Source organism: Tetrao urogallus (assembly GCF_951394365.1).
Source record: "Tetrao urogallus genome assembly, chromosome: 16".
Classification (NCBI taxonomy): domain Eukaryota; kingdom Metazoa; phylum Chordata; class Aves; order Galliformes; family Phasianidae; genus Tetrao; species Tetrao urogallus.
This window is the reverse complement of record NC_136829.1, coordinates 2,415,343-2,486,614: the sequence shown is the minus strand read 5'-3', so window position 1 is coordinate 2,486,614 and position 71,272 is coordinate 2,415,343. Positions and strand designations below refer to the sequence as shown.

Below are 71,272 nucleotides of genomic sequence, written 5' to 3'. Positions count from 1 at the left end.
TTTCCTGCAAGCCAGCAGGGTTGTGCTGAGCTAGAGGTGGTGCAGAAGAGCATGGACACTGAGCACAAAGTGAATATCCTCACTGCTTTTCCTCTTCTGAAGCTCCTTTTAGTGTTCTGAATAGCTTTCGTTATCCTGTAACTCATTGGCGAGACATTTTTGTGCTTATACAAGGAGATTTTAGTGTTTCTCTGAAAATCCAAGGTAGCAATTTGGTGCATAGAGAATAACCAGAACCTGCAGTATTCTGGACCCCGGTGGCTGTAATTTGGTATGGGTAATCACTATTCTGCTGCTCTTCTACTTACTCCGAAAGTGCTGTGAATTTAGAGTAGGAATCAATTAAACAGCAAATAGGTTTTTTTTCTTGGTCAAAATCAATTAAGTCCTTCTCCCAGCTAGTGCAGTGGTCTCCCTGGAATTTCATATTCTGCTTGGCTACCATTTCCTTGCAGCTTTTGCTGGATAATGTTGATGTTTTATGGCTTGATTTAAATCATGTGGATCAATGCACAAGCATACCTTATTTGGATTTTCAATTACAACCATATATTTAGCCTAAATGAATTACCCAGGTTATAGTTTCAGCTACACAGAGAATTTTTCATAATGCCCAATTCAATTTTTACTTTCTCAGTAAGCATAACTGATTTCTTTGGAGACCAAGGTCATTACACTTGTTTTGCCCTTCTTGCTGCAATATTCATCTGAACAGTCCAGACCAGAAGTTTTCAAATGCTTTCAACACGTGGATTCTGCCTTTGCTCTGGATGGAGAGGCAGCCACATTGGATGTATCAGTGGTGAGAACTGCATTGTGGTGTGAATGAAGACCTTTTCCATATCACTTCTCAAGGTCTGTCTGATGCTCACAGCCCACTTTCTCACCCCCTGCTCTCAGCCACTCCTAGCACTCGTGCTCTTGCAGCCCTTGCATCTGCATTAAAGATCATTCCTCCTCATGTAGCCATTATGCATCTGGCCACCTGTGTCTGTGTCCATCTCTAAACCCACAAACACCTTTGACAACCTGACCCTTGGTTCCTAAGTCACTGCTGAAAGTGACCCCTTAAATCATCACAGTGTTTTCTGGTTGTTTTCCACAGATAATGTTCTCAATCAGCACCTATGAGAGTGAAACAATCTGAATTTTAAGCCAAGCTGTGGTTTGCCTTCAAATCAGTAGAAATAAGCATAAACCGTATGTATTTACTTACTTGGGGATGTGCTCTATTCTCAACAACTGTTTTAATGCTTTCTCCCACAGCCTGCACTGTACTGCAGCTCAGCCATACTGGCCATTGAGCAGATTGCTGTGCCTGCAAAGGTGTTTCTCCTTGCACTTTTCAGATGCAACTGGATTTATACCGATATCTGTGTGAAACACCCTTGAAAGTTATGACATCTTTCCAGGGCACTTCTGAGCTGTCTGATGAACATCAGCCAGATCCTGATGTATCTGCAGTCTGTGGGTGAGACAGCCCAGCCCATCAGACACTCATTGCCCGTGTAAGTCTCAGCAATAAATGGTTGCTGGAGGTGACTGACGTGTTCCCCGTTGTCATCTGTGTGCAGACCTGACCTTGCCTGCAGTGAAAACACCGCTGCAAGAGCAGGAAATTCCACTTGTATTTGATTGTGTTGAAAATTACGAGATGCCAAGAGGCCCAGAATAATGAAACAGCTATCTCGGATTTGCTTTTACACCAGGGTTCCAATTTAGATAAATTAAATCTGAAAAGGGGGTAATTGCTAAAATGCTGTAAATGATTGATTGATTTTTCTTCCACATGACAGCCAGACCAGAAAAAAAACGGTTGAGCTTCAGAGAGCTGAAGCAAATCTACACCCTCCATCTCCCACGCAACGCACATCTCAGGCACTGCGTGTGGATTGATGCACAGTTCCGCTTTTAATGCAGAACTTTTCATGCTGATAACGAGGGCCCGAGGTCACTGCTGCTCAGGAAGTTGGTGCTGCCTTTGCTTGAGGGGTTTGAGGGATCAGTCATCTGCCCAGGGAAGTGCTCTGACCATTGCCAGCCCAAGGAGAAAAACTGCCTGCTGCGTGGTACATCTCACTCTTCAGCTCTGTGAAGCTTTGTATAAACAATTAAATGCTCCCTGAAGCAAACCTACTTCCCAGGCGACTGCTCCTGCCTCCAGGCTAATGAGCTTTCGCTCTTGGATTTAATCTAAAAAATCCTCACAGCCAGTAGAAGTGTCAGCAGAGAGGAGTGAGGGATGTAGCCCTACAAGGCCCTTCTCCAGAGGGGACTGCCAGGAGTCAGAAACAAACTCGTCCTCATCCATGCCCAGAGCCAGGACTGCATCCAGGCCTGGGGCTTCCAGCACAGGAAGGACGTGGAGCTGTTGGGATGGGTTCAGAGGAGGGCCACTAAGATGGTCAGAGGGCTGGAGCTCCTCTCCTATGAGGAAAGGTTGAGGGAACTGGGCTTGTTTAGCTTGGAAAAGAGAAGGCTCCAGGGAGACCTCAATGTGGCCTTCCAGAGCTTGAAGGGAGCGTATAAACAGGAGGGGGAACGGCTGTTTGTGAGGGTGGATGGTGATGGGACAAGGGGGAATGGTTTTAAAGTGAGACAGAGGAGGTTTAGGTTGGATATGAGGAGGAAGTTTTTCACGCAGAGGGTGGTGAGGCACTGGCACAGGTTGCCCAAGGAGGCTGTGGATGCCCCATCCCTGCAGGCATTCAAGGCCAGGCTGGATGTGGCTGTGGGCAGCCTGGGCTGCTGGTTGGTGACCTGCACACAGCAGGGGGTTGAACTGGATGAGCGTTGTGCTCCTTTTCAACCCAGGCCGTTCTGTGATTCCATGTGTCACAGGGCCCTTCAACCACCCCATCACAGGCAGGTCCAACCCACCTGCCCTGCTCAGAGGTACTGCGTGCCTCAGCCCATTTTGTGAGCTCACCTTCCTCCCTTTCCCTGTCTTCCCATGCTGTTTTTCCTCAAGCACTTTGCTGCAAGTTGGGGAACAATACAAACCACCTTTTGGGGACTAATTAGATACTAAGTGCAGGCTGAAGGAAAAACACAGATTTTCCATCACCACGAGTTCCCCTATTATTGCCACCGCTTTCACCTCCCAAATGCCCACATGCTGATAACTGAGTGTGGTATTCAGCCTTGTGCCTGCAGTCGTATGACTTTCCCTTTGTCACTTGGATGCTGCTAGGATCTGGTTTTACAGAGCTCTGTAAAGTCTCTGCCATCTGTTAATTCAACAATTGCCTAATGTTGTAATATACACATGCTTTAATTGAGCAATTTCCTGGTTCCCATCATACAATCTATTTAATCTGTCAATATTCCTCTAAAATGCTTACTTTTTTTTTTTTTTTCCAGGTCCTTTTAAAAATAGTGTCAATATTACAATAACTTCACTTCAGCCTGGCACCTTGTCAGACTGGCTTCTGCTGCACAGTGAATGCTGTGAAGTCCCTGAATGTCATTGAAACATTTTAAAAAACTTTTTAAGTATGAAAGGAGTATATCCTCATTCTTAGGCATCAGGCTTGATCAGTGCAATTATCTAGTGCATTAGTTGCCATCTGACCTATTTAAACTGTGAGGATCATTCTTCCAGTGGTGTGAAATGATGTCAATATAAGTTAAGAAGGGTTGAGTTCATTTTATGTCCATTGCAACGCTGGGAAGGAAAAAAAGAAGGATTACTCCAGAGTGCAACATGCTGGGGACACTAAAAGAGAGGTGGATTTATCTCAGCACAGGGCTGTCTGTGCTCACATCCTTCCTCCTGGCTTACATGAAGCTCATCTTAGAGGCAAATGGGAAAATAAATAAAAACGTGACTCCTTGCTCCTTCCGGGCATACTAAATGTATTTATTGTATGGGGAACACATGCCCCAATTTAACTTTAGTGCCTCGGCCTTAGTGTGATTTTTAATGCAATTTCTGCCCACCATAGGGCCAACAAAAGGCCAGCAATTACACACGCAGCCTCATTGAGGCCTCTCGCAGTTCGTCTGAAGGTTTTGCCTTTGGATAACTTTGGAGCTTTGCAAAGTAATGACATAAGGTTTCTCCACCAACCATCATTACTGAACTGCCAAGGAGCCACATTCCAGCCTCTGAGCCAGAGCCAGCCCTTGGCTGCCATGCTTTTGCTTCCTTGCCAGGTGCTCTGAGAGCCTCCATCCTCCTGAAAGCATTCTCAGCTCAGTCTCGTCACTGTTGTTAGTATTACAATCACTAAGTGCCTTTTTGCTCCTAAACCAGAGCACAGAGCTCTGAACTAACTGCTGGGACATGGCATAGTGGGGAGGATTCCTTTAACAGTGAAAAGCTGCAAGTTTAATCCACTCTCTTGACCGAAGATCCCTTTTAATGCCCGTGAGGAGGAGTGGCACCATGTGGCAGAACTGCCTCAACCATTCCAGCCACGCAAACAGGAGCATTGCATCCTCCAGGACTCTCTCATCCTAAGAGCTTATCTTGATCCAAATGAACTTCTTCCACCTTGCTTTGCACTTCCTTAGGTTTGCCAGCCATTACACTGTGTCTACTCTGGTTTCCCTGCAGGGAGAACCTGCATTTTGCTCATTTTCTAGCTGGGGTTTGAAGACTTGTTAAGGATTGTGCTGGAAGGCTGTGGCAAGAGGGAACAAAATGCAGACTTCCCAAGCAAAAGACAAATGGGCACTGGGCCATGCTTACTCTTTAGAGATGCATGTTCAGGATTTGCAAAGTGGTTTGGAGTCCCCTGGGATGAATGCTAATGTAAAACGTGACAGTTATTACTATAAACTCACTCAGCAAACTTGAACTCGTCCAAATGTCTATTCATAAGCTTATAAGAAATCAATTCCAAATAATTGCATTATGCCCTTTGTATTAGTGGATTTTCTGCCAGTAATTGAATTTATAGAAAAAGACATCTATCAGCTTAACAAGGAGTTACACCCAGCCCACTGCTAGGGAAATTACACGAGTCTGTGTGCAAATGCATTTTTAACAGAATGGTTTTAAATGGAAAGCAGCCCTAACAATGCCGTAATTATGAGCATCCCCTCTGGCTAATCCAGCTAACAAAGTGTTTAATGCTGAATGAGTTTTCATCTAGGATTCAGAAGTGTCCTAGAGGAAACTGAAGTGAGAACGTGTAGGTTTGCTTAGGATTAGATCTGTGAAGGTTTGTAGGTGTTCGCTGTTCTGGAGCTGGAATGCCAGACTGTCACCTCCCCGACGGATGCTGGGACGCACAGGGAACATCACCATTCATCTCACTGGAATCCCCAAAGTGCTGAACCTTCTGCCTGCAGACATGCACACACCAGCTAAAGTCCGAGTGGCTGTGAGCAGTCAGAGCCCATGAGATCTGCAGCTGGGGGACTTTAGGGCTGACTGTGCAAGCCTCAGCTTGGGCTGCTCTTGCTTTATGCCCAGGCGTTGCAGGCCATATGGGAAGGCTCAAGGTTCCATCACTTCCTTGTGTTTCTTACACCTGCACAATGGTACTATGAAGATATGTCGGCTGAGGAATCACACTCAGAATCTCTGTTAACAGAGAGAAAGTAGCAAGGAAGTGGCCTCCAGTCCATGGCAATGACACATGGCCACGTGTAACCAGAGGAGAGCTCAGAGGGACCCCTGCCCTTCACACCCGTGTCTGTGCACATCTACTGTCCGGGGAAGCTCATGAAGGATCTTTCCAGAAACACCTGAATTTAATCTATGTTCCTTCAACCTTTTGGATCAAACCTGACAGAAATGTGCAGTTGCAGGCACTTGTGGGAAGATGATGTTTAAGCCACTAAGCGATCACCCCCAGGGGAAGCCTGCTCCAATTACATCTGTATCCCTTCTGTCAGCAAACAAGGAAACGGTGAAGTTGTGCTGAACGTAAACACCCTGAAACCTGGAAAATCAATTTCTTTGGTAGTTAGGAAGAATCTTTCCTGCATTCACAACAAAGCCAAGACTAATTGGAGAATACCGTTCGTTAAGAAAAAAGGAACGAAACTACAAGCCTTTTCATGGATTCCATAATAATTAACATTCTGTCTCAGTAAATCAATTACTCGGAACAGCTTAAAAAAGAGATGTTTGCTGTAGGACCAGCTTAGCAGCTGTGCAAGGGATACTTAGAATCACAGAATGGCTTGGGTTGGAAGGGATCCTGAGGATCATCAAGTTCCAAACTGCTGCCATAGGCAGGGCCACCAACCTCCAGGATCATCCCAGTGGTCTCTGGGTGACTTCTGCATCTTGTTTTGGAGTACCACGATGCTGGAGTACCACCACTCAGGTTTCTGGTGCCTTTGCATCTTCAGGATTTGTAGTACAATAGCACAACTTCAGCTTCTGCCTTTTTTGTTTATTTTATTCTTTTCCCATTCTACAGACCAGAGCAGGGCATGTAAAAGGCTGAGTTAAGTGGAGGTGTGAAATGAGCTTCTAGATACCAAATGCTTCAGTTCTCACAAAGGTTTCCAATAAGAGATTTTTCTTCAGGTTCACAACCAGCACAAACTGAACACAGAGAGGCATCTGCTGTCTACGTGCTGAAGCTGGCCTTGTTTTTGAGCGTATTTAAAGCATTTGTACACTTAACCACACCTGATCATTCATTCATCAGTACAAATGGAAGATATCGCATACTGAAACAGGAATACGAATAGTGTCAGAATACCAGCAAACCTCCCAATCCCTGGGGATATAAAATGAGATGAAAATCTAGAGGAAGTTGTAATAAATGTGAAAGAACTTTGCTCGCAGTGTTACATTTATAATTTCATCTGGAAGTTTTTGCAAATATGTCATTTGTGAAGTACAGTCTTTGTAAAATCAGAGCATCTCAACATTTTAATGTGTCAGAATGGCCCCTCTGGGACCTCACCTGCATCCTTTCCCAATTCTTCCCCGTGCTCCTCTCAGCAGAAAATACAATTAGGAAAACGTGAGTTTGAAAAGATGTTGCAATAAAATAAATAAAAAAAAAGACCTCAGGAAGGCTTTTGGAGCTTGATAGTAATCAAATCTACTGCAGAAAAGAAAATCAATGTTGCTATCTTTATATATCAACATAAACATTTATATTTCATTACACCAACAAGAAGGACACGCTGTAATGAATCAAGAGGGATTTCAGGAGTGGAATGAAGACGAAGAGGCGCAGCTTGTCAATGTTCCTGTCTTGTGAAGGATAACCCTGTCTCTCCAAAACGCTGTAAATCCTTCACCCTAAGAGCCTTTGCAGTCAGAAGCAGGATGAAGAACAGACCTCCAGCAACTACACCTGGCCAAATTGCTTCCACTCCAGCAACTCCCTAATGGAGAATATCGATTGGGATTTCTTTAGCGGGGTGGGCAGGGCTGCGGGTGAAATTCCAGGACCTCGTTGCCACCACCGGGTGTTTCCCGGGAGAACAGGTCAGGACGGGGCTGCTCTGCTACCCAGAAGGTGCCAGGAGGGCACCCAGCACCCAGAGACCCTGCAGGCCTCCAGCGCAGCCCTGCCAGCGCTCCTTGCTTGTGGGCAGCAAAGACTCAGGCTGTGCTCAGAAGCTCCTGGGGCTCAGCTCCACCATGGGATCGTACCAGGGTACGATTCTGCTCAGAGCGTGTTTCAGTGCTGTCGTGAGCAAAGTGGCTGCATTTCTACACACTTGCTCTCTAGCGTGTGCCTTGGGCACCCCTCAAATGTGAGATACCTCATAATGTGAGGGATTTTCCACAACAAAAACACCACCTGAATAACAAGCATCTTCATAAAGGTTCTTCACAAAAAGAAGGCATCTTCATGAAAAGCTCCCACTTGATATGGGGTTTTGTGCAATCCCACCATGTGCCATGGGCGTTAGGGGGAATTCAGGATGCTCACCTCCACAGCCTTTCCTTTGGGAAACAATCTCAACTTCACCCCAGAAAAGAAAACCAAACTGACATTTCTGTGGCAGTGACAATTTCTTGAACTGGAAGTAGGACTTACTACTTACTATGCAATATTCTGTAGCTAGGACTTGGTGTTAAGTGTCTGCATTTGCAATTCACTAATCCTTCGTTTAAAAAGATTTGGGTGGTGGGAACAATACTTTGAGACTCCAATGACCTCCCCACCACGGATAACATTTTGCAAACAAAGCAAAACGCTCCCTAATGCTCTATATAGGCTGAACGTCCTTCACATAACAAGTCAACAAACACGAGGAAGCAATGAATACATTTACAGAAAATGGGTTTGGATCATGGATGGAAGGACTAAATCACTGAATAATGTAATAATTCTACCAGCTCTATTATGAATGAGGAAAGGGATATTTAAATATATGAGCAGGTCAGGCGCCAGAAATTTCAGTTTGTGCGAAGTCTGAAGCACAGGATACAGACTCCACTACATTTCAATTAAAAGCAATCTTAGTAATTGATGTTTTAAATTGCACAGGAGCATACTGAGGTTCTTGCAGGGGTTGCAGCATAAGATCGCTGTCCTTGAGAGCACAGATTTCGGAGTGCCTTCCCCATAATTCTGGGGGGGACAATTGCTGTTCTGGACAACAGGGCTGTAGAAGTGCACCAAGTTCAACAAAGGCCATCAGCAATGTGCACTGCACACGATGGGGCTGCTCTTATCCAGCCATCGGTGTATCGGGAAGCACAGTTCGGAGTGAAAGCACAGTGACTGATGCTGTTGAATAATCTTGTTTAGGCTTTGGCTATTCTAGGAGAGCTGCAGCAGTTTGCTGCATAAAATCGTGCACGTCTGGGGGGCAGTCTGTGAATCCCTTCCTTTGCGCTGACGGAATATTCATGACAGTTTCCAGGAGCATAAGAAAACTTGCCAATTGCAGATGACTAGCCAGTCCTCTTTCTCTGTGATAGATGGACAGTCTGTTTTTTCAGGGTATTAAGGAAACCACATTCATATTCTAAAGCACTTTAATCTCAGTTCCCTTCCACAAGCTGGCCCGTGGACAACTGCCCCTTGCAGGCACCTGGTGACCAAGAGGCATTCCTCCTCCTCCTTCAGGCTGCTCTCCTGCCCTCCTCACCCCCTGAGCAATGCATTTTCTCCCCTGTACCCCCTCTGTTTCTATGAGCAGCACAGTGCTTGCACTCCATGCTGGTGGGCTGCAAGTTTCTCCTCTGCAGCTGCTGGGAGCAAAGCAGGAAGGTCCCTGCAGATTTCTGGCTGTGAGCAATAGGCTGGGAGCTGCTGTTCCAGCTCTTGCTCTACATTTGGATCAGCGATAGCTCCAAGGCTTTCCTCCCACTGCCATCATGCACAGCTCTCAGCCAGCATTAGAACTGTTTCAGAGAACCTGAGGCTCTGACAATACAGGCTTATCTGTCAGGATCTGTGTGGCAGTGCTTGAAGGCACCCAAGATTGCCTTCTCTTCCACTGTTCCCTGTCTCTTTTTAAATAAATGTGACATACCCTTTGCTCCTCTGGGCTGGAAACTTTTTTTTTTTCCTCTCTGGGCAGCTGCTTTCTTTTACTCCAAGGTCTCAGGAGGCTTTGGGAATAAAGAGACCAACAAATTAGATTGGTTTCACCTAGTGGATGAGCCTGCAGCTGGGATATTGGATTTTTGTATGCTGCGGTTTAATTTCTTTCTCATCCTGTAAGCTGTACAATCTTTTCCCAGTTCTTATCCCTGAGAGCAATGTCAGGATGGCTTCCTCTTCTCCGACACTGTTAACCTCTCTAAGCCTGAATGGGAAAGAAAATAAACAGGAGACTGCCTACTAAAATTCTCTGGAGTCCAACAGCTGGCATCAATCTTCTCTTTGGGGGATGCTGCATTCCTACTATCGTGCTGGGCAGCCAATTCTCAGGGTCTGCAAAACCTCAGTTTCTTTTTCGCAGCAAATTAAGAAGTGGCAATTTCCTACCTCCACAGCAAGCATCCTTTGCCCCCATTTATCTTGACTGAAGGTGATCCAGCACAGCAATGACCTTTCCTCTCCTCCAAACCCATGTGAAGTCGCAGTGCTGTGATGGAGGCTGAGAATGCCCAGCAGCAGCTCCACCTTCACAGTGCAGCACTGCACTTTTGAGCCATGAATGCAGAAGCTTGGGTAATGACAGAGTCTGGAGCTGAGCCATTCTGTCCCCAGCCCTGCAGAATCAAACCCACAAAGTCCCATCCCACAGCTGCTGGTCCCAGTGCTCCTTGCAGCCCCCCGAGATGGAAACATTGCTGTTGCATTAGAAACCTACTCCAGTGCTCCACAGCCTGCATTTTTTTAAAGCTCCTAAATGAGTAAAGTGAATATTTTATACTTTATTTTATATGCATGAATTCCTATCTTCTACATGCATGGAAGACAATCAGTCTCTCTCTTTGCAGCAGTTATTTCTTTAAAGAATGCTACCACATCATTCCCCTTCTCCCACCCATTCCAGTTTGCACTGAAACTCCCCAGTTTGTTCATCTTTCTTTGCAGATCCAATTATCTGTTTCCAAACGACGTAAGGAAACATGTAAGCGTAAGGAATGCACTTAGCAACTTCGGTTCTGCAGAAAATGAAGCTCATGTGTAAGGGCATAATACGTATTTGCCTTCATGGTATTACTAAAAAATGAACAGCGAAAGTTTCTGCAAACAGATGCAGCAATTATTAGCAGCATTGCCTAAAACTAGCCACATTTCTTCAGCTATAGCATATTAGGTTCACTCCATCAAGCTCTAACTAGAGAGAAAGGTTTCAAAGCTTGAGTTATTCTGCTTCCGAATTTTATGCGCACAACAGAGTTACACAGGACCACTGCAAAATATGCTAAAAGATCTACCTGCAACTCGTTTTGCACTGCAAAACTATGCACAGATATACTGGACGATGGAGATGAGATCCTGCACAGGATTAGAAGAGTCACCCTCCCAGGAAAAGCTCAGAATGGAGTGTCAGCTGTGATTGCTGCTGCAGGGTCTCACACAGAATCTGCTGCTGGGGGGCTCGTCTCACTTCTGCTGCTGTTCTCTTCTGATGAGATAATTAACAGGAAGGCTGGAATGGACCCTGGGTACAAAAGCAAGTCTTGAGACATCCTAGGAAAAATCAGCTTGAAGATTCTTTTGGATCCGTAACCCTAGAGACAAGTAGATGCAGCTCAGACCAATTGCCTTGCTAAGGAGCAAATAGTAAACAATATACTTTTAGAGTTAAAAATTATTCTAATTTAATGATAGCTGTTCAGTCACTGTTTGGAAGTAAATCAGTGTGTGAGTAGTAAAACAATAATGTACTTTAAACTAAATTATTAGTAAACAAATCAATCTGGTAGGCAATGAATGTCTGATACATTATTCATTTCTATTATCCAAAACACTTCACTAGCTCTCAGAGTCTGGCGATAAAGTATTCAGAATACAGTATCCACCATCCCAGGGAACAGTCTCTAATGTGATATTAAAGTTAAAAGAGAAGTGAAGTATATTCCCCCAAAGCAAGGTATTTGAATAATCCTGGAATGAATCCATCTCATGCTTCTTTTTAAAGCAGGCTTTTTTTTTTTTTTAACTAAAGTGCTTTCATTACAGCCCGCATGAGAAATGTTCCCTGCGTGGGTCTCCTACCCACCCGTGAATTTGTCCCAGGGGCTCTCAGCAATGTGCAGGGTGTTTATGGTGCCAGCCTGGCCCCATTGCTTCCTGCCATCCCAGGTGGAGCCCAGTTCCCTCCCCACCTATCTGCTGAGGCTGTGGTCAGCCATCTCCTTAGAAAAAAGCCACATGAGGCCAAGGGAGGAAGCAAGAACATTTTCCCTGGCCAATCTTTGATCTCATTTCTGTTGCATCATAGTATGCAATGCAGGAACTGCCCAGGTCACGATCCCTTTCAGACACTGTAAGTGATCTTGGGTTGAATCCTTCCCCTCAAGCCCTACAGGTTCTGCTGGAAGGAGGTGATCACCACCATGATTTAGTGTTTCTCTCCTTCAGCCTCTTTTACTGCAGGATGTTAAAAGGTATCAACTTCTAATGATGATTTCATCTGCCCTTTGCCATAAATGACATTGTTTCCCAGCAATAAAGCCAGGACAATCAGAAATAGTGATGCCAGACAGAAGCCTGTAAGGCAAATGCAATTGCTCACTCTGTGGTCAGGAGAACCTCTGCAGGTCTCTGTGATAAAACAGGAGGTTACTGGGGCTGTCCCTGTCTACTGCTGTGAGCCCACTTGTCACAGTGGAGAGACTCCAATTAACTGTCATTCTTTCAGGTTAAATAACCCGGTCCAGTAGCTTTGTTTGGAAGCACATCACATGTGATATTTTTGAGCACTGCTTTTAGAAAATACCTGTTGCCTTTTAAAAAATTCTTTGGCTTCATACTGAAAAAACTGAGTGACTAATGCAGCTGCCCTTAATGCTGAGAGATTAACCCAGCGTGACCTCCGCTCCATTGCTCAGAGCACCCAGGACTGCTTCCTCTGGGCTTTCATGCTCTGCAGGAGGAGGCTGGTGGGACTGGGTGTCTCAGGCTATTGATCCATATAAAAGTTTGTCGGCCATTTTAGATCTGCCAGAAACTGACTTAATGGGAGAAAAAACAGGTAATGGAAATTAAGAACACCTCCCCTCTTTGGATGAGCTGTGGGATGTTACGGGGGATTTTTTTTTTCAATCTTACCGGTAATTCAAATGTACTCCTTGTGATTATTGTGGCATCTTAGGAAAGAAAGGGGCTGTTTTTCAGGAGATGGATAAGTCGCCCAGTTGCCACTTTAGATTCTTTGCAAATGCACCCTGCTGCATGTCAGTGCTGGGCTGCAGGACCTGGTGAGTGTGTTCTTGCCAAGAACCAGCACAGCATCCAACCTAGCTGTGAAGGGATCATGTGCAATAGCACTTGACATAAAGCACCCTCAGAAATGAGACGTTCTTGCCATCTACACTCTTCAGTGGAGACATTAGCCTCCAAGTACATTAAGATATATGACAGCTGATCTCTGTGATGACATTTACCTTTGAGAGTTCAGGAGCAGAGGCAGAAGTCATAACTGGATATACATGCCATAAAAAATTAATCATCAGATATTTTATCTGTGCAACAAGCAGAGTATTTTTTTTTCTTCTATTGCTAATCTTTGGAGAGTAAAATCGCTTTCCATGGTGGCTATGAAATGTTCAGGCTCTGAAAAGACAAGGCCAGCTACCTTCTGTAGGTAGTCTGATGGATGCTTGCTTCCTGCTTGTGCAGGTGTCTGATCGCAGGGGAGCACTGGCAGCTTGGTCAATGATCTGAGCACCCAAGTACTGCAGGCACCTGGGCTGTCCAAAACATTGCCAGATCATGCCAAGAGGAACTGGGTGATGTTCTACACTACTGGAGCAAGGGTGAGGGCTTCAGGTCCTGCCCTTTCTTGGACAAATTCCTCTAGAAGAGAAGTTTGCTTCTGGAGCCACATCTCTATAAATCCCACTGGATTATTCAGCCTTCGCCTCCATAAAGGTCTACAGAAAGACCAGCAAAGGAAGAATAAACATTGTTAAGAGTCTTCAGAAAAACTGAAGTAATATTCAACTGAAAAACTGACAGGGTCGTGTGAACACACTGGTTATGTGGAGAAATACAGAAGGCAGCCAAAATGAAAAGAAAAATTTGGAGGAACAGCTTGCCAAAAGCCCCAAAGCTTGTAATCAGTACATTTGACAACCCAGGTGCAAAAGTACTCAAAGAGGGGAAGGCCATAGCAAGGATTGTTTTGCATCTGCATTCTCCGAGGCTCAGGATGTCTCCATCTCTAGAGAGCCTTTCTGCAGGACCCTTCTGTTGAGCTGCTAGAGGAGGTTACAGGAAAAAATAACAAGAAGGACAGCAAAGGACTGCCAGGGCCAGGAGGTGTCGGCTCCATGCTCTGAAGAATGAAGGCCTGCTCACTGTGCAGTGCAGTCTTGTTCTCTGCTGTCCCAGTACCAGAGGTTGGAAAAGTGACCGATATTATTCTGTTTTCAAAGAAGGACTGGAAATGTCCCTGGAGTTACTTGTGGCAATCTGCCACCTCTGGCAGGCAACCTGGTGGAAGCCAAGACTAATGAGTAGTGAGTGGAGATGTGGTTAGAAGTGGCTTTTTTCCAAAGAAAGAAATCTACAAATGGCTGTAAAATCTTAGCTGATATATAGAGGCTGAATAGGGAATAAATTTAACTGTTTTTCAGTGCAAGGTCTCTTGCTACAAGATGAAACCTGAAGGGTCAAGACCAAGCGAGGGCAGCTCTTCCTTTGCCTTGATGTGCAGTCAACCTATGGAAACCCTGGGTGCACAAGCAGCAGATGCAGAAAGTTTACCTGGCCTGCAAAATTACACAAATTCATGGACATATGTTTTGGAGAATCCACAGAGAGCTGTTAAGCACAGAAGTATAAAAATACCCTGCTAAGTATATCAGTAAAAAATACAACCTCTGTGTGGAACAGAGATCTTGAGAGCACAAAGTATGGTGCATCTCAAACATATTCAGTGAAGAAACAGATGAACAAGGCACTTAATATAGTTTGTGGAATAAATACCAAATAAGTGCAGCAGTAATAATTGAAATATTTTGTCAGTTGAGCTCAATGAATTGTCATTGATTCTTGGCTTATTTTAAGTAGCTAACTGTGAGTGTTAGCAATTAGACTGTTATATTAAATTTTTCATTGTAATTATACAATAAAATTATATATTTACAGAAGACTTCTACTGGTTGACTGCTCATGGGATGTTTACATGCTTTTGCTTATTTTTGACAGATATTTATAATTCAACCTTATCCTCTGACTAAAGCTGCATAATCTTTAATAGAGCTGAGGGTGGAATAAAATGCAATGTATAATTTATTTAATGAATCTGGCGACTTCTCCTGCTCATAAGTTGTTTGTCAGCAGTTTATGAGCGTCTCACGTTCCTTTGTTATTCAAAAAGAACTTCTGGAATAACTGTTAAAGTTCCTTCCTGCTCTGTTAATTGCTTGTGAGCAGTTTGTTCAGAGTGCTGGGAAGTCTCAGCTGTGATGCTGACTGTGAGACTCACATGCTTCTGCTGAGGTGGGAGACAGCCTCTGGAGATGGCACAGGCCAAGCCCCTGCTCAAAGCAGGGTCAGCAGAGCAGTCTGCCCACAGCCATGTCCAGCTGGCTTGGGAATACCTCCAAAGGATGGAAACCCACAGGCAGTCCAGACAATGTATTGCAGTGTTCGTCTATTATGAGAGGAAAAGTGCTATTTTCTTATGTTTTACCAAAATTTGAGTCTGTCTTGTCCCAGGGCACCACCCAGAAAAATCTTTACTCCCTGCTTCAGGTATTTATACAGATGGATCACATCCCCCCAGGCCATCTCCAGGAAGATCATCCCAGGTCTCTGATCTCTCTCTGTACCAAACTTTTAATCACCTCCATGCCCTTTGCTGGCCTCGTTGTACCATGCCTACATCTGTCTGGTAACAGAGACTCCTGAAATGGACCCCTCAATTGGATAACCTGGTGTGAAATTCTCTAAAATTCCCTCAAGATCTCTCGTACAAACACAAAACTTAGGCCAAGATCCTAAGTAAATAAAGCTGATTTTCTCTAAATGAACAAATACTTATAGGAGCATTTCTTTAATCTGTTCCCCAGGCCAAATTTTAAAGAAATGAACATTCCCATAAGACCTACCTATTCACAATTTAAAAATGCTACTCCCATTTCTGCAGCAGTGTTGTCCTACTTTTTGGCCATGTCCTTACACAGAAATGTTGGTCCTCAGATAGCAGCCACTTCTGGGGATCCAGGGATTGCTGGCACAGGGAGTTTGAGATGGGCTTTGGCGTTGCTCTTTCTCCTCCCAATCTCTGGGAACTTCACTGCCATGGTGCAGATTGCACCATCACAGAAATGCTCCCATCTCAACTAAAGCACAGTGGGTTGTGTCCAGCCACCATCTACCAGAAGCTGATGACTCCTGGGAACTGCTACAGGACAATGGTCAAGCAAGGCAGTGTCCCTGGGAGCACAAACTGGCACGACAGCAGAACATTCACAAAGACAAACATCAACATTACAGCTCACTGTCCTCTTTCTCCTGTAATATCTGATGCGATTTACCTCTTCTGAATTTGTTCTAACCTGCACACTGTAAGTCTGTGGTAAATGAAAGAGCTTGTGCTTGGAAGGCTCAGATGAAAGACTTTCTGCCCTTGCTTAATTTATGATACTGTGTCTATAATACTATGTTTCCCTTTACATTAGATTTTCAGTAGATTTCTACATCAAAAAAGGAGGAAATGCTAGTTTTATAGCCTCTGATGGCTACAAAGTACATTATTAAGTTTGAGCACAAGGGCATAATAAAAGTGAAGTGTTAAGTAAAAAGACTTGATGCAAGACTCACTGTGGTTTTGGGCCCTTTGGCTACTGTGCTGCCATGAGGGATGACAGAGGAGGGCTGGTTGTGCAGAAACCTTCTGTTCTGTCCAGATTTTACTGACTGCTGGCTTTCTTGTGGCTGTTGTCCTCTTCCACAGTGCTGTTCACTGCTTGTCTGCCATCGTGCTTTGGTGCAGGCTCAACTAGGGGTCTGGGGGAACTGGGGGCTGGCCAGGGCTTGGCTGATGTCCCTGGGGAAACAGAAAGGGTAAGCAGAGTCAGTGGAGAACACTCCCAGGCAGTGCTTTGCTGTTCATTGGCAGGATTTCCTGCTTGTTTGTGCTCGTCTTTATTACCACCTATTTATCACTTGAAAAATCAGCTAGAATACGTTGCTCTGCTAACACTGCTGGTTTATGTAAGGCATCACCGGGTGTTTTACAGCCCTGAGCAGGTATATGTGGTGGGTAGCCTTCCAAGTGAATCATTTTTCATAAGAAATCAAAATACAGCAAGAGCAACAATTTCTGCCCTCATCCCAAGCTTTTGCCATCAGGTCTGTGACGAGGCTTTGGCTGCGTTCTGTTTCTGAATGGAGACTTATGCTTGCATCCCCTAAGTAGATCTTAATTTATTTTGTGCAGTCAAAAAGCTGTGTTCCTGCTCAGCTGTGGCAGGGACAAGGCAGGGCAGGACAGGGCTGCAGGGACCAGCACTGAGCTGTGGATATATACACAACACCTCTGTAGCTCTGACATGGATCTGCTGCTGTTGTGGCCTCTTTGGAGCTCTGAAATTCCTCCTGCAAAGCTGGTGAAGTGGGGGATCCTGGAGCAAAGGTGAACCACACAACCCTTCCCAAATTACAAGGCAGCTCATGTGGCTCATACCTTGGATGAGAGAGATGGGTTGGAGGACAGGGCTGGTGAGGACTCCTGGGAATAACAGACAATGTTAGTATGAGGTTTCTTTTTCACTGCTTTTGCAGCTGTAGTGGTCTCTAATTAGTCTCTCTGCATATAGCCTGCTTGCTGACTTGCTCATGGATTAAATTGACCTTTAGAAGAGAGAACTGAGATACCCAAGGGGCCAGATATCTCAAGAACTGGACAGTAGGTGAACATTAATCTGAGAGAGATAAATTTTTTATGCTACAGTTTAAAACCTCCAGTCATCTGCACAATTTACATCTTCACCTTTCTGGGCTCCAGAGTCCTGCTTGTTCCTGTCCTTCATAAAAGTTCTATGAGAATAAGGCTGGGATGATGGAGACCTTGCAGTCAATTTGTCCATGTCTGTAGATGCCCCGGATGGGCTGTAAAAGAGATATGGTGTATGGCCACCTGGTTCCCTCCCCCCCCCCCCCCCCCCCCAAACACTGCTTCCCTTCCTGTGGAACGGGGACAGCAATGTTGTATTTCCCTGATAAAGCCCCAGAAGACAGGCTTACATGAGAAAAGTTCAGACATCTACGCCCCATGACACCAGGATCCGAGGGGATCCAGTCAAAGGGCCGGAGAACAGGGGAGAGGCTCCCAGCAAGCTGCAATTGTTTTGTGCCATGTTGTGCAGTAAATTATCGCCTTTCTGGAAGAGCTGCTGTGTGAGCAGAGGAGACATAAAAAGAAAAAAAAATAATCCATGTATTGTACTTTACTGTAATAAAAGATTGCTAATTGTTTATGCCCAATGTGCTCTCATGTTTATGTTACTGTTTTGCCACATGGCTCCTGAAGAAAGCTGGCTGTAAAACAAATCTTCCTACAGCAACCCTGCGCAGCTTTCTTGGGTGGCTGCTTCAGCACGTTTGTGCCTCCTGCTCCCTGCATGCACACACTATCGATTAGCACTTAATTACAAAACCAGTGTTTGTTCTGAGGGCAAGGAGGATGTTTAACAAGGAAGTCTCTTGGGAAGGAGCTTTTTAAAAGAGTTTTAAATGGGCCTGAGGACAGATCTCTGAACAGATTGGTCCATAAAAGGGGATCTTGTTTCCATTAATCTGTGAGGCTGGGAAGGTTCTTTGAGGGTGGGGATGCCCTGTACACTCCTGCTTGCCCTGTTTTATACTCACAGAGTATCCAAAGTTGGAAGGATCATCACAAGGGCAATTGAGTCCAACTCCTGGCTCCAGGGAGGAATAGCCAAAATTCAAGCCTTGTTTCTGAGAGTACTGTCCCAATGCTCCTTGAGCTTCAGCAGCTCCAGGCCATGCCCAGTGCCCTGGGCAGCCAGTTCCACGTCTCAGGGTGCATACAGACTTTCTGGCTGCCAGGGCACACTCCTGACTCAGGTTCAACTTGTCCTTAACCAGAACCCAGGTCCCTTTCATGGGGCTGCTCTCCAGTCCCTCGTAGCCCAGTCTGTACACAAAGTTACCCAACCCAGGTGCAGAATCCAGCACTTGTTCTTTAGAAATTTCATGCAGCTGGTGACTGCCCTCTGATTTGTCAAGATCTCTATGCAAGGTCTCTCTACCTCCAAGTGGGTAACCTTGTGATAGAAAGGGATCAAGCTCATGAAAGAGGACTTTCCATCGTGAATCCATGATGGCTGCAACCAGTGACTGCATTGTCTTTCAGGTGTTTTTCAGTAGCTCCCAGAATAATAATAACCACTTCCATAATTTTGCCTGGCTGACAGGCCTGCAATCACTGCAGTCTTCTAGTTTAATGGGACCTCTTCAAATTCCCAAGACTATTAAAAAATAATTGAGAGGGGTCTCACAATGGCATCAGTCAGGTCTTTGAGTACCTTTGGAAGAATCTCATTGGTCCTCAGACATATATGCATCCTGCTGGAAAAGCAAATTTCAATGAGGTTGGGGTTTGCCAGGAGTTTATTGTTAATGCAGTCACAGCCTTCAAACTCAGAGGCTCTGGTGATCCCAGAACCCATCACTGGTGCTGAAGACAGAATCAAAGAAGGCATTAAGTAGGCACTGCTTTGTCAGCAACCCTATTTGCAAGGGGGCAATCCTCATTAAGTAATAGATCCATATTATCTCTGGTCTTCCTTTTACTGATAACATATATTAAAAAGCCCTTTATAATAAAGAAAGGTAGTACTTAAAAGAAAAGAGCACTTAAGGACTTCAATGCTTTGAAAACAAGTTCCCAAAATGAGTTATTAACTAGTTGACAAGTTCCATGAGTAGCCTGTAGTCTGCTTTCCCCATATTCAGGGATGAAGTTTTGGTGGCAAGGATTGTTCCTGTCATCAAAGACAGCCACTGACCACCACATAACACACGAGTCCTTCTTTTTAACAGCAACAAATCTCTAAGCATCGTTCCCAGTCAGACCCCTAGCACCTGTACCAATCGGTGTGGGACTCGTGGAGAACAATGGATCCTCCTCCAGCTACAAGGATTCCTAAGGAGCTTCTTGCTTCACAGGAGCAGCAGCAATATGGAACTGATGGACACTGACAGCCCAGATGATTAAATCAAGCCCATAGATCTGGATCTTGCTCTCGAAGAATAACTGATGGAAGTGGATCCATCTCCATCAGGGCTGGATTGGCACCATAGCATTGTGCCTGTCAGGAGACCTTGTCACATCATTTGGCAGTGTTCCAGGGATCTCAGTTTTGACCTGGGCACTGAGATGCCACCATTGCTTAGATAGCCCCAGAGCCTGCTGGGACACTATGAGAGTCACGCTGCCACGGTCTTCTGATTGCACAAGCCACCTTCCTGCTGACCCCTACAAACTGGGGTCCCTGCACCTTGACACCAGTCGGTCTGCTGCTCACATGGTGGTCGGCAGATTGCTGACAGGAGGAGAAATTTTAGAGAGTTCCTTCCCAGCTGGTGTGGGACTCACTGTGGAGAACAATGGATCCTCCTCCAACTACAGAGATTCCTAAGGAGTTTCTGCTTCGCAGGAGCAGCAGCAATATGGAACTGATGGACACTGACAGCACAGATGGCAAAATCAAGCCCATAGATCTGGATCTTGCTCTCAAAAAATAAGTGATGGAAGTGGATCCATCTCCATCAGGGCTGGATTGGCACCATAGCATCGTGCCTGTCAGGAGACGTCGCCATGTCCATCAGTGGTGTGTCAGGGGCCTTAGATTTTTATCTAGGTACAGAGATGTCATCCATGGCCAGAGAGCCCCAGAGCCTGCTGGGACATTACTAAAGTCACGCTGCCACGGATTTCTGTTAGCTCAAGCCACCTTCCTGCTGACCCCTACAAACTGGGGGACCCTGCACCTTGGACACCAGTTGGTCTGTATTTCACGCCCTAGTTGGCAGCTTGCTGGCAGGAGGTTTTGCTTATGTCAGTGAAGCTGTAGCTCTGGGACTGAGCTAAGGCTTCTGGCTCCTCTTGCTAGTTTCTCTTCTCAATGCTGCATGCATTGATGTACAAACACTTAAATGTGCTTCACTGTACCCTCCGACTTATGGAGCAGCCTGAAGGATCTCAATACCATGAACTCTCTCTGAGTTTGGGATATTCTGCCATGCTGTCACGGGTGAGCTGGCTTTACCTCTTATCACCCTTCAAATCATATGCACCTCTCATCACCCTTCAAAATCAGGGCAAATCTCAGGCCATAGCCTCCCCATGCCCAACACAGCCATGTTTTGGTTATCATGAGACATTCTTAGAGTCACAGTGCCATTGCCACAAGCCACTTCCCTGACGACTGCTATAAATTTGGGGACTCTGACAACAGAACACCAGTCGTTAACTGACCTGTGCCTTGCTGGCAGCTAGCTGACACAAGGAGTGATTTATGAAGTCCTTGTGGACCTTTGTGGAGGAGGATGGATCCTCCACCAAAGCAGCCACGGCTTCAGGGGAGCAGCAGTGAACCTGAGCCAATGGATGCCGATGTGGGAACGTTAGAAAAAACTGTTCAGAGCAGCAGCTGTGAAGCAAGACAAGCGGCATGAGAACCAAGGACACCTGTAGAAGAAGAAAGAACATCTCACGGCTCTGATTGTCTAAGCGCCTGTGTGGGTTGAAGAGTGTTCTGCAGCATGCTCTGTTAACATGTATAAACAGAATAGTGCTTAACAATAAAGCACACTAATAGTTTTTAACCACACTGGTGTACTGTTATGTCTCTAGCGCGTCCTCAGAGTCCAGAGACTTCCCCACATGCTGATACACCTGAAAGCAGCACCGAGCCCATGGAGATGGACATCCCGCTAGAGGAGGAACCCATGGAGGTGCATCCACCTCCATCGAGGCAGGCAGGCACCCCAACATCGTGTCTGCATGGAGACGCTGCTGCATCCGTTGGCAGCGCACCAGGGGCTCTCGATTTCCACCCTGGCCCTGAAATGTCACCATCCGCCAGAGAGCCCTGCGCCAGCTGCTGCTCCCTGCCGCCCTTTCTTCCCCGTCCTCCATCCTCATCCTTCCCCAAGAGCTCTCACCTCTTCTTTCCCGAGCTCTGAGGACACGGGAAGGACCGGGACTGCTGCGCCATAAGCTGCTGCGCTGATAGGAGACAAGTCCAGCAGACGGCCCTGAGCTCCGCGCAGCCTCACGTGAGCCCCGAGAAGGGGGCGGGACCGGGACTGGTGTCCTGTGAGCTGCTGCACCAGCACAGCCGGAGGAGCCCAGCGATGGCGCTGAGCTCCCTGCGGCCTCCAGCGGTGTCACAGAAGCTACAGAGGCGGCTGTTCCTTTGGGGAAGCAGAGGACTTTGGTTTGGATGGGAAGAAGGGCTGAAGTGCAGCACGAAGGTTCCTAACAGTTGTTCCGTTAGGACTTTTGTGTCAACATTGCGCCTGCGCGGCCGCACGAACCGCCGCGGCCCGACGGCAGCAGCAGCACCGCTGCGAAAGCCGCGGCCGGGGCGGGAAGCGGAGCTCAGGCTGCGGAATGGAGGGGAGGAGGCGGGGCGTCTCGGAAACGTCCAGAACGTGGATCTGTAGACGGAGCTGCCGGGGGCGCGCAGTTCTGCCGCTCCTTAAACGGTTCCGCAACGTGGAACCAGAAGGGGGAGATGGCCTGTTTGTCTGCTTGTCTGCTGCCCGATGGAGCCGGGCAGTGCTGGTGATGCCAGGGGCTCCAGGCATGGACAGCGGCCTGGAAGGCACCTGGGAACAAAGGCACAAGGGGAAGAAGTCATGGCAAAGACACTGCCGGCCTTCAGAGCTGCTTTCTATTGCCCATCCACGGGGCTGCTTTAATGCACGGACATGCAGGAAAACCAGAGCTGTCAGTGCTTACCATCAGGAGCAGCCAGCTCCTCTGAACATCTCCTCTGGTCAGAGTCTCCACCACACGCTTTCCTTCATGGCTTCCAGTGGTCCGCAGATGTGTGCAGCACCTGCAGGTCTTCAGAAAACAGATCATGGGCCTGATGAAGCTCAGTGTTCTGTGTGTCTGACCTGCACACCACACAGCGTCCTGAGTTCCACCTGAACTGGGCTGTACCCACAGTAAAAACACTCAGCGATGACTCTCCTATTTACCCGGTGGAAGATCCTTCGTTAAAAAAGAAAAAAAAAAGTCCTTATTTGTAGTGTGAGTATGTTTATCCTCTGCTTTTAGAATCAGATGCTTCTGTACTTCTAGTAAGAGATTCCTCTATTGTATTTGGTCACTGTGGGATTAGCCAGTGCTAACCTTCCCTCGGCAGAATCAGAACTTTATTTTGGGCTTAACAGTTAGGCAGTAACAGCCCTTCTTATTAAGCTGTCCTTAAGTTCCCAGTTGCTGCTCCTTTGGAGAATTGTACCAAACTAGTCCCAGGCTGCCTGTATTCACCCACCATTGCTGCTGTTGGACTCTTTGGCCAAACTCACTGAGAGCCTTTTCTCCTCTTGGCCAGTTCAGCTAATTCTTCCTGGATGTCCCGGACAGAATCAGCATCTCCCTTCTGTTCTGCCTGTTTCAGAGCTGCTTTATACACTTGTTTTGCTTGCAGAAAGTCTTTTTTGTGCATCAGAATTGCTGCCAGGTTATTCAGCACCATGTGCTCCTCAGGGTGTTGTGTCTCCTTTGCCAGCTCAGCTGCCCTCTTCACATGAGAGTATGCCTCATCATAGTGCCCTTGAGCATCCAGCACAGTTGCTAAGTCATTCATGAGGACCACAGTCTGTGGATGCGTCTCTCCCTGAACTTCACTTGATATCTGCAGAGCCTTCTCGTACATTTTTTGGGCCACTGAGAGCTGGTTAATGTCTAACAGATAGCGAGCGTAGGAGTCCAGGCTCATCCCCAGCAAGAGACGAGTGTTGGCTTTTTCTTCAGCTGGCAAGACATCCTCAGGCAAGTCCTTTTGCTTGGCAATCTTCTCCTCTAAGGTCAGGATGCAGAACTCATAGCCAGCCAGGGCTAATTTGTGCTGTTTCTGAGCAGCATAGATACTGGCCAGCTTGAGGGACATCTCAAGGATTGCATATTCATCCTCCTTCGTGTCTCCTGCAAGCAAGTAGCTCACCGTTGCTTTGTAGAGCTTTTCTGCCTTGGCCTTCTTCAGTAGGAGGATAATGGCCTCCTCGCCGTCCTCCTCACCGTCGTCCCTGGGAAAGATGGAGAAAGCTCCAAGGAAGGCCAGCGCAGCCCCGCCGGCCGAGCCCACCGCCACCTGGCGAACCCCACGCCGCCGCCATTGCCGCCCCGCTCCTGCCGGGCCCTGCCGTGCCAGGCGGGCCGGGGTCGTGCGAGCCCCGCAGGGCAGCGCCAGGCCGAGCGGCACAGAGCCCGCGGCAGCGCCGCCGCCCAGCAAAGCTTGTCCGATCAAACCTGTGCAGTTATTCTCCACTCTGACTTTATCTCTTCCTCTGGTGCATCTCTGAGTGTCTCCTCCAGTTTGGGGGAATCCTTCTTCAGTTGCAGACGCTACTGGACACTGCACTCGTGGCTGGCACGCTGCTGCGGCTTCACAGCAAGTGCTGATGACCCACGTGCCTTCTGTGTCTGCTTGCAGCACAGCTGTGTCATCACAGCGGTTGCAGACTTTGGTTGGACTTCACACTCGTCTCTGTTACAGGTCACACTGTTTGCTCCCAGTCAGGTTGCTTTATAACAGCAGTAACACCTCTCCATCACCTCCCCGGAATCTTTTTACCACCTGAAGCTTATCTGTGACCATTCTGTACTTTCTCCTGTGTCGCTGGCACAAATATGAAATAGCACAGAGCCAGCATACCCGTCCATGTAGGATCTAATTATAACAAGCTAATAATATGTATTAAATTTAATGTTTTCAATGTGTGTGGCTCAGCATATCAACAGGTTAATATGAAATTGGTGCTGGAGCAGCAGCAATGAATCATTCAGAGTCTGTCCTGCAACAAGCCATGGAGGAATGTTGTTTCAGTTAACTTAGAGTGGGAATATGGAGCACCAGGAAATCTGTGCTTGTCTAATGTCCAGATCAAAGCACTTAGATACTACAGGGCTGGGCAGGAATAAGGAATATGGATGCTTGCTGTCTGGAGAATATACACAATATTCCACAATCAAGGCAGTTCACTGTGTGTGGGCATGAGGCTGTGACTCCTGGGCTGTGCTACGCTCCCATTGCTGCCCAAACTCAGGCAGCCCCTCCATAAACACAGCATCAGCTTCCCAGCTCAACCAGGAGATAGCTGTAAGGTTTCTGGCCTGAAAATACACCCCAAAACACATCCTTCCTTCTCCACACTGCATTTCTTCTTATGCACCCAACAGTTCAAGATGCCCCAGAAGCAGTGTAGCCACACAGTCTCTGAGGTGAGCTTTGGGTATTACGATACCCAAGGACATTGTTAGGAAGGAAATCACATCTGCTGCCTTGTGAACATGTCCAGGTCTGGACATCATGATCAGCCCAGCACTGAGAACCAGGAGCAATGAGTGGGATGGTTCTGTCTGCCCATACAGCCATCCTTGCTCCCCACTTTACACCCTAGTTCCATTTACAGTGCTTTTGTCTTCTGAATACTAACTTTAATCTCAGTAGAATTCAGACGTTCTCCATATTTCCACTTCTTTTCTTGGGAGCTTTTCTCTCCATGTACACTTTCACCAGAGTGTTTTTCCTCACCATTAACTGGTGACGGAGAAGAGCCCCAGACTTTTTCCATTGAGTAAGAGACCCAAGTAAGGCTTTGGTATAGATTGAGTAAGGACTTGTGCTGCCCCCTTCATGGGAATGGTCTTAGGAAAATTCAAGCTAGGCAAGGTGGAGGAGAAGAAATATTTTATCTGTATCTTTTGAGTCTTACAACATCTGGGAACCTGGTAGATGAATGCTTCTGCTTTTTGTTTAGATGTAAGGTGTTCTTGTAACTGTCTTGAATGGAAGGACTGGGGTAAATAACAACAATAAACTGGGAGAAGTGCGACAGACAGGTCCTGAAGGAGTCCTGTTACAGGTTTGCATTTCTCCTTGGGAGAATGCAAAAATGCACAGCAGTTCAGTCTTCCAGAATAGGTTGTTAGGTGTGATGGTGAGGTACCAGAGGCATTTGCAGCAGTGAAACTTGAGGAAGGGGCTGTGCTTGGGTTCCATGTCCACAGCAGCTATGAGAGCAAGGTGGCTGGGCACAAACAAGGGTGGAAGGGTTTTCCTCCAGCCACCGCCCTCCCTATTGCCTGCATCATGCAGGAGCTGCTCGTGCTTTGGGCAAGATGTGCTATGACCTGGGGAACTTGGCTTGGCACTGTACACTCTTGAACAGCAAAAAAAAGAACCAAAGCAGAAGTTCAGGTTAGTACTGCAGTGGAGAAATGCTGCATTAAAGCAGGAAATATCCAGCGTGCATTGCAAATGAAGAGGTTTTTCATTTGTGTTGTAAAGGAGGAAAAATACCACCAAGCCCAGTTAATAACACAGGAAAGCTCTTGTGGCTATCAGGGATCTTCAGCTCTAATCCCCTCTGATAACAGTAAATTGAACCAGCACCTCAGCTGAGGTTTTTCTATAGCTGATTCATACCCATATAATAGAAATGGGCACTGCCTCTCCTATTTACCATTTCTTCATTTAAATAAGTTTTTAAACTGCACTTTTCTTCCTCCAGAGACATCTGATTTACTGCATTTTAAATGGAAACCACTTCTGCGACAATACCTTTTCCTATCAAGATTTGTAATCAGGCTTTTTCTGTTGAACTGCAAGTTATTAATTTGTTATTTTATGCAGAATATGATCACAGAAAGCAATGAGCAAAAGGGTCTATTCACCTGCAGGCAGAGCAAGATGGATTAGAGCAAAGCAAGCTGCAGGTTTTATTTTGTGTATGTATGTGTTTTTTTTTTCTTCTCAGCCCAGCAGTTTAAAAGCTTACACAGCAATCTGCATAAATTACTATGCACATTTTTAATTTAGATTCTTACACTCAATTTGATTAATGATAATGACTTTGACAGGGTCAAAGAGAACGTTGGGTAAGGGAATGGGTTCTAACAGTTTTGGTGCTACTCTTCCTAGGGAGAAAGCAAACACTGTCCTATAACACAGGTTTACAGATTTTTTTCATGCTCTTGGGGTGGAGGCAGGAGGCAGAGGTTGGTGTCCAGGGGAGGTGTGCTGGGAGGTGGAAATGTTTGCATTTGATGGTTTTATGGATGCCCCACCTGGAGCAGAGTGCAAGCAGTCCCTTTTGAAGGAAGCCTCATGGAGGCAGGTTTTAGTGTGCATCCCAGTGATTCACGTTCGAATGGTGATTCACTTTGAATCTGTGAATGCCTTAACTCGCTGGCTGATGCAAACAAGTGAAGTTTTCCATAGGATGTTTTTGCATGTGGTTCAATTCCAAATCCTAGTGAGGTTGCAACATCTCCATCCTTGGAGGACTCGTTTGGGAGAACTCCCAGCTCACCTGGCGTAGGGTTGGTGCTCACTCTGCATTTGGCAGGACGTTTGGTCAGAGCCCTCAGTGACACTTCAGTGATTCCCTTGGATCTGCACTGAGTCAGCAGCAGGTTTGTTTGCCAAGCGGAGCCTTTGGAAAGATGGCTTTGTTCAGGTGGAAGAAGAAGCTAAGGCTGTGATCCTGCTCTTTCCATGAATGGAGAACAGCACTTTGCAGTAAGAAAAACCCAATTTTTATTGACGTTGCACAGAGGCAAGCAATCTTGCATCTAGTTTTAGGAGAGCAATATAACCAGCTCTGACAGCCTGACCCAATAATAATAAAAAGGCCTGGCTCCTCGTAGTGCATCCTGATAGCAAAACCGGAGTGCAAATTTATCCCATAAAAATTCATCTACCATGGCTAAAGCCCTGTAAATTGAATTCTGTATTTTGGTTGTTAAATAAAAAAAAAAAAAAGGAAAAAAAAGAAAAAAAAGAAAAAAAAAAGAATGACAATATAATGTCAGAATTGCTCAGCTTTTGCAATCGTATCTTGTTAAAACACCACCTAGAGTAATCTGAAGGGTTTGATTAAAACATGCATTTAAATGAACTATCATTTCCCATCCCATCTCTCCCACCCAGCCCTCGGGATGTAAAACATTACACAGAGGCATTTCTCCAAACAGAGATGATGAGCCTATTGCCCCGCACAGTAAAATCTTGCCCTGCTTTGGTGCTGAGCACAACCCATGCTGTCAGCAGGCAGTGAGATGCTGCTGTGTGCCCACAGCTCTGCCCACCTTGCTGGGCTCACTGTTGCTCCCTGCATCCACTTAGGCTTGTGCTCAAACGTGCTGTGGAGAGTCTAAGATGGGATGCTCGGAAGCATAAAATCTGAGCAAAAGGAGATAAATTCTTACTAAAGTGCTTGTAGACATCAGAGAGTGAATCCCATGATTGTGCTCTGCTGAGGTCAGCTGTATTAAACTGGAACAAAACCCACTAAGTGCAGCGTCTGCCTTTGACAGCAGACAGGAAGGGCCAAATATAATGATTCTTCCTTTGGTCCCAAAAGCCTGGACACACAGCTCGTGCACTTCCTGAGACAGAGGCTGGTTTAGTCGTTGCTGCTGTTGAGTTTGAATACCTTCAATGAGTTTCTTCTACAAACCTGTCCACTGCTTCTTGAGCCTGTATAAAACTTTGTATCTGTCGGCTGCCTCAATGAGAAGTTCCACAGCAGGGTGATGCAATGTCAGAAGCCTCATTTTACCCATTCTGAGCCTTTTGGTTACTGTTTCACAAATTGTTATATTAGAAGAGACCACAATCGTTTTCAAGTTCCCTGTTTGCTTTCTGTTTCCTGTGCCTCTCAATTCTGGTTCCTGCTTCCCATCTGGAAGGTCCCCATCTGTTTAGCTGTTCTCATTGGAAGTTGTTTCATTCCCTTGATGACTTTTGCTGCTTTTCCCTGGATTTTTTTTTTCAGTTCCACTTTATTCTTCTTGAAACAGAAGGAGCAAACTGTACCCAGCTGTCAGGGTGTCGGCAAGCCTTTGATTGCTGCAGCGGTGCAAAGGAGCAAAATAGATGTCCTGTTTTTAATCCTCCCATTCCTACCATTTCCTGGTAGGTTATTATTATTTCTATTGCAAATTTCCCAAACTGTTTCAGCCCCGTGACGTTAAGTGTAGTTCATAATTATTTGAATCCAGTTGCATTTTAGACAGATCTCAATCCATCTTCTTCCAAGACAGCTGTTAGAAGCCCTGATTATTCCAAACCTTTAATTCTGTTTGCACGCTGTCACTGCTTCCCTGTGAGGTGCGTTCCTGGGAGATGTGAATTTTATAATAAAACACATGCATTTGCAATAAATCCTTCCAGGAGTGATATCCTGAGAATTTTCAGTTAGCTGCTGGCAGTCTGCAGCAGTGATCTCAGTGGCAGCAGCAGTAAATGAAATGGCCTTTTCACAGCTGCCTTGCACTGGAACCCACAAATAAGTCTGAGCAGTGCTCCTCAAGAGAACAGGGATGCGGACAGCCTGAGCAACAATGGTTTCTGGGATAAAGCCAGCACAAAGCTAACCTGAGTGGGTCTCAGAGCTGTGTTGGTTCAGTGGAGGAAGCCTGCACTGTCTCTCATTGTGCAGCTGTGGCATATTATATCTTTTACGGCACTAGACCCTCACAGCACCAAGGCTGAATGTGGGCTCTGAATCCCACTATCTCAGGGAAGGGAAAACCTGGGGACAGCAAAGCCTCTGCCCCAGTCAGGAGCATCCTTTTGTGAATGACTGCATCTCCAGCTGTGCTGAAGGCAGATGGGGGTCCTGGCTGTTTTGACACCCCCCAAGCATCGCATCCTCCAATCTGGGGAAGCTGCTGAATCCTCATCAGCTGAAAAAGCTTTGAAGAGCTGAGCTTTATCCAGTGCTGTTTTTTTTTCTTCTTCCTTCCCCTTTTTGACAGCAGCAGCAGGGACCTCTGGGGTTTTTGAAGATGGGTTTTAATCACTTACTCAATTGAAGTGCTTGCCACTTTTAGCTTTGATATTCCTTGTCATTAGCCTACTGACCTCCGGGATTAAGGTATTCATCTTCAGAAGCCGAACCAGCTTTGATTATGTTGACGCTGGGGGTTTCTGTACCTGATTTTCCCCGTGTTGGATTCATTCCTCAGCGCTGGTTCTGCTCTGCCTGGTACCCAGGGGATGCTCTGAGAGGCAGTGTCTCCCCCAGCCCCATCATCCTCTTTCTTTAATTGCTACAGATATTTAATTCCATTGATTTTAGAGTAGGATTAAAGAGGTGTTCCTTCCTCCTGTTGACTTCAGGGAAATATGTTCTTTTAGTATACTTATCAGGGTTTTGTGCATGATCCTTATTGTTTTGTATGTCAGAAGAGCTGGGTTTAGCACTGGGATTGTGCTCTCTGCGATCCAGAGCTTGCTTTTCTCACTGCAGTAACAGCTGTAAATCCAGAGGTGTTTTCTCACATCCACCTTATGCTGAGTGCTCTGCAAGAGGCAAGTGAGGTCCAAACAGCTTAAGGTGCAAACCAGAGCAGGTGGTGCTGTCAGAGGGGAACCAGCTGCTGAAACCGTTTCTAGAAAGCACAGGCTTGTAACACTGCAAACCAGTCCTGCCTCAGTCAGTTACTGGTGGAGTTGAGCATGGACAAGGGCTCATGCTCCCCACCAGCCCTTTAGGTGGTCTTGGAGCCCCCTTCCTTTGCGTGGCTCTGGCTGGTATGTGGCCATGGTAAGCCATAATTTCTGGTTTCTCTCTGTGGAGGGAGACCATCTGACTTACTTTTAACACACCAGACATGTAGACCATCAGCTAGACATAAATCTGGAGCAGAACTCCTCTGTCTTTGCTGTGCTTGAGGACTGGGGGGATGTTACCTCTGCCTCCATCTCTGTCTGAAAAAGAAAACTCCTTTGCTAGGATACAACATCTTGTTGCTGTAAGAACTCAAAACCCCACGGATCCAGTGCCACCACCAGCTTCTTCCTGGTTAAAGTCCCATTTTCTCTGATCCTTTCCTATCTATGCCCAAAATTGGATTAATATTCCAGATGGGACTGTGTTCTCCAGGGTCTGTTCCCTGTCTCAACTGAAGGAGCTGACAGGCTGATCTCTGCACCTTGCCCCTCTACCGGGATCACAGTACCATAAGAGAACACCAGAATTAGCTGGAGGTCAAGAAGAGGGAATTATTGAGGGGTATTTGGGCTGCCTCTCTACAGGGATGGATGTCACCCAGCTTAGTGGAACTGACTCTCTGCTAAATGCACAATTCATGATGACATCTGTCTGCAGGGGCTGGGAACAGTGGAAAATAATGACTTTGGGGGTGATTCTTTTATTTATTCGTTTTCATTTTGTGCATTATGAAATTTGAGAAGGAAACCCATTCCCACTGTGAGCCACAGTGAGAGGTTGGTTTGCTCTGACCACTCGTGTGTCACCCCTAGGTCCAGGTCCCACTGTGCCAGTAGGAAGTTTTCTTCCCCAGCCCATGTCCTGTTATCCTTTAGGAGCTGAGCCAAGAAGCCTAAATGAGTTTTTACACTATTGAGCACCCAGGGAGAGTGGGGGAACCCAGGTGAGATACAGCTTTGCTGGGGCTGTGGAGGGGCACAGGGATAGTGCAGGAAATGGCTCCAAAGCAGAACTGTCATTCTGGCCTGATTTTCTAAGGCCTGCGATCCTCCAAAATACAAATGTTCTGAACATTTGCTTCTCTCAGCAGGAGCCATTGTTCCTGACATATTTATCTAGCTCAGCGCTACCTTGAGATTATCACTTTTGACAGATAACCTTCTTAAATTAAACATACAAATGTGCTGTACTGAGAGGGAAGATATGAGCACTAATGCTTCTGAGGATGATGGAGAAACCTGCCCATTAGCTCCTCCTCAGCTACTAAATTTGCTCCTTTATTAGGAAAAGAAACAAAATGCCAGCGTGATCAGATGAATAATGGGGAAAGAGATCACAGATTTGGGAGTTAAGATAAAATGCAATTCAAACTGAGATGTGGGAGGGGCCACGAAGAATTCACATCTCTGCTGCATGAAGACCATAATACATATAAAACCGTGACACTAATGTTAAAGATGGGCTTCAATTCATGTCACATGCTTGGATTTTTAACCCAGAACCAAGCCCAACAGCCAGACCCACCAGGGGAGCCTGTCCTTGGTGTGAGGTGGCAGTGTGGGATGGAGCAGGGTGGCCCTGCAGCTGGGCCATCCCAAAGACGTGTCTTTTTCCTTTGCCTTCTTGCCCACATTATGTCCAACCTGTCCCAAATGCTTTTGAGCAGGGACAGTCTGCATTATTCATCTGTGTGATGCCTGGTAAGGCCTTACATTTGATCAGCAGCCGTGCCTTCTTCTAACATTAGCCAGGTGATTAAATTAAACCAGTGCACTGCAATGGGATTGGTTTCCCATTCAGATGCTGGAGAGGTCCATGGGACATGGACACATGGACACTGCTCATCAGCTCTTAAAAAAGCAAGCGAAGGAGTTCAGACACATGAGATTTGAATTCTGCTTCGTACATGCAGTGTTGCTCCAGGAAGCTGTCAGATGTGTGTCTATCTGTTCATCTGCTGCACAGCCTGCCAGGCTGACATCCTTGCTCAGAGGACTGACGGACATGAAGGACCCAGAAATGTTCTGGCTGCTGCATCCCATCCCCCTGCTCCTCCCTGGGGGCACCACATTGCCCTAAGCTGCCAGCAGGGAAGACGGGCTTTCACTGGGAGGTCACAGAATGGCTGCCTGGGGCAGAGCATGAGCCTGCAGCTCCTCCCCAAATCCCTCACCAGAGGGCACGGCGGTGGAGGTGGATTTTTTCCCAAATGAGAAATGATTGCTTGTCAAAGCCTGAACCGAACCTTCCCCTCTTTCCAGTTATTGCACTGACTATAAAATATATTTAATTTATAAAATTGATTATAAAATCTGCTTACCAGTTATTCTAAAGTGGAATTGGGCTATTCAATTTCCACTGAATTGCTGCCACTACCTCCATGCTGCCCCACTCACGGGATGGATGATTTCAATCTCCTCTTTTTCTCCTCGTTTCCTCCAAGCTCTTAGCATTTTTCTCCCCTGCCTCCCATTTCTCTCCTCTCATTGATGAAAAGGCTTTGAGCGATCCCCGCCTCCCTCTCCCAGGTGCCATGACCAGTTCTTTGACACACCGAAATTGCTCAGAGTCCTCGCTGCTGCCTTTCCTAAGCGGAGCATTTTTGAAGAATTAGGTGGCCCAGCCTCCATCAGCTCCTTGCTTACATACAGGGCAGGCAGAGCATCAGTGCTGCCCTACCATGCCAGTGTCTGTCTGTCATTAAGCTGGAGGTTGATGATTCAGTGTCTAGGCTTAGTTTTTCCTTGCTGAATGGTGAGGAACTCTCTGGAGGAAGCATTTTTTGCTGTTTGCTCGACTGCAGTTATATGTGCTCCTCTTGATTTCCCTCCCCACGTAATGTCAAGAGTGCTCTTTTGAAAAATGGATAATCTATATGGGGAATTTTACAGCCAGGTTCCATTTTTAAAAGTCAAAGATAAAACCTAAGGAAAATGAAAAGAAAAAGAGGAAGTAAAAGAGCAGAAGAACAGAAGGAATGAAGGAAGCAACTGTAAAAAGTGGGGAGAGAAGAACGAGAGAGAAAAGGAGATGAGGAAGGAGATGGAGCCCCGACTCTCACAGCAATAAGCTGCAGAAATGAGGAACAGGGAGATTTGGCAGTCTGGAAAAAATTGGTGGTGCCCACCACCACTGTTTTGCAGTGCTTTTTCCATCTTTTCTCATTTCTGAGTCTTTGACAATTTTGCTCTCAGGGTGTTGCTCTTGTTGGTGCTTTCCTACACTCAGGTCCACGTACAGGATGCAGCTGCTTTCCCTGCTGAGGGACAGAGAGAGCTCCTGCTCAGACACCATAGGGTCCTTCTCAGCTCCTCCCAACTCATTCCAAATCCCTCACCAGGGATAAAACCGTCCCATATGGTTTTGTTGTACTGTTTCATAATGCCCACAGGCTTCAGAGAAAATGTATGGAGTAAAGAGCAGCAAATACAGAAGAGTGAATGGAAAAAGCAGCTCCAATTTCAGCCAGAAAAAGTTTTCAACAAACCCACTGAATGTTATCTGGGAATTTCCTGGATGAAATGTGTTCCTTTAGAAACAGCAGCACATTAGATCAGCAGGCTTGCATAGGAAAGCCTATGTTGTGCATGAGATGGGTATCTTTCTTTATTCCTAGTGAGTTTTTAAATTTAAGAATTGTATTAATTGGAAGAAAAGGTGTTAAAGGACCGAATCGTCCCTCAGAAATTAATTGAGCTAAACAGAAATATTCTGTATATTGCAGGAGAGGCTGGGCTGGGGGAAATGTGTCCAGTTTTCAGGGACGGAAGGAAGGGGATCTCAGTCTGAGGAACACATTTCAGCCACATCTGAAAAAAAGACGACATTAAAATAGGTGAAAACCACTTACTTTCTGGTTCATCCTGTGATATCCTCCAAAAGATGCTTTGTTTTCTCCCTCTTTTTGCCTAATTTAAAGTTGTGAATAGCTGCCCATTGCTGTGTTATCCAGAGCAATGCCCTGGGGAAGGCTGGGATTTGGGTCAGGGCGGTCGGGTTGCAGAGGGATAGTGACAGCCATCAGTGCTTGCCTGGGATGGGGAAACAGCCCCTACACCTTGGGTTTCAGATTTCTGTCTCTACTGGAAAGGAGACACAGGATGATAGAATCATAGAATGGCCTGGGTTGAAAAGGACCACAGTGATCATCTAGTTTTAACCCCCTGCTGTGTGCAGGGTCACCAACCACCAGACCAGGCTGCCCAGAGCCACATGCCTTATAGTTACACCTGTGCAATAGGCGTTTTTTACCAGCCTTGAATAACTCAGTTTCAGTCTCTCTGTAAAACATTACAAGCCAAATCCCAAGCGCTTCTAATTTTCTCTGCCCTTCTCTTTGCTCACTAACGATGGCTGCAATAATTGAGAGGCTGGCAGCGCGAGCCGCTTGTGTTTCTGCCTGAAAGTGGCTCTTCAGAAACAAACAAACAAACAAACAGAAGAACAGGGGAGAAACAGCTTTGGCAGTTCCTTCCCCTGCCTGCTGGGTTTTGCATTAATTGTGGATGTGCAGTGGTGGCACGCTTAGGCTGAATGGCAACATGGAGCAGAGGTGATGGGAGACTTCAGGGAGGGAAGGGGCTGAGTAGCAGCAGCATGGCAGCAATAATTAAAAGGCCTCTTGGGACTCTTTGGGTGCTTCCAGAGCAGTCCCTCTGCAACGTGGAACAATTAGTTCTACTAAAGCTAAGTGTCATTTCGACTAATTGGACACCTTGCCAGCAAGCTAGAAAGACTAGTGAATGAGCACTAAGCAAAGCCCTAGTGTGGCTCATGAATTGTAAAAATGCTATAGCTAATAGGATGCTGGCTGAGTGGAAAGGCTTGTGTGTTCAGTAAGTGAGCTCAGCTGGGGGCCCAGAGGAGATACAGCAATCGTGCTGGGCATCCTTCAGCGAGCACAAGTGACAGCAGCTCCACGCCGTGCTGCCCGTGCCAGCACTCCCAGCCTGCCCTTGTCCCCTGGCTGTGTGAGATCCTGCTCTTTGGCCACTCACCTGGAATACAGTTTTGTTCCTTTGTGTTTTGAACCAAAAAAAGGAAATTGTTGCATGTAGTCTGGCTGAATCTGGGAAGCCTTGTTTTCCTTGTTTTGCTTTTAGTGGTGTTTGTTGTTTTTTTTTAAATCCCATAGGGAAGACAGAATAAAAATACATTTGAGCCAAAATGAAACATTTTTCCCTTTCAGGGATCTTTTTTAAAAAGCAGAAGGGTTTGTTTGCTCTGGCTCTCCCTATTTGTTTTTGGTCTTAGTGGCAATCTCCAAAGGAAAGATGACTGTAGAGAAATATAAAGACCGAAAGCCACCATTAGAGGCTCTGTGAAAGCTTCTGTCCTGGCATGGGGCAGTGAGAGGTTCTGGGGTACAGACGGACAGACCACAGGGTGCACACCATGCTCCACCAGCCCACAGGCAGCTCTGCTCCACCTCTGCTCCCCACAGATGCTGCCTGCTGCTCTGCAGCTGGGCCGAATTAGTTCTCATCCTATACAGCATGTGAATCCTACTGGCTGCTAGGGGCAATGTATTCTCACCTGTGCCAGGCTGCAGATGCACAGGGAAACTCAGCAGCTACCCTCTGCTTTGGCCAGCCATGTTGCTTGGGCATCCCAAGGGCTGGAGACACAGGGCTTGTAATAATGCCTTCTTCACTGAGGTGGAGCCATCCTTTACAGAGAGGCTGCCTCCTAAGCAGAAATGATGTCTCCAGTGGAGACAGCACTAGCAATGAGAAGAAGAGCTGCCCAGGCCACAGGGTATTTCCACTCACCCCAAAGGCAAAGTGCAGACAAAAGCTGTCTGCTCTCCTGCAGCCTCTGGCCTCACACTGGCTCCATTCGGGTCCTTGTAGGGTCCTTCCTCCTCTTTCAGACAGTGTCTCACTGAAGTGCTATCATTTCTAGCCCTGTGATGTTTTTTTTTTTAAGTTCTTGGGAGGCAGAGTTAGCAGCATTACATGAGGTCATGGCACTAAAACGATTTCCATTCTATTTTATCACCTAGGGGGTTGGTCTCCTCAGCAGCCCAGTGTGGGGACAGCCCAAAGGGCATCCCCACTGTGAGCAAACCGTGGAGCTGCAGGAATCCAAAATGTGATCCTTTCACTGAAATGACATGTGAGAGCAACTTCCATTGATCTGCATCAATGTTTTGTTTTGGCACAAGCTAAAACAAAAACGCAACCCCTTGTAGGCTTTGCTATCTGCACTGCCTTCCATGAAACCTGGGTGGAAAGTCCATCTCCTGAGTTTCATACAGACCTCAGGTGCTGGATCATTTCCACATTGATCTGGTGGTCTTGGGTGACACCCAACAGCATCCTGGATGCTTTGAAATCACAACAGTGGGGATACTTGTACCACTATGTGAAGGGATTCAGATGTCACCTTGTACCCACAGCCCCTGGCAGGTGGATGCCCTGGCCTCTGGGGGCACAAAGGGCTGAAACAAGAGTGGATGGGTGGACAGAAAGGATTTGGGGTTGAGTTTGTGGTACTAGAAATACCATGCTTGCTATGCCAAGTGATTGAGAGCCAGAAATGGCCCTAAATCTCATTATGTTGCCTATAGGGGATACAGCCATTTTTTATATGCCCTTTGAATAAATAGAGGTTTTCAGAGCAGCCTCCAGGAACCTTAATTTTTCACCCATCCTAATAACCATAAAACAGAGACAAGCAAGTAATAAAACGTCAAAACCTATGTGCTTTAAAATCTGAGAGAACTCTCAAATGTCACTGAAATATGGAAGGGAAAAATGGAGATTGGAGAACTTGCAGCTGAGCCATTACTTTACGGACTCATGTCTGCAGTGGTGGCAGGCAGCCATCACCCCATGCCCCCTCTGTTTTGGCCATGCTTTGTGGGACGTGAGAACAGATTTAGAAGCTGTTTCTTCAGATATTGCTTTTGTCATAGAGTGGGAAGAAATTCCTAAATTTTTCTACGTCAAATTTTATCGTGGCAATTTGAGCAAAAACTGCAGGACAAACATGGGTGCCAGCCCAGAGAGAAGGTTTGCTCATACATCCTTGGTTCAAAAGCTCTCCTTGAACTTTGGCCATAGACATACTGCATTTGATACCCTCCACCTCCCCACTTAATGCTCCCCATGCAGGCAGCACAGGGACTTCTTGGGTAGCTGAAGCAGGACCCTTCCCAGGACCCCCAGCCCATTTGTCTCCCTGCAGTCCCATCCCAGTAACTCCAAACCTGAACTTGCTTTCAGGACCAGCCTGCAAAGCATTTCAACACAGCTGTGCAAACACAGCCCATGGCTCCATCAATGTAGAGTCTTTGGCTGCCAGCAATAGTCTGAACAAACACCCCAGGAGCTGTTGAAACCTTCAGTGGGCCACACCAAGTTCCCACTGCTCCCAGTTTTTCAGGCTGTTGGAAGCTATGGGTGGGGAGATAGTTTTGGTCACGTAGGATGGAGATGAGGTTCTTTGATAGTTCAGTTCCTGGAGTGATGAGATGAAACAAGGCTGCAATTCCTTTGCTATATCAATCCCAATTTAATTCAGTCTCCATGGGAGCTCATGATAGACACGGGAGCTGTGTGAGCATTTTGCCCCTTGTTCTGTGGGCTGTGTGGATGCCCTGCCAGTCCTGATGCACTCAGCTTGTTAATGCTGTGTGTCAGCCCATTGCTGCACGTACAAGTTAACACAGAAGGTTCTGGATTTCTCTCCACTCCTTTCTCCCACCAAAATCTTTTATAAAAATGGTTGTCACAGTGCTGACTGGAGCATGAATGGGAAATGGTTTTCTTGTCTGGTAAAAATTCTTCAGATTTCAGAAAAGAGGAATATCCCCATGTCAAACCAGGATAAAAAGTGGAGATCTCTCTTTTTCCCCCCCTTTTCTGTATTCCTTTCTTTTTGCCAAGCACAGTTTTCTTTTGGAAACCATGCATTTTTTTCTGCACAGCAAAGTACAGCTATGGGCTGTCAGACATCCCACATTCACAGACTCCAGATGAATATGATATTTGACTTCCTCTTTCATTGTCTGATGGTTGGTCTGAGTTTCACTGTGTTTTGAAAGAAAACCCTTTCTCAGCTCAGAAACAAAAAATGCCTGAAAATCAAGATTGGAAAGCTTTAAAAATGCCAGAAGTTTTCTCCCAACTGATTTTTTCTTATGCTGGTTTGGTTGGTCTGGTCCTGTAGCTCTCTGAAAAATTAATTGCAGGTTACAGTGATGCTCACAGGGCAGTGGGTCCATGTGCAGAGCTGTGGAGCTCTGCGCTCTGGCCCAACCCCCTCTGCAGTCCTGGCCTTGCAAGAACCAGCCAGGACCACGCTGCCTGAATGCCATCAAAGATATACAGGGGCAGAGTTTGTTGTAATGACTTTAGTGGCGATGCTAAGGTGAGCACAGAGCGAGGCAAAGTTATCCCTTAAAGAAATAAGACAATATAAACCTGTCAGGAGGACGTATTGTAGTGTGTGAAGCCATCTGGTTTTACTGCTCAGGGAAGTCCTGTTCTATAAATACCCAATAAATGAGTTAAAGGCTAAATAAAATACCCCATATACTACAGAGAGAATCAGGAATCCTAAATTGAGAAAACACGTTCAAAGGCATAAATCTGCTTGGTGTCAATTTCTGTTAATGCTACACATGACTGAATCTATTAGAGCAAATAGCCAGTAATAAGATTTTAGATAAACTATGAACTGATTGCGTTGGAGGTGTTTAATGGGGCTCTGCCTCTCCTGCATCTCCCACATCTGTGCCCTTTGAGACGGAGGCAGCATCCCTGGTAGATCCCCCTGTAGTCACTGTGCTTTGGGATCCAGGCTTAGCGCTGGAGCTGCAGCAAGCACACTGCCTCCTGCTGTGCTTTGCAAGTCTCTGTGCATGGCCACTACCTCTGGCAATTCCTGTTTCCAGCACCTGGTGGGGACAGGAGGGTTCTAGATGGCCCTGAGAAACCTTGGTAGGGCATGTGGAGGTAGGATGGGTGCTCCTCCATGGCACAGTGCCTCTGGCCAAAACGTAGTGGTGAGGACTGACTGTGACTGGAGAGAGGGACAAGCCAGCCTGTGTGTGGTCCTGATGTTGCATTGGATGTCTGCAGAGGGCAGGGACAGGCAGGAGCAGAACCTTTTGGGAGGGCCAAGCTGGAAGATGTACAGATACATCTGGATGAGCTTTCAAAGACACAAACTCCCTCCAGTCTTCTCATCTGTATGGTTTGGGGTGTCTCTGCTTTAGCACTGTGTACTCCCAGCGGGGCAGAGATTCTGGGATGCTGCAGGAGGCTGCCTAGTGAAGATGTCCGGCTTCTCCCCTGCAGGGTCAGAGCATCACACAGCCATCAGTGGGCTCTCCCTAAAGCCATTCCCAGGACACAGAGAACCATATATCCCATTTATAGGGAGGCCAGTGGTGGTGCTGCAGCCCCACCAGCCCCCCTGAGCCCCCAGCCTCTCCTCTGGCACCAGCTTCACCCCATGCAGCATTTCCCTGGAGGCATTTAAAGTCCCACCAGCCTGTGGAGTCAGGTTCCCCTCAAATGCTATGTGGGAAGTGATGGGAGCTCAGCAGTTACGTGTATATGAATATCAGCCTTGATCAGAATCTGAATCCTGCTACGCAGAAGAGATTGCATAGGTGACATTCCTGTGACACTGCTCTTCTGTGAGCCCAGACAGATGGGACAACATACAAACAGTGCTTGCTCAGTCCAGAGCTGTTCCCATGTCACTTTTCAACTTAGCAATGCACATAAACATATTTTACGTGTAAACTGGGCAATTAAGAAGGCAAATGTTTTAAAATACGAGGATTTATTGGCATAAAATTTGCCATCTATCAACACTGCATAAATAGTGTTACATAAAAAGCCATCTGGAATCAGGTTGTTTATCATATTTATTCAGTTACAACTTGCTGGTTTAGAGCCCATGCCTAGCTCATTAACTGTCAAGACAGTTTGACGCTGCCGATGAGAGGTGGATGTATTTGATATGTCACACGATGCGTGAATGTTAACTTGGGCTTTTAGGCAGCTGCACTATTTCAGACAGCTTGGACATGCTCTGCAGTGGAATTGCTTGGCGAGAAGAAAGCAGGTTGTGATGCTGCTATTTGCTTTAGACTCTCTGCATCAGGCTGGAAGCCTTGGGGTCAGGTCTAGGCATGCATCTGAGCCTCCCAACTGGAGTGGAAGGATGTGGGTGGAAGGATTATCCATCCGTCAGGAGCAATGTTGTTGTTGTTGTTTTCAGACAGCATTGCAAAAAGCAACACTTGTTGCATACCCTGAAGAGGTGCTGGGTTCTCCTGGACTGTGAGCTCAGCAGGAGAAACCAGGGGCTGCAAACCAGTCCTGTGCCTGCTGCAGATCACGGGCAGCAATTCAGGAGTCGCAGCATCAAGCCAACAGCCACTGGCTTTTCCTGACATTTGCTGTCTCCCTTGGTTTCAGTAATTAGATCCCCTGTTTTTAAATGTCAGATCTCATGAGGTGATGCTATTGTATTTAGTGCTGTGCCCTTCTACCGATTCCAAAACACTTTGCAGAATTACTATAAATAATCCAGTAACAAGTGTGAAATAAGTAGTTGCAGCAGAATGGGAGAGGAAGTCAGTGCATCTCAGCGTTGCTTAGAAATGAGGGAAGAGCTTCAGAAATGCTGTCCCATGGAGCAAAGCTGCCAGGGAGATGTTTTGTCCATCCCACACTGCAGGGTGATGGGGGGGAGGAGGAGAGGTCAGCTGCTGACATCTCAGGCAGCTCTGCAAAGGGGCTGAAAGGAGAAGATGACAATCGGAGGGGAGCTGGTCCAGCTGCAAGGCAGCACTGTGGTGCTGCTGGGTCTTTGTGTCCCCGGCAAAGACTGCCAATCCATGCCCACATCTTAGTGCAGTTCCTCATCAATAGCACAGCAGAGATACCTTCTGCCAGCCTGCTGTTTGACCCACTTGTTGGTTTCATGCTCCAAGCTAGAACTAGCTGAGCTGCGTGCCAGGTGGCTGCCTCGTCTCCATTTACAGTCACTGGATCAAACAGCTGTGTGCTCTTCTCATCCCAGTGCAGGTGTCACTTTTAGGAAGCAGAAAAAGAATCCCTCCTGTGTTTTGGCTATGGGCTCCTCTAGCAGCGGGGTTCACCCTACCTTGCAGAGCACAGAACAACAATCTGAATCATGGCACTTACAGGAAGATTTCAGCAATAGGACATGATTTCAGCTGGCCAAGGAGTAAGATTTTGAACTGAGGATGTGCATTTATAACCTTTACAGGTCTATTTCTTGACAGATGCTGGGACCTGCAGCTGCTTTGGGACCTCCCAGCACGGAAGCACTCTGCTCTCCTATCTCAAGCAGGAATTAAGTGAGATTTTGATCTTTGCAAAGTGGTTTCAGGCAAGAGATGAAAACTAAGAGAAGCATCATGTATCCTTGTTTCGTGTTCCCTGATCAGGCTTCTCAGGAAAAGCTTCAGGATGTGTTGTTGAGCTGTTTTGAGTCACACCTCTTTATAGAAACAGAAGAACTTCTGTCAGCTGAGCAGCAGCATGCTCCAGCCTGAGGACTGCTGCGACCGGCTAGGATTTTCTATCACTGATGTGCTTTGTTCTACACTCTTTCAAGGGAGGTGAAACTGGAGTTAAAATATAGGCTTGCAGATATTTCAGAAGAGTTGTTATTGACATATATCGTGGTTGTGAAAGAACTGTTTATCTTTTCTCGATAGGGTGTATTCTGCCAGGGTGCCTCACTCACACAGTCTGGTGCTCTACAGAGAGGAACGGTGATTGCTGGGATGGACAGCACTTTCCCATCATGGTGAAGAAAAGCAAGGGAAGCAAACCACACTGTGGCTGTGCTGACAGCTGCTCCAGCTCATGGGAAGGAAGGGTCTCTAGCACGTGGCATAGAGCAAGCTGTTTAGCAGCAGCCTTTGGTATCGGGCTGCACTCATGCACGCTGATTAGCAATAATGTCCTCACACAGTTCATTCGAGCTCTGCAGCAGTAAGTCCCAGGATGGATCCCAGGTAGAGGGAATGTCTTTATCCATTAAGCTGCTCCTGTTGTTATTAATCATGTAACAACTCTATTGAGGAATTTTATGCCTGTCACTGCATCACATCACATGCTGATGGCTGGTTGTGAATACAAATCTCTGTTTCCATGGCACAGCCAAGACCCTGGAGCTTCTACACTGGGCAGGCAGGACCAGGCTTACTAAACAAACAAGCACAGTGCTGCTGCTGGGCATAAGACCAGTGGGGACCAGCACCCCACAGATATCAACCACCACCTCCGTGCAGGCAGCTCTGATAAGTGGTTTTTGCTTGGCCTGTTTCCCAGCCCCCTGAAGAATTGAGGATTTTGGCTGCATTTTCAGCTGTTCAGCTTAAAACACTACAACAGTCTCAGGCTGGTGAGCTGTAAAACACAAGGGGTGCATCTGCCAGGTTACAGAGAGGACTGGAGAGAGGCTGCAGGTTTTGGCTGTCTTCTTTGGTGCCTCTTAGGTGTGGGAGAGTGAGCTCAAACTTCTCATTTCAGAGCAGAAGCAAACTTTTAACAACTTAGTGCTAGGAAGCAATTAAGTAATACCTCTCCAGGTGAGTTATACAGGCCCTAACAGCTCTGTTGGTACCACTCAGAAAACATAAGACACGCTGGCCCAAGGACATGAAGAAACCAGCCAAAGAATGCTGTCACTGAGGACTCCCTTAAATACCCTCACTGCGAGAAAAATCACAAGTGTCCTTAACTCTGCTTCTAAGTAAAGTAAGCAGAAGCTCAGCAAGAAGTGACTGGATGTCGGGCCAGCTAGAGTGCAGGACTAAAATGGAGATGTTTCAGTGTCCCAGTCACCTTTCCTGGAATTACTGGATTCTCCTGTGTGGATGCAGAATGTCAGAGTAAATGGACTGTGGACTGATTCAGTGCCTAGATGTCAACTGCTAAGTAGTCTGAGATCCTCAAAAAAAAAACAAAAGGTCTCACACGAACACTTAATTACTGACAGTGTGAGCCTTCCCTTTGAGTACTTCTTGCTGGTGCTTCCAGCAGAGCAGAGCTCCCCACTCCCCCACCTCCCATCTCCCCAGGCTGCTTTTGTTTCATGCTGGTGTGTGTTTAGGAACACAGAAAACAGCCTGTGGCATTTATGCAGAGGCATAATGAAGGTTGTTTCTGTTATAGCCACATACATCCTGTAGACCTGGGTCAGCCAGCAGAGCCTTGTCCCCCTGGGGTAGCGTGATGTGGAGGAGTTATATGCTTTTCTGATGTGAAACCACCAAACCTGCTTTCTCCTATAGCTAATAAGGGGTAAGGAGGCAAAAGCACATGTATTAATGCAGCAGGCTGACAGACACAGCTCTGATAGAATTGGAATGGAAGAAATCATCAAGGGAGTAGAATAACAACCTAGCCAGGAGATAATAATAATAAAAGCCTGATAGCATTCACAGAAGTTTATATAATGTGTTTGTCACTGGCCTCCTTCCTCCCTTGGCATTGGTGATAGGGAACAAATGGCATGCTGATTTCTGAAGAGCATGTTGCTATCCAAACCATGAGGGCTGGCCACAGAGGAAGGAATATCTTGCCTGCTTTCTTTGGCACAGCTGCCTGGCCACCACAAGCCCATGATATGGAAAGCACTACATACCATGAGGAAAGCAGGACCTCCTCCCATTCAGGTCAAGACCACAGTGAATTTGCTGCCCAGAGCTCACTGCAAACTTTAACCACTGCAAAGATGCATAATACCTGGGAACCTTTGGATTTTCTTTGTTTAGGCACCATTATCCAGGCTTCCCATGTGGGCAGAAACTCATGAAACCACCTGCAGCTGTGTTTCTGCAGTTCTGCCAGAGCTAGAAACACTGGAAATTGGGAAAAAAAAAGAAAAAAAAAAAAAAAGAGAAAGTTCTAATATTATTTTTCCTGGACAAATAAGTAAGCACACCAACACTCAGATCCTTAACAAGACTGATGTCTGGAGCAGCCCACAGCGAAATTGCCCAGGGTTTCCTAGCAGCTGTGGGATGTGACAAGAGGGACAGGGCAGCTCTGTGTTCAGGCAGGGAGAGCCTGATTATAATTTTGTAATTCAGCACCAGAATTATTAACATATGTCACATTTAAAGCCCTTTATATGTGTGGTAGGCGTATTAACAGACTAATATGAAATTAGTGCCATAGCAGCAGCCATGAATCATTCAGAGGTTGTCCTTCCCTTCAATAAGCAATAGGCTTTCAGTTGGTTTAAAGTGAGAATATGGAGCTCTAGAAAAGCTGTACCCAGTCCAAGTCCAGCACAAAACAACTGGTACTACGGATCTGGACAAGAATAATGAACATGAGTGCCTGCTGTCCCTACAGCACACTCCCAGGAGGCATTTCCCACACTTTGCCCAGAAGGAAGCTGATTTTGATGACGTGGGCCCTCAATACCTGGTGGTTGGTGGGATGCCCAACTCATGCTCAGTTCTTTGCACATGCAGATAACTGGCAGTTTAGTCTGCTCCAACAGCTCCTCCTCCATCTTACAGTAGGGGCCCAAGGCCTGGATGCAGTACTGCAGGTGGGGCCTCACAAGGGCAAAAGCAGGGTAGGACGGTCCCCTCCCTGCTGCTGACACCTCCGTGTTGATGCAGCCCAGAATGCAGTTGGCTGCAGGAGCCACTGCTGGCTCACATCCTGCTTTTTGGCCACCACGTCCTTCTCTGCAGCCACTTCTCCCCTCGCTAGTTCCAATGGTCTGTTACACTGGGTCTCGGCCTGATGGAGGCTGGAGGAGGCAGGCACATGAGAGAGCAGAACACAGGGAAAATCCACAAGCACAGCATGGCCTGGATTGAATAAATATTGGCACAAGGAAGCACTATGGATGTTAAGTTTTTATTGTGGGCTTCGAGAAGGTGCTCTGAGCTCTTTGGGTCTGGACAGCATGGCCTTGACACGCACCCCTCGGAGGGGAAGATGCCAGCGGTGCTCCCCAGCTTCTGCTCCGTTTGGGTTTCCCATGTGGGTGTGGAAGAGGTGCAATGCAGGGACATCTGAAGGTCTTCTGGTATGACTTGAAGCCTGAAGGGAAGCCTGCGAGGATGCTTTGTCAGAGGCTTCCCTTGCTCTGGTTTTCCTGCTTTCAAAGTTATTCCAGTGACGGACTGCTCCCACAGCCTGGCTGCTGGCCTTGCCTCAGGTGCACTGGCTCTGCTCGATTCCAATCAGTGCTACTTCCAAACTTTCTTCACTATTTGTTCTGCAACATCCCAAGCCAGCCGTGCAGTTTCCTGCTCCTGACTGAAACGGGGCGTCTTTGAAGGCTCTGCTCTTTTGGCACTCCTAAGCACTTTCGGACTGCTCTTTTGGGGAGCCCTCCTTGAGGAGCAGACAGGATGATCCAGTGCCTTCAGCTTCCTTTTTACTTCTCTCAACAGAGTCCCAGTCTCCTCTTGAAGTCTCTCTGCTTCTTTTTCAGATCTTGCTCTGAATTCGTAATATCCAGGGAACTGCGTTTTTGTTTTTGAGGCAGCAGCACTATGGATGCTTCTGGGGAGTTTGGAGCCTTCCCTGCCCAGCTCAAGTTTGGGCAACTTCTCAGGGAGCTTCATTGCACGTCCTGTGCTCCGTGAGTCTCCCGGAAGTTTCTGCTGCATCACAGCCACATTCCTTCTTCTGCGTTGGCCAGCCTGGAGATTATGGCCTGAAGGAGCAGGGCCAGCTGGTTTGTGAGGCTTCATGGGGCTGCCTTTCTTGCCCACACTGCATTCCACAGGGCCAGGCCGGTGCTCGTCAGTGTTTGCCATTGGTCTGTGGGCAGATTTCTTCAAGTTGCACACCTCCTGAAGAAACATTTCCAGGAAGGGAACAGCAGGTTTAGGCTCGGCCTTGTCTCCGAAAGCGCTTGCCACGCTGCAGGCTGATGCTTTACGCCAACGAGGGCCAGCACTCTGCTTCAGCCATGCAGTGAGGCCAGAAGACAAGAGCTGCCTCACTGCTCTGCTTGCAAGCAAGCAGCTTTCCACGTCACCTGCACGTCAGCACGCTGTGCCAGCTCAGCTCTCAGCTGACTTGTCCCTTCCATGCCTCCAAGCCTGCACCACCAGCCCGGCCCTCACCTTTTCTGCATCCCCCATCTCCCTCAGACCCATCAAGTCAAGCCCCTGCCCTCGGTGCCATGCCACTGACACGTGCCCGCCAACACCACGTTTGGCCTACCTCTTTTGGCCTCTTTATTTTCTCCTGCTCCAGCTTCAGCCTGGTCAGGTACTGCCTGTACTCGTTGAACTCTTTCAGAGTGCAGACAACCTACACAGAGACAAGGGCAGATGACTCCCAACCACTCTTCACGTAGCTTCCCACACAGCCTTCCAGCAAGGTGCAGGCCCCAGCAGCGGGGAGCTGCTCCTCTCCACCCTCCCCTCCCCTCCCCAGCCGTGGGGACGCTGCCTCCGCCCTCCTTCCCAGGGCCATGGGGACTCCACACTGGGCTGCCAGGCCCCTGCCGGCTGCCTGGAAACCCCTCCTCAGGACACCTGTGTTGGTGAACCCAACTTCCAAACCTACGTTGCCATCCTTGGTGACGAGGCCCCTGTTCTTCAGGTTCTGCAGGTTGTCTTTGCGGTTGTGGTAGTCCTGCAGATGTGGGTCATGCAAGATGTTGTATTCTGTGCGCAGATAGCGACAGTAAGGATCTCCCAGATCAAAGCGAGGAGAAGGCTGGTGAAGCTGGAAGAGATGCGTTGCAGAGTGTGAATGGGGAAGGAGAGAGCAGCAAAGAGACAGAGACGCTGCACAGCTGCTCACAGACACAGCCTGGCCTCATGCAGGCCCAGCTGGAGGAGGAGCATGCTGTGTGCATTTCCCAAAGAGACACGTCTGCGTTTTGCTAAGTCCTCCAAGAGGGAGAGCAGGAGAAGGCTGCACCCTCCTCCAGGAATGTCCCGGTCTGCACATTTCTGGCTGTGACAGATGGGTGCCTGGCCCTGGTACCCAACAGCAGCTTTGTTCAGGGCCCCACCCACCTGCTTGCCTGATGCCAGATAAGGTAATAGAATTAGTGCTGGCAAGCTCATCCGTGTGGAGAGCCCAGCTTTCTGAATCTCTCCTGACCACTGGGCACTGCTATTGGCAAGCCCTCGGCTGTCTCCCTGCTGTGGAGCCAGGAGTGTGCCTTCATTCCCCCACGCGGTTGGAGCACAGGGCCGCAGTTCCAGCAGGTCCCACAGGGCCTCCTTGGCATGATGGCTACCCCAGGAAACAGGAGGCCCTCTTGACCCTTTCCTCCTGCTCTCACCTTTTCCCCCAGCTTTGTCCTGCAGAAGACAGGCTTGGTGCCAGGCTGCACAGGGATTTTGACGCCGAGTGGCAGATCCAGCAGCCCGCTACCTCCTGCCCCAACTGTCCGTCCTCCGGGTCGGAGCTACAAAGACAAAGACAAAGACACGCTTGCACACTCAGGCACTCCGGTCCCCTCTCCAGCCCCACCTCCATTCCCTTTGGCAGCTCCCTTCCCACTTCTTAGCCCGACTCTGGGATGTGCAGGGAGGCGCGATTCCCTGCAAGCCTTCTCCAGCGCCAGCATGAGAAGATGCCCCTCAGCCTCCAGAGAGCATCTCCGGCCCCAGAGCAGTCCCACACAGCCCAGGCTCTGCACTCATCCTCTCCGAGGACCCGGTGCTCACCTTTCCGCTCTTCCCCGCTGTGCTCAGAAATGCATCCGGCTTTCGGAATCCAGCATTGCCACAGCGCTCCATGGCTCCTTGCAGGAACTCTCCGAGAACTGCGACCTTCCGCTGCCACCTCTCGCTCCAGCAGCAGCGAACTGAGGCCACCCCGACCGGAGTCCCAGCCCGCAGCTTTCTGTCACGCTCACCCTTTGTTGCATCACCATGCCATCACAATGGCACCGCGCCGCCACCCGGCAACCCTGCAGCTGCATGGAGACCATTCTGGGTGCACTCACTGCCAGCTGCTCCAGCTGGCCCTGCTTTGAGTCCAGGGCCTGGACCTGCCTGTCTCTGTCTTCCATCTCATGCAGCGCTGCAGGAGGCACAAATTCCTTCCAGGATTGTCCCAGAGTTAATTTCACAGAATCACAGAATTGCAGGGGTTGAGAGGGACCTGTAGAGATCATCAGCTCCTCTTCTTCCTTCATGCATCCTTCACGGTGTCCTTCATTTCTTCATGTCCCAAGATGGAATTTGATGGTATAAATATATCTAATAGGACCATAACGTAGTTACGGTGCTCTTTCTTGCTGTCGCTCTTTCTCTTACAATGTTCTGGTTTGGTTGAAATTGTTTTGTAAAGCACCCATCTTGGAGCGTGGGTGCCTGTGCACAAATGTGCCAAGACATGTCAAGGGCGTTTGGCAAATACTAAGCAGAACTACAAAGAATGTGGGGAGCTGTGCATTTTGGAAAATGCATATTGCATTTTGTAGGCCTGGTCCTAGCCAGGTGTGGGCCAGGATCAGAGGTATAGAAGACATACCTGGCGTGCTGCTATTCAAAGCGTGAGAGGACTTTACTGTTGGTGGGATACCAAAATGCTTTTCTGCAAATAGCAACGACTGTTCCCCATTGGAAAAGTCACAGGTAAATCTCACCATCCTGTTGTCAGGGCGTGTCACCCCTCTGACTGTCAACGGCTTATGGGCTGCTTCGGCCCAGTTCTGTGACTGGTGGGGCGGAGGGATTTCACAAATCCGCGCCTCCAGAAAAGGGAAACCCCAAAACACTTAAAAACAGCGTCAACAATCTGAGGAGAGACAAACTAATTTACTAAAAATGGTATCAGAATGCAAGGTGACACACTATGAAATATAATGAGTGTGTCTGAAAGGTGGGTAGGCATCACCATAACCCTGAGGTGAGATGCTCACTGAGGTGAGACGCTGATGGAGGAGAGCCTGATGAAGAAGGGAAGCATCAGGTGACCTTGGCAGGGGTTGTGTCTCCTCTCTGACCGCATAGCCCCCTCGAGTACGTAGTTCTTTTTCCGTTCTGGACAGGTACTCGGCACTGGAGCATTAACACCTTAACTCCCAGTGCGCTCCGTGATGTTATGATGTGGAATACTGATAACCAGAAATCATAAAACCATGACACTGATGTCCTCCTGCCGTTATTGGAGAAGCTGAAACTTTACTGCTACCTCCTATAGGAAAGGAGACTGGACAAGCGGACGTGAAAATAAACACATCAACTTCCGTCACCTAAATGAAGACGGTGCTTCTTGAAATGAAAGCTTCTTTCAAGGTCAGGTGTTGGGGCCTGCATTTTGGCCACAACAACCCCGTGCAGCGCTGTGGGCTTGGGGCTGAGTGGCTGGATGAGTGTGAAGAGGAAAGGGGCCTGGGGTGTTGGTTGATGCTCGGCTGAACATGAGCCGACAGTGTGCCCAGGTGGCCGTTAGGGCCAACGGAATGCCGGCCTGCATTAGGAATGGCGTGGGCAGCAGGAGCAGGGAGGTGATCATCCCCTGTACTCAGCTCTCGAGTACTGTGTTCAGTTTTGGGCCCCTCACTACAGGAAAGACGTGGAGGCTCTGGAGCGTGTCCAGAGAAGGGCAACGAAACTGGTGAGGGGTCTGGAGCACAAGCCTTATGAGGAGAGGCTGAGGGAGCTGGGATTGTTCAGTGTGGAGAAGAGGAGGCTCAGGGGAGACCTCACTGCACTGTACAAAATCCTGAAGGGTGAGGTTGTGGTGAGGAGGGGTTTGGCCTCCGCTCTCAGGCCACAAACAAGACGCAAGGAAATGGCCTGAGGAGGTTTAGGTTGGACATGAGGAAAAACTTTTTCTCTCACAGAGTGGTCAGGTGCTGGAGTGGCTGCCCAGGGAGGTGGTGGAGTCGCCGTCCCTGGCAGTGTTCAAGAGGCGCCTGGATGAGGAGCTGGAGATGTGGGTTAGTACTTGTGGTAGCAGTGGTGATGAGAAGACGGTTGGGCTGGATGGTCTTGCAGGTTGTTACCAACCTTGTGATTCTATGATTCGATGATTCTATGAAATCTGGCAGTTCCGTGCTCCGATAAACCAGCAGACTTCAGAGGCTCAGGGGGCTCCTGAAGCTGTCCTCTGGCAATCAGATTCCCCAGCAACTGTGATGTGCTGACAGGCAAAGACGGAACAACGGAGAAGAGACGGGCTGTCAGGAATCTCTTAGAGAATTGCGATAATCCCCCCCAAATGACAATTATTACAATTATTTTTAATTTTTTATTGATTGATTGATGTTGCAGTAGGTCGAAAGGAACTCTCCCCTTTGTTTGGGCATGCGTATGAGATTGTTGTTAAGAGTAGACGACACGGTGACTGAGGCATGAGCAGGATGGGTGGAGGGGTTTAGGTGGTCCACTAGTTGCAAAGGCTTAAGACCTTTGGTGCAGCTCATCCTCTAAACGTTTCTTTGCTCCTAAAACTGCATTGGTGACAAGAATTTTGGCACGCCTAAGAAGCCGTTCTTCCTCCTCCTCCTTCACTTTGGAGGCAGCATTTTCAATGCTCTCCTTTACAATGCGGCGACCCAGATGAGAGACGTCAACAGTGCTTCGCATTGGTTGGATCACGGGCAGCTTTTCTCTCCGGCTTGTTGCCAGGCTCCACTCTTCTGATGAGCCTCGTCCTTCTGTCCCGCTTTGCCATGACAGAGGCACCTGGGATGGCTGCGGCTGCCTCTGAGAGAGAAGGTTGTTGGGAAGCTCGATGGTTTCGTAATATTTGCAGCCAAAGTCTTGCTCAGAGTGAGAAGCTACAGAGGATTACAACTTGTTCAAAACACTTCCAGAGGCTTCTAGTATGACCTGAAGCCTGAAGGGAAGCCTGCGGGGATGCTTTGCCAGAGGCTTCCCTTGCTCTGGTTTGCCTGCTTTGAAAGTTATTCCAGTGACGGACTGCTCCCACAGCCTGGCTGCTGGCCTTGGCCTCAGGTGCACTGGCTCTGCTGGATTCAAATGAATGCTACTTCCAAGCTTTCTTCAGTACTCTCCCTGCAACATCCCAAGCCAGCCGTGCAATTTCCTGCTCGTGACTGAAACGGGGCGTCTTTGAAGGCTCTGCTCTTTTGGCACTCCTAAGCACTTTTGGACTGCTCTTTTGGGGAGCCCTCCTTGACGAGCAGACAGGATGAGCCAGTGGCTTCTGCTTCCCTGTTACTTCTCTCAACACAGTCCCAGCCTCCCCTTGAAGTCTGTCTGCTTGGTTTTCAGACCTTGCTCTGAATTCACAATGCCCAGGGAGCTGTGCTTTTGTTTCTGAGGCAGCAGCACTATGGATGCTTCTGGGGAGTTTGGAGCCTTCCCTGCCCAGCTCAAGTTTGGGCAACTTCTCAGGGAGCTTCATTGCACGTCCTGTGCTCCGTGAGTCTCCCGGAAGCTTCTGCTGCATCACAGCCACATTCCTCCTTCTGCGTTGGCCAGCCTGGAGATTATGGCCTGAAGGAGCACGGCCAGCTGGTTTGTGAGGCTTCATGGGGCTGCCTTTCTTGCCCACAATGTATTCCACAGGACCAGGCCGGAGCTCGTCAGTGCTTGCCATTGTTCTGCGGGCACATTTCTTCAAATTGGAGATCTCCTGAAGAAACATTTCCTGGAAGGGAACAGCACGATTAGGCTCGGTCTTGTCTCGGAAAGCGCTTGCCACGCTGCAGGCTGATGCTTTACGCCAACGAGGGCCAGCACTCTGCTTCAGCCATGCAGTGGGGGCAGAAGACAAGAGCTGCCTCACTGCTCTGTTTGCAAGCAAGCAGCTTTGCAGGTCACCTGCACGTCAGCACGCTGTGCCAGCTCAGCTCTCAGCTGACTTGTCCCTTCCATGCCTCCAAGCCTGCACCACCAGCCCGGCCCTCACCTTTTCTGCATCCCCCATCTCCCTCAGACCCATCAAGTCAAGCCCCTGCCCTCGGTGCCATGCCACTGACACGTGCCCGCCAACACCACGTTTGGCCTACCTCTTTTTGCCTCTTTATTTTCTCCCGCTCCAGTTTCTGCCTGGTCAGGTACTGCCTGTACTCGTTGAACTCTTTCAGAGTGCAGACAACCTACACAGAGACAAGGGCAGATGACTCCCAACCACTCTTCACGTAGCTTCCCACACAGCCTTCCAGCAAGGTGCAGGCCCCAGCAGCGGGGAGCTGCTCCTCTCCACCCTCCCCTCCCCTCCCCAGCCGTGGGGACGCTGCCTCCGCCCTCCTTCCCAGGGCCATGGGGACTCCACACTGGGCTGCCAGGCCCCTGCCGGCTGCCTGGAAACCCCTCCTCAGGACACCTGTGTTGGTGAACCCAACTTCCAAACCTACGTTGCCATCCTTGGTGACGAGGCCCCTGTTCTTCAGGTTCTGCAGGTTGTCTTTGCGGTTGTGGTAGTCCTGCAGATGTGGGTCATGCAAGATGTTGTATTCTGTGCGCAGATAGCGACAGTAAGGATCTCCCAGATCAAAGCGAGGAGAAGGCTGGTGAAGCTGGAAGAGATGCGTTGCAGAGTGTGAATGGGGAAGGAGAGAGCAGCAAAGAGACAGAGACGCTGCACAGCTGCTCACAGACACAGGCTGGCCTCATGCAGGCCCAGCTGGAGGAGGAGCATGCTGTGTGCATTTCCCAAAGAGACACGTCTGCGTTTTGCTAAGTCCTCCAAGAGGGAGAGCAGGAGAAGGCTGCACCCTCCTCCAGGAATGTCCCGGTCTGCACATTTCTGGCTGTGACAGATGGGTGCCTGGCCCTGGTACCCAACAGCAGCTTTGTTCAGGGCCCCACCCACCTGCTTGCCTGATGCCAGATAAGGTAATAGAATTAGTGCTGGCAAGCTCATCCGTGTGGAGAGCCCAGCTTTCTGAATCTCTCCTGACCACTGGGCACTGCTATTGGCAAGCCCTCGGCTGTCTCCCTGCTGTGGAGCCAGGAGTGTGCCTTCATTCCCCCACGCGGTTGGAGCACAGGGCCGCAGTTCCAGCAGGTCCCACAGGGCCTCCTTGGCATGATGGCTACCCCAGGAAACAGGAGGCCCTCTTGACCCTTTCCTCCTGCTCTCACCTTTTCCCCCAGCTTTGTCCTGCAGAAGACAGGCTTGGTGCCAGGCTGCACAGGGATTTTGACGCCGAGTGGCAGATCCAGCAGCCCGCTACCTCCTGCCCCAACTGTCCGTCCTCCGGGTCGGAGCTACAAAGACAAAGACAAAGACACGCTTGCACACTCAGGCACTCCGGTCCCCTCTCCAGCCCCACCTCCATTCCCTTTGGCAGCTCCCTTCCCACTTCTTAGCCCGACTCTGGGATGTGCAGGGAGGCGCGATTCCCTGCAAGCCTTCTCCAGCGCCAGCATGAGAAGATGCCCCTCAGCCTCCAGAGAGCATCTCCGGCCCCAGAGCAGTCCCACACAGCCCAGGCTCTGCACTCATCCTCTCCGAGGACCCGGTGCTCACCTTTCCGCTCTTCCCCGCTGTGCTCAGAAATGCATCCGGCTTTCGGAATCCAGCATTGCCACAGCGCTCCATGGCTCCTTGCAGGAACTCTCCGAGAACTGCGACCTTCCGCTGCCACCTCTCGCTCCAGCAGCAGCGAACTGAGGCCACCCCGACCGGAGTCCCAGCCCGCAGCTTTCTGTCACGCTCACCCTTTGTTGCATCACCATGCCATCACAATGGCACCGCGCCGCCACCCGGCAACCCTGCAGCTGCATGGAGACCATTCTGGGTGCACTCACTGCCAGCTGCTCCAGCTGGCCCTGCTTTGAGTCCAGGGCCTGGACCTGCCTGTCTCTGTCTTCCATCTCATGCAGCGCTGCAGGAGGCACAAATTCCTTCCAGGATTGTCCCAGAGTTAATTTCACAGAATCACAGAATTGCAGGGGTTGAGAGGGACCTGTAGAGATCATCAGCTCCTCTTCTTCCTTCATGCATCCTTCACGGTGTCCTTCATTTCTTCATGTCCCAAGATGGAATTTGATGGTATAAATATATCTAATAGGACCATAACGTAGTTACGGTGCTCTTTCTTGCTGTCGCTCTTTCTCTTACAATGTTCTGGTTTGGTTGAAATTGTTTTGTAAAGCACCCATCTTGGAGCGTGGGTGCCTGTGCACAAATGTGCCAAGACATGTCAAGGGCGTTTGGCAAATACTAAGCAGAACTACAAAGAATGTGGGGAGCTGTGCATTTTGGAAAATGCATATTGCATTTTGTAGGCCTGGTCCTAGCCAGGTGTGGGCCAGGATCAGAGGTATAGAAGACATACCTGGCGTGCTGCTATTCAAAGCGTGAGAGGACTTTACTGTTGGTGGGATACCAAAATGCTTTTCTGCAAATAGCAACGACTGTTCCCCATTGGAAAAGTCACAGGTAAATCTCACCATCCTGTTGTCAGGGCGTGTCACCCCTCTGACTGTCAACGGCTTATGGGCTGCTTCGGCCCAGTTCTGTGACTGGTGGGGCGGAGGGATTTCACAAATCCGCGCCTCCAGAAAAGGGAAACCCCAAAACACTTAAAAACAGCGTCAACAATCTGAGGAGAGACAAACTAATTTACTAAAAATGGTATCAGAATGCAAGGTGACACACTATGAAATATAATGAGTGTGTCTGAAAGGTGGGTAGGCATCACCATAACCCTGAGGTGAGATGCTCACTGAGGTGAGACGCTGATGGAGGAGAGCCTGATGAAGAAGGGAAGCATCAGGTGACCTTGGCAGGGGTTGTGTCTCCTCTCTGACCGCATAGCCCCCTCGAGTACGTAGTTCTTTTTCCGTTCTGGACAGGTACTCGGCACTGGAGCATTAACACCTTAACTCCCAGTGCGCTCCGTGATGTTATGATGTGGAATACTGATAACCAGAAATCATAAAACCATGACACTGATGTCCTCCTGCCGTTATTGGAGAAGCTGAAACTTTACTGCTACCTCCTATAGGAAAGGAGACTGGACAAGCGGACGTGAAAATAAACACATCAACTTCCGTCACCTAAATGAAGACGGTGCTTCTTGAAATGAAAGCTTCTTTCAAGGTCAGGTGTTGGGGCCTGCATTTTGGCCACAACAACCCCGTGCAGCGCTGTGGGCTTGGGGCTGAGTGGCTGGATGAGTGTGAAGAGGAAAGGGGCCTGGGGTGTTGGTTGATGCTCGGCTGAACATGAGCCGACAGTGTGCCCAGGTGGCCGTTAGGGCCAACGGAATGCCGGCCTGCATTAGGAATGGCGTGGGCAGCAGGAGCAGGGAGGTGATCATCCCCTGTACTCAGCTCTCGAGTACTGTGTTCAGTTTTGGGCCCCTCACTACAGGAAAGACGTGGAGGCTCTGGAGCGTGTCCAGAGAAGGGCAACGAAACTGGTGAGGGGTCTGGAGCACAAGCCTTATGAGGAGAGGCTGAGGGAGCTGGGATTGTTCAGTGTGGAGAAGAGGAGGCTCAGGGGAGACCTCACTGCACTGTACAAAATCCTGAAGGGTGAGGTTGTGGTGAGGAGGGGTTTGGCCTCCGCTCTCAGGCCACAAACAAGACGCAAGGAAATGGCCTGAGGAGGTTTAGGTTGGACATGAGGAAAAACTTTTTCTCTCACAGAGTGGTCAGGTGCTGGAGTGGCTGCCCAGGGAGGTGGTGGAGTCGCCGTCCCTGGCAGTGTTCAAGAGGCGCCTGGATGAGGAGCTGGAGATGTGGGTTAGTACTTGTGGTAGCAGTGGTGATGAGAAGACGGTTGGGCTGGATGGTCTTGCAGGTTGTTACCAACCTTGTGATTCTATGATTCGATGATTCTATGAAATCTGGCAGTTCCGTGCTCCGATAAACCAGCAGACTTCAGAGGCTCAGGGGGCTCCTGAAGCTGTCCTCTGGCAATCAGATTCCCCAGCAACTGTGATGTGCTGACAGGCAAAGACGGAACAACGGAGAAGAGACGGGCTGTCAGGAATCTCTTAGAGAATTGCGATAATCCCCCCCAAATGACAATTATTACAATTATTTTTAATTTTTTATTGATTGATTGATGTTGCAGTAGGTCGAAAGGAACTCTCCCCTTTGTTTGGGCATGCGTATGAGATTGTTGTTAAGAGTAGACGACACGGTGACTGAGGCATGAGCAGGATGGGTGGAGGGGTTTAGGTGGTCCACTAGTTGCAAAGGCTTAAGACCTTTGGTGCAGCTCATCCTCTAAACGTTTCTTTGCTCCTAAAACTGCATTGGTGACAAGAATTTTGGCACGCCTAAGAAGCCGTTCTTCCTCCTCCTCCTTCACTTTGGAGGCAGCATTTTCAATGCTCTCCTTTACAATGCGGCGACCCAGATGAGAGACGTCAACAGTGCTTCGCATTGGTTGGATCACGGGCAGCTTTTCTCTCCGGCTTGTTGCCAGGCTCCACTCTTCTGATGAGCCTCGTCCTTCTGTCCCGCTTTGCCATGACAGAGGCACCTGGGATGGCTGCGGCTGCCTCTGAGAGAGAAGGTTGTTGGGAAGCTCGATGGTTTCGTAATATTTGCAGCCAAAGTCTTGCTCAGAGTGAGAAGCTACAGAGGATTACAACTTGTTCAAAACACTTCCAGAGGCTTCTAGTATGACCTGAAGCCTGAAGGGAAGCCTGCGGGGATGCTTTGCCAGAGGCTTCCCTTGCTCTGGTTTGCCTGCTTTGAAAGTTATTCCAGTGACGGACTGCTCCCACAGCCTGGCTGCTGGCCTTGGCCTCAGGTGCACTGGCTCTGCTGGATTCAAATGAATGCTACTTCCAAGCTTTCTTCAGTACTCTCCCTGCAACATCCCAAGCCAGCCGTGCAATTTCCTGCTCGTGACTGAAACGGGGCGTCTTTGAAGGCTCTGCTCTTTTGGCACTCCTAAGCACTTTTGGACTGCTCTTTTGGGGAGCCCTCCTTGACGAGCAGACAGGATGAGCCAGTGGCTTCTGCTTCCCTGTTACTTCTCTCAACACAGTCCCAGCCTCCCCTTGAAGTCTGTCTGCTTGGTTTTCAGACCTTGCTCTGAATTCACAATGCCCAGGGAGCTGTGCTTTTGTTTCTGAGGCAGCAGCACTATGGATGCTTCTGGGGAGTTTGGAGCCTTCCCTGCCCAGCTCAAGTTTGGGCAACTTCTCAGGGAGCTTCATTGCACGTCCTGTGCTCCGTGAGTCTCCCGGAAGCTTCTGCTGCATCACAGCCACATTCCTCCTTCTGCGTTGGCCAGCCTGGAGATTATGGCCTGAAGGAGCACGGCCAGCTGGTTTGTGAGGCTTCATGGGGCTGCCTTTCTTGCCCACAATGTATTCCACAGGACCAGGCCGGAGCTCGTCAGTGCTTGCCATTGTTCTGCGGGCACATTTCTTCAAATTGGAGATCTCCTGAAGAAACATTTCCTGGAAGGGAACAGCACGATTAGGCTCGGTCTTGTCTCGGAAAGCGCTTGCCACGCTGCAGGCTGATGCTTTACGCCAACGAGGGCCAGCACTCTGCTTCAGCCATGCAGTGGGGGCAGAAGACAAGAGCTGCCTCACTGCTCTGTTTGCAAGCAAGCAGCTTTGCAGGTCACCTGCACGTCAGCACGCTGTGCCAGCTCAGCTCTCAGCTGACTTGTCCCTTCCATGCCTCCAAGCCTGCACCACCAGCCCGGCCCTCACCTTTTCTGCATCCCCCATCTCCCTCAGACCCATCAAGTCAAGCCCCTGCCCTCGGTGCCATGCCACTGGCACGTGCCCGCCAACACCACGTTTGGCCTACCTCTTTTTGCCTCTTTATTTTCTCCCGCTCCAGTTTCTGCCTGGTCAGGTACTGCCTGTACTCGTTGAACTCTTTCAGAGTGCAGACAACCTACACAGAGACAAGGGCAGATGACTCCCAACCACTCTTCACGTAGCTTCCCACACAGCCTTCCAGCAAGGTGCAGGCCCCAGCAGCGGGGAGCTGCTCCTCTCCACCCTCCCCTCCCCTCCCCAGCCGTGGGGACGCTGCCTCCGCCCTCCTTCCCAGGGCCATGGGGACTCCACACTGGGCTGCCAGGCCCCTGCCGGCTGCCTGGAAACCCCTCCTCAGGACACCTGTGTTGGTGAACCCAACTTCCAAACCTACGTTGCCATCCTTGGTGACGAGGCCCCTGTTCTTCAGGTTCTGCAGGTTGTCTTTGCGGTTGTGGTAGTCCTGCAGATGTGGGTCATGCAAGATGTTGTATTCTGTGCGCAGATAGCGACAGTAAGGATCTCCCAGATCAAAGCGAGGAGAAGGCTGGTGAAGCTGGAAGAGATGCGTTGCAGAGTGTGAATGGGGAAGGAGAGAGCAGCAAAGAGACAGAGACGCTGCACAGCTGCTCACAGACACAGCCTGGCCTCATGCAGGCCCAGCTGGAGGAGGAGCATGCTGTGTGCATTTCCCAAACAGACACGTCTGCGTTTTGCTAAGTCCTCCAAGAGGGAGAGCAGGAGAAGGCTGCACCCTCCTCCAGGAATGTCCCGGTCTGCACATTTCTGGCTGTGACAGATGGGTGCCTGGCCCTGGTACCCAACAGCAGCTTTGTTCAGGGCCCCACCCACCTGCTTGCCTGATGCCAGATAAGGTAATAGAATTAGTGCTGGCAAGCTCATCCGTGTGGAGAGCCCAGCTTTCTGAATCTCTCCTGACCACTGGGCACTGCTATTGGCAAGCCCTCGGCTGTCTCCCTGCTGTGGAGCCAGGAGTGTGCCTTCATTCCCCCACGCGGTTGGAGCACAGGGCCGCAGTTCCAGCAGGTCCCACAGGGCCTCCTTGGCATGATGGCTACCCCAGGAAACAGGAGGCCCTCTTGACCCTTTCCTCCTGCTCTCACCTTTTCCCCCAGCTTTGTCCTGCAGAAGACAGGCTTGGTGCCAGGCTGCACAGGGATTTTGACGCCGAGTGGCAGATCCAGCAGCCCGCTACCTCCTGCCCCAACTGTCCGTCCTCCGGGTCGGAGCTACAAAGACAAAGACAAAGACACGCTTGCACACTCAGGCACTCCGGTCCCCTCTCCAGCCCCACCTCCATTCCCTTTGGCAGCTCCCTTCCCACTTCTTAGCCCGACTCTGGGATGTGCAGGGAGGCGCGATTCCCTGCAAGCCTTCTCCAGCGCCAGCATGAGAAGATGCCCCTCAGCCTCCAGAGAGCATCTCCGGCCCCAGAGCAGTCCCACACAGCCCAGGCTCTGCACTCATCCTCTCCGAGGACCCGGTGCTCACCTTTCCGCTCTTCCCCGCTGTGCTCAGAAATGCATCCGGCTTTCGGAATCCAGCATTGCCACAGCGCTCCATGGCTCCTTGCAGGAACTCTCCGAGAACTGCGACCTTCCGCTGCCACCTCTCGCTCCAGCAGCAGCGAACTGAGGCCACCCCGACCGGAGTCCCAGCCCGCAGCTTTCTGTCACGCTCACCCTTTGTTGCATCACCATGCCATCACAATGGCACCGCGCCGCCACCCGGCAACCCTGCAGCTGCATGGAGACCATTCTGGGTGCACTCACTGCCAGCTGCTCCAGCTGGCCCTGCTTTGAGTCCAGGGCCTGGACCTGCCTGTCTCTGTCTTCCATCTCATGCAGCGCTGCAGGAGGCACAAATTCCTTCCAGGATTGTCCCAGAGTTAATTTCACAGAATCACAGAATTGCAGGGGTTGAGAGGGACCTGTAGAGATCATCAGCTCCTCTTCTTCCTTCATGCATCCTTCACGGTGTCCTTCATTTCTTCATGTCCCAAGATGGAATTTGATGGTATAAATATATCTAATAGGACCATAACGTAGTTACGGTGCTCTTTCTTGCTGTCGCTCTTTCTCTTACAATGTTCTGGTTTGGTTGAAATTGTTTTGTAAAGCACCCATCTTGGAGCGTGGGTGCCTGTGCACAAATGTGCCAAGACATGTCAAGGGCGTTTGGCAAATACTAAGCAGAACTACAAAGAATGTGGGGAGCTGTGCATTTTGGAAAATGCATATTGCATTTTGTAGGCCTGGTCCTAGCCAGGTGTGGGCCAGGATCAGAGGTATAGAAGACATACCTGGCGTGCTGCTATTCAAAGCGTGAGAGGACTTTACTGTTGGTGGGATACCAAAATGCTTTTCTGCAAATAGCAACGACTGTTCCCCATTGGAAAAGTCACAGGTAAATCTCACCATCCTGTTGTCAGGGCGTGTCACCCCTCTGACTGTCAACGGCTTATGGGCTGCTTCGGCCCAGTTCTGTGACTGGTGGGGCGGAGGGATTTCACAAATCCGCGCCTCCAGAAAAGGGAAACCCCAAAACACTTAAAAACAGCGTCAACAATCTGAGGAGAGACAAACTAATTTACTAAAAATGGTATCAGAATGCAAGGTGACACACTATGAAATATAATGAGTGTGTCTGAAAGGTGGGTAGGCATCACCATAACCCTGAGGTGAGATGCTCACTGAGGTGAGACGCTGATGGAGGAGAGCCTGATGAAGAAGGGAAGCATCAGGTGACCTTGGCAGGGGTTGTGTCTCCTCTCTGACCGCATAGCCCCCTCGAGTACGTAGTTCTTTTTCCGTTCTGGACAGGTACTCGGCACTGGAGCATTAACACCTTAACTCCCAGTGCGCTCCGTGATGTTATGATGTGGAATACTGATAACCAGAAATCATAAAACCATGACACTGATGTCCTCCTGCCGTTATTGGAGAAGCTGAAACTTTACTGCTACCTCCTATAGGAAAGGAGACTGGACAAGCGGACGTGAAAATAAACACATCAACTTCCGTCACCTAAATGAAGACGGTGCTTCTTGAAATGAAAGCTTCTTTCAAGGTCAGGTGTTGGGGCCTGCATTTTGGCCACAACAACCCCGTGCAGCGCTGTGGGCTTGGGGCTGAGTGGCTGGATGAGTGTGAAGAGGAAAGGGGCCTGGGGTGTTGGTTGATGCTCGGCTGAACATGAGCCGACAGTGTGCCCAGGTGGCCGTTAGGGCCAACGGAATGCCGGCCTGCATTAGGAATGGCGTGGGCAGCAGGAGCAGGGAGGTGATCATCCCCTGTACTCAGCTCTCGAGTACTGTGTTCAGTTTTGGGCCCCTCACTACAGGAAAGACGTGGAGGCTCTGGAGCGTGTCCAGAGAAGGGCAACGAAACTGGTGAGGGGTCTGGAGCACAAGCCTTATGAGGAGAGGCTGAGGGAGCTGGGATTGTTCAGTGTGGAGAAGAGGAGGCTCAGGGGAGACCTCACTGCACTGTACAAAATCCTGAAGGGTGAGGTTGTGGTGAGGAGGGGTTTGGCCTCCGCTCTCAGGCCACAAACAAGACGCAAGGAAATGGCCTGAGGAGGTTTAGGTTGGACATGAGGAAAAACTTTTTCTCTCACAGAGTGGTCAGGTGCTGGAGTGGCTGCCCAGGGAGGTGGTGGAGTCGCCGTCCCTGGCAGTGTTCAAGAGGCGCCTGGATGAGGAGCTGGAGATGTGGGTTAGTACTTGTGGTAGCAGTGGTGATGAGAAGACGGTTGGGCTGGATGGTCTTGCAGGTTGTTACCAACCTTGTGATTCTATGATTCGATGATTCTATGAAATCTGGCAGTTCCGTGCTCCGATAAACCAGCAGACTTCAGAGGCTCAGGGGGCTCCTGAAGCTGTCCTCTGGCAATCAGATTCCCCAGCAACTGTGATGTGCTGACAGGCAAAGACGGAACAACGGAGAAGAGACGGGCTGTCAGGAATCTCTTAGAGAATTGCGATAATCCCCCCCAAATGACAATTATTACAATTATTTTTAATTTTTTATTGATTGATTGATGTTGCAGTAGGTCGAAAGGAACTCTCCCCTTTGTTTGGGCATGCGTATGAGATTGTTGTTAAGAGTAGACGACACGGTGACTGAGGCATGAGCAGGATGGGTGGAGGGGTTTAGGTGGTCCACTAGTTGCAAAGGCTTAAGACCTTTGGTGCAGCTCATCCTCTAAACGTTTCTTTGCTCTTAAAACTGCATTGGTGACAAGAATTTTGGCACGCCTAAGAAGCCGTTCTTCCTCCTCCTCCTTCACTTTGGAGGCAGCATTTTCAATGCTCTCCTTTACAATGCGGCGACCCAGATGAGAGACGTCAACAGTGCTTCGCATTGGTTGGATCACGGGCAGCTTTTCTCTCCGGCTTGTTGCCAGGCTCCACTCTTCTGATGAGCCTCGTCCTTCTGTCCCGCTTTGCCATGACAGAGGCACCTGGGATGGCTGCGGCTGCCTCTGAGAGAGAAGGTTGTTGGGAAGCTCGATGGTTTCGTAATATTTGCAGCCAAAGTCTTGCTCAGAGTGAGAAGCTACAGAGGATTACAACTTGTTCAAAACACTTCCAGAGGCTTCTAGTATGACCTGAAGCCTGAAGGGAAGCCTGCGGGGATGCTTTGCCAGAGGCTTCCCTTGCTCTGGTTTGCCTGCTTTGAAAGTTATTCCAGTGACGGACTGCTCCCACAGCCTGGCTGCTGGCCTTGGCCTCAGGTGCACTGGCTCTGCTGGATTCAAATGAATGCTACTTCCAAGCTTTCTTCAGTACTCTCCCTGCAACATCCCAAGCCAGCCGTGCAATTTCCTGCTCGTGACTGAAACGGGGCGTCTTTGAAGGCTCTGCTCTTTTGGCACTCCTAAGCACTTTTGGACTGCTCTTTTGGGGAGCCCTCCTTGACGAGCAGACAGGATGAGCCAGTGGCTTCTGCTTCCCTGTTACTTCTCTCAACACAGTCCCAGCCTCCCCTTGAAGTCTGTCTGCTTGGTTTTCAGACCTTGCTCTGAATTCACAATGCCCAGGGAGCTGTGCTTTTGTTTCTGAGGCAGCAGCACTATGGATGCTTCTGGGGAGTTTGGAGCCTTCCCTGCCCAGCTCAAGTTTGGGCAACTTCTCAGGGAGCTTCATTGCACGTCCTGTGCTCCGTGAGTCTCCCGGAAGCTTCTGCTGCATCACAGCCACATTCCTCCTTCTGCGTTGGCCAGCCTGGAGATTATGGCCTGAAGGAGCACGGCCAGCTGGTTTGTGAGGCTTCATGGGGCTGCCTTTCTTGCCCACAATGTATTCCACAGGACCAGGCCGGAGCTCGTCAGTGCTTGCCATTGTTCTGCGGGCACATTTCTTCAAATTGGAGATCTCCTGAAGAAACATTTCCTGGAAGGGAACAGCACGATTAGGCTCGGTCTTGTCTCGGAAAGCGCTTGCCACGCTGCAGGCTGATGCTTTACGCCAACGAGGGCCAGCACTCTGCTTCAGCCATGCAGTGGGGGCAGAAGACAAGAGCTGCCTCACTGCTCTGTTTGCAAGCAAGCAGCTTTGCAGGTCACCTGCACGTCAGCACGCTGTGCCAGCTCAGCTCTCAGCTGACTTGCCCCTTCCATGCCTCCAAGCCTGCACCACCAGCCCGGCCCTCACCTTTTCTGCATCCCCCATCTCCCTCAGACCCATCAAGTCAAGCCCCTGCCCTCGGTGCCATGCCACTGACACGTGCCCGCCAACACCACGTTTGGCCTACCTCTTTTTGCCTCTTTATTTTCTCCCGCTCCAGTTTCTGCCTGGTCAGGTACTGCCTGTACTCGTTGAACTCTTTCAGAGTGCAGACAACCTACACAGAGACAAGGGCAGATGACTCCCAACCACTCTTCACGTAGCTTCCCACACAGCCTTCCAGCAAGGTGCAGGCCCCAGCAGCGGGGAGCTGCTCCTCTCCACCCTCCCCTCCCCTCCCCAGCCGTGGGGACGCTGCCTCCGCCCTCCTTCCCAGGGCCATGGGGACTCCACACTGGGCTGCCAGGCCCCTGCCGGCTGCCTGGAAACCCCTCCTCAGGACACCTGTGTTGGTGAACCCAACTTCCAAACCTACGTTGCCATCCTTGGTGACGAGGCCCCTGTTCTTCAGGTTCTGCAGGTTGTCTTTGCGGTTGTGGTAGTCCTGCAGATGTGGGTCATGCAAGATGTTGTATTCTGTGCGCAGATAGCGACAGTAAGGATCTCCCAGATCAAAGCGAGGAGAAGGCTGGTGAAGCTGGAAGAGATGCGTTGCAGAGTGTGAATGGGGAAGGAGAGAGCAGCAAAGAGACAGAGACGCTGCACAGCTGCTCACAGACACAGGCTGGCCTCATGCAGGCCCAGCTGGAGGAGGAGCATGCTGTGTGCATTTCCCAAAGAGACACGTCTGCGTTTTGCTAAGTCCTCCAAGAGGGAGAGCAGGAGAAGGCTGCACCCTCCTCCAGGAATGTCCCGGTCTGCACATTTCTGGCTGTGACAGATGGGTGCCTGGCCCTGGTACCCAACAGCAGCTTTGTTCAGGGCCCCACCCACCTGCTTGCCTGATGCCAGATAAGGTAATAGAATTAGTGCTGGCAAGCTCATCCGTGTGGAGAGCCCAGCTTTCTGAATCTCTCCTGACCGCTGGGCACTGCTATTGGCAAGCCCTCGGCTGTCTCCCTGCTGTGGAGCCAGGAGTGTGCCTTCATTCCCCCACGCGGTTGGAGCACAGGGCCGCAGTTCCAGCAGGTCCCACAGGGCCTCCTTGGCATGATGGCTACCCCAGGAAACAGGAGGCCCTCTTGACCCTTTCCTCCTGCTCTCACCTTTTCCCCCAGCTTTGTCCTGCAGAAGACAGGCTTGGTGCCAGGCTGCACAGGGATTTTGACGCCGAGTGGCAGATCCAGCAGCCCGCTACCTCCTGCCCCAACTGTCCGTCCTCCGGGTCGGAGCTACAAAGACAAAGACAAAGACACGCTTGCACACTCAGGCACTCCGGTCCCCTCTCCAGCCCCACCTCCATTCCCTTTGGCAGCTCCCTTCCCACTTCTTAGCCCGACTCTGGGATGTGCAGGGAGGCGCGATTCCCTGCAAGCCTTCTCCAGCGCCAGCATGAGAAGATGCCCCTCAGCCTCCAGAGAGCATCTCCGGCCCCAGAGCAGTCCCACACAGCCCAGGCTCTGCACTCATCCTCTCCGAGGACCCGGTGCTCACCTTTCCGCTCTTCCCCGCTGTGCTCAGAAATGCATCCGGCTTTCGGAATCCAGCATTGCCACAGCGCTCCATGGCTCCTTGCAGGAACTCTCCGAGAACTGCGACCTTCCGCTGCCACCTCTCGCTCCAGCAGCAGCGAACTGAGGCCACCCCGACCGGAGTCCCAGCCCGCAGCTTTCTGTCACGCTCACCCTTTGTTGCATCACCATGCCATCACAATGGCACCGCGCCGCCACCCGGCAACCCTGCAGCTGCATGGAGACCATTCTGGGTGCACTCACTGCCAGCTGCTCCAGCTGGCCCTGCTTTGAGTCCAGGGCCTGGACCTGCCTGTCTCTGTCTTCCATCTCATGCAGCGCTGCAGGAGGCACAAATTCCTTCCAGGATTGTCCCAGAGTTAATTTCACAGAATCACAGAATTGCAGGGGTTGAGAGGGACCTGTAGAGATCATCAGCTCCTCTTCTTCCTTCATGCATCCTTCACGGTGTCCTTCATTTCTTCATGTCCCAAGATGGAATTTGATGGTATAAATATATCTAATAGGACCATAACGTAGTTACGGTGCTCTTTCTTGCTGTCGCTCTTTCTCTTACAATGTTCTGGTTTGGTTGAAATTGTTTTGTAAAGCACCCATCTTGGAGCGTGGGTGCCTGTGCACAAATGTGCCAAGACATGTCAAGGGCGTTTGGCAAATACTAAGCAGAACTACAAAGAATGTGGGGAGCTGTGCATTTTGGAAAATGCATATTGCATTTTGTAGGCCTGGTCCTAGCCAGGTGTGGGCCAGGATCAGAGGTATAGAAGACATACCTGGCGTGCTGCTATTCAAAGCGTGAGAGGACTTTACTGTTGGTGGGATACCAAAATGCTTTTCTGCAAATAGCAACGACTGTTCCCCATTGGAAAAGTCACAGGTAAATCTCACCATCCTGTTGTCAGGGCGTGTCACCCCTCTGACTGTCAACGGCTTATGGGCTGCTTCGGCCCAGTTCTGTGACTGGTGGGGCGGAGGGATTTCACAAATCCGCGCCTCCAGAAAAGGGAAACCCCAAAACACTTAAAAACAGCGTCAACAATCTGAGGAGAGACAAACTAATTTACTAAAAATGGTATCAGAATGCAAGGTGACACACTATGAAATATAATGAGTGTGTCTGAAAGGTGGGTAGGCATCACCATAACCCTGAGGTGAGATGCTCACTGAGGTGAGACGCTGATGGAGGAGAGCCTGATGAAGAAGGGAAGCATCAGGTGACCTTGGCAGGGGTTGTGTCTCCTCTCTGACCGCATAGCCCCCTCGAGTACGTAGTTCTTTTTCCGTTCTGGACAGGTACTCGGCACTGGAGCATTAACACCTTAACTCCCAGTGCGCTCCGTGATGTTATGATGTGGAATACTGATAACCAGAAATCATAAAACCATGACACTGATGTCCTCCTGCCGTTATTGGAGAAGCTGAAACTTTACTGCTACCTCCTATAGGAAAGGAGACTGGACAAGCGGACGTGAAAATAAACACATCAACTTCCGTCACCTAAATGAAGACGGTGCTTCTTGAAATGAAAGCTTCTTTCAAGGTCAGGTGTTGGGGCCTGCATTTTGGCCACAACAACCCCGTGCAGCGCTGTGGGCTTGGGGCTGAGTGGCTGGATGAGTGTGAAGAGGAAAGGGGCCTGGGGTGTTGGTTGATGCTCGGCTGAACATGAGCCGACAGTGTGCCCAGGTGGCCGTTAGGGCCAACGGAATGCCGGCCTGCATTAGGAATGGCGTGGGCAGCAGGAGCAGGGAGGTGATCATCCCCTGTACTCAGCTCTCGAGTACTGTGTTCAGTTTTGGGCCCCTCACTACAGGAAAGACGTGGAGGCTCTGGAGCGTGTCCAGAGAAGGGCAACGAAACTGGTGAGGGGTCTGGAGCACAAGCCTTATGAGGAGAGGCTGAGGGAGCTGGGATTGTTCAGTGTGGAGAAGAGGAGGCTCAGGGGAGACCTCACTGCACTGTACAAAATCCTGAAGGGTGAGGTTGTGGTGAGGAGGGGTTTGGCCTCCGCTCTCAGGCCACAAACAAGACGCAAGGAAATGGCCTGAGGAGGTTTAGGTTGGACATGAGGAAAAACTTTTTCTCTCACAGAGTGGTCAGGTGCTGGAGTGGCTGCCCAGGGAGGTGGTGGAGTCGCCGTCCCTGGCAGTGTTCAAGAGGCGCCTGGATGAGGAGCTGGAGATGTGGGTTAGTACTTGTGGTAGCAGTGGTGATGAGAAGACGGTTGGGCTGGATGGTCTTGCAGGTTGTTACCAACCTTGTGATTCTATGATTCGATGATTCTATGAAATCTGGCAGTTCCGTGCTCCGATAAACCAGCAGACTTCAGAGGCTCAGGGGGCTCCTGAAGCTGTCCTCTGGCAATCAGATTCCCCAGCAACTGTGATGTGCTGACAGGCAAAGACGGAACAACGGAGAAGAGACGGGCTGTCAGGAATCTCTTAGAGAATTGCGATAATCCCCCCCAAATGACAATTATTACAATTATTTTTAATTTTTTATTGATTGATTGATGTTGCAGTAGGTCGAAAGGAACTCTCCCCTTTGTTTGGGCATGCGTATGAGATTGTTGTTAAGAGTAGACGACACGGTGACTGAGGCATGAGCAGGATGGGTGGAGGGGTTTAGGTGGTCCACTAGTTGCAAAGGCTTAAGACCTTTGGTGCAGCTCATCCTCTAAACGTTTCTTTGCTCCTAAAACTGCATTGGTGACAAGAATTTTGGCACGCCTAAGAAGCCGTTCTTCCTCCTCCTCCTTCACTTTGGAGGCAGCATTTTCAATGCTCTCCTTTACAATGCGGCGACCCAGATGAGAGACGTCAACAGTGCTTCGCATTGGTTGGATCACGGGCAGCTTTTCTCTCCGGCTTGTTGCCAGGCTCCACTCTTCTGATGAGCCTCGTCCTTCTGTCCCGCTTTGCCATGACAGAGGCACCTGGGATGGCTGCGGCTGCCTCTGAGAGAGAAGGTTGTTGGGAAGCTCGATGGTTTCATAATATGTGCAGCCAAAGTCTTGCTCAGAGTGAGAAGCTACAGAGGATTACAACTTGTTCAAAACACTTCCAGAGGCTTCTAGTATGACCTGAAGCCTGAAGGGAAGCCTGCGGGGATGCTTTGCCAGAGGCCTCCCTTGCTCTGGTTTGCCTGCTTTGAAAGTTATTCCAGTGACGGACTGCTCCCACAGCCTGGCTGCTGGCCTTGGCCTCAGGTGCACTGGCTCTGCTGGATTCAAATGAATGCTACTTCCAAGCTTTCTTCAGTACTCTCCCTGCAACATCCCAAGCCAGCCGTGCAATTTCCTGCTCGTGACTGAAACGGGGCGTCTTTGAAGGCTCTGCTCTTTTGGCACTCCTAAGCACTTTTGGACTGCTCTTTTGGGGAGCCCTCCTTGACGAGCAGACAGGATGAGCCAGTGGCTTCTGCTTCCCTGTTACTTCTCTCAACACAGTCCCAGCCTCCCCTTGAAGTCTGTCTGCTTGGTTTTCAGACCTTGCTCTGAATTCACAATGCCCAGGGAGCTGTGCTTTTGTTTCTGAGGCAGCAGCACTATGGATGCTTCTGGGGAGTTTGGAGCCTTCCCTGCCCAGCTCAAGTTTGGGCAACTTCTCAGGGAGCTTCATTGCACGTCCTGTGCTCCGTGAGTCTCCCGGAAGCTTCTGCTGCATCACAGCCACATTCCTCCTTCTGCGTTGGCCAGCCTGGAGATTATGGCCTGAAGGAGCACGGCCAGCTGGTTTGTGAGGCTTCATGGGGCTGCCTTTCTTGCCCACAATGTATTCCACAGGACCAGGCCGGAGCTCGTCAGTGCTTGCCATTGTTCTGCGGGCACATTTCTTCAAATTGGAGATCTCCTGAAGAAACATTTCCTGGAAGGGAACAGCACGATTAGGCTCGGTCTTGTCTCGGAAAGCGCTTGCCACGCTGCAGGCTGATGCTTTACGCCAACGAGGGCCAGCACTCTGCTTCAGCCATGCAGTGGGGGCAGAAGACAAGAGCTGCCTCACTGCTCTGTTTGCAAGCAAGCAGCTTTGCAGGTCACCTGCACGTCAGCACGCTGTGCCAGCTCAGCTCTCAGCTGACTTGCCCCTTCCATGCCTCCAAGCCTGCACCACCAGCCCGGCCCTCACCTTTTCTGCATCCCCCATCTCCCTCAGACCCATCAAGTCAAGCCCCTGCCCTCGGTGCCATGCCACTGACACGTGCCCGCCAACACCACGTTTGGCCTACCTCTTTTTGCCTCTTTATTTTCTCCCGCTCCAGTTTCTGCCTGGTCAGGTACTGCCTGTACTCGTTGAACTCTTTCAGAGTGCAGACAACCTACACAGAGACAAGGGCAGATGACTCCCAACCACTCTTCACGTAGCTTCCCACACAGCCTTCCAGCAAGGTGCAGGCCCCAGCAGCGGGGAGCTGCTCCTCTCCACCCTCCCCTCCCCTCCCCAGCCGTGGGGACGCTGCCTCCGCCCTCCTTCCCAGGGCCATGGGGACTCCACACTGGGCTGCCAGGCCCCTGCCGGCTGCCTGGAAACCCCTCCTCAGGACACCTGTGTTGGTGAACCCAACTTCCAAACCTACGTTGCCATCCTTGGTGACGAGGCCCCTGTTCTTCAGGTTCTGCAGGTTGTCTTTGCGGTTGTGGTAGTCCTGCAGATGTGGGTCATGCAAGATGTTGTATTCTGTGCGCAGATAGCGACAGTAAGGATCTCCCAGATCAAAGCGAGGAGAAGGCTGGTGAAGCTGGAAGAGATGCGTTGCAGAGTGTGAATGGGGAAGGAGAGAGCAGCAAAGAGACAGAGACGCTGCACAGCTGCTCACAGACACAGGCTGGCCTCATGCAGGCCCAGCTGGAGGAGGAGCATGCTGTGTGCATTTCCCAAAGAGACACGTCTGCGTTTTGCTAAGTCCTCCAAGAGGGAGAGCAGGAGAAGGCTGCACCCTCCTCCAGGAATGTCCCGGTCTGCACATTTCTGGCTGTGACAGATGGGTGCCTGGCCCTGGTACCCAACAGCAGCTTTGTTCAGGGCCCCACCCACCTGCTTGCCTGATGCCAGATAAGGTAATAGAATTAGTGCTGGCAAGCTCATCCGTGTGGAGAGCCCAGCTTTCTGAATCTCTCCTGACCGCTGGGCACTGCTATTGGCAAGCCCTCGGCTGTCTCCCTGCTGTGGAGCCAGGAGTGTGCCTTCATTCCCCCACGCGGTTGGAGCACAGGGCCGCAGTTCCAGCAGGTCCCACAGGGCCTCCTTGGCATGATGGCTACCCCAGGAAACAGGAGGCCCTCTTGACCCTTTCCTCCTGCTCTCACCTTTTCCCCCAGCTTTGTCCTGCAGAAGACAGGCTTGGTGCCAGGCTGCACAGGGATTTTGACGCCGAGTGGCAGATCCAGCAGCCCGCTACCTCCTGCCCCAACTGTCCGTCCTCCGGGTCGGAGCTACAAAGACAAAGACAAAGACAAAGACACGCTTGCACACTCAGGCACTCCGGTCCCCTCTCCAGCCCCACCTCCATTCCCTTTGGCAGCTCCCTTCCCACTTCTTAGCCCGACTCTGGGATGTGCAGGGAGGCGCGATTCCCTGCAAGCCTTCTCCAGCGCCAGCATGAGAAGATGCCCCTCAGCCTCCAGAGAGCATCTCCGGCCCCAGAGCAGTCCCACACAGCCCAGGCTCTGCACTCATCCTCTCCGAGGACCCGGTGCTCACCTTTCCGCTCTTCCCCGCTGTGCTCAGAAATGCATCCGGCTTTCGGAATCCAGCATTGCCACAGCGCTCCATGGCTCCTTGCAGGAACTCTCCGAGAACTGCGACCTTCCGCTGCCACCTCTCGCTCCAGCAGCAGCGAACTGAGGCCACCCCGACCGGAGTCCCAGCCCGCAGCTTTCTGTCACGCTCACCCTTTGTTGCATCACCATGCCATCACAATGGCACCGCGCCGCCACCCGGCAACCCTGCAGCTGCATGGAGACCATTCTGGGTGCACTCACTGCCAGCTGCTCCAGCTGGCCCTGCTTTGAGTCCAGGGCCTGGACCTGCCTGTCTCTGTCTTCCATCTCATGCAGCGCTGCAGGAGGCACAAATTCCTTCCAGGATTGTCCCAGAGTTAATTTCACAGAATCACAG

The 71,272-nt window shown here is 49.5% G+C and overlaps 1 protein-coding gene across 1 annotated transcript; it reads right to left on the bottom strand.

Moving 5' to 3' along the window:
• Nucleotides 1-22,058: 22,058 nt before the first annotated feature.
• On the bottom strand, nt 22,059-47,997 carry LOC306952822 (uncharacterized protein; the record flags this gene model as incomplete). Its single annotated transcript, XM_079543581.1, is given in 7 exon segments — nt 22,059-22,382; nt 22,516-22,615; nt 23,094-23,859; nt 23,862-24,021; nt 46,460-46,549; nt 46,808-46,969; nt 47,926-47,997. Coding segments are annotated over 7 exon segments (1,674 nt in total).
• Between the last annotated feature and the right edge of the window lie 23,275 nt (nt 47,998-71,272).